Consider the following 72089-nt stretch of genomic DNA (forward strand, 5'->3'; position numbering starts at 1 on the left):
GGAGGCCGAAGGTGCATTCGATCAACATCCTAGTTCACCCATGTGCCTCATTGTAGCGTTACTCTGCCCTTGTCCTGAGATTCCTCACTGGGGTCAGTAGCCATTACAGGTTGGGGTAACCAGAGTCATCTGCAAATATCGAGGGACAACTGTTAGACACACACTAACCCTTTGGGACAACCCCATACCCAGACACCTATTTACACTGTATTGGGTCCTTGGCCTCACCTATTAGCCACACACGGTTCCTATGGAGTTGCCCCATCACATAAAGGATGCTGCTATTCCTCAAAATGTAAGCGTCATGCACTGAGCCAGGAAACAGGCAAATCCTCCACCAGAGGGAACACGATGTAGCTGAGCATGTGTTTCAGCATGGTAGACAACACTCTGGACAACACGTTAGAGAACATTGGCTGGGATATCCCTGATGCAATGGCCACTGTTGTTTGAAAGGAACCACTTGCCAGGAAATGGAGTACTGACAGGACCTGACAGTTCCATGTGGGATGGCGGATAGCTGACATCAGGTCTGGCTACAACTGGGCACACAGTTCCTGGATTGTTGCACAATCAAGTCTCTATGTGACTATGATGTGTCTCTCTTCCATTGTCGACAGGTCCACCAGGGGTCTGTACACCGGAGGATGCCGCCATCTCATCACCTGCCCAGCAGATGTGCCCTATGGAGGAGAACAGCGAGCAGAGAGTCAGCCAACGCTGAGGTATCACAAATTGTTATTTGAGGAAAATGTATTAATCCGTAATGTGCCGGCAACTGTGTGTATTCCAGGCTTAGATAGGTGTGACACAGTTATTATTAATGCCATATGGCCCCCTGAAATGGCGGTTGCCTGACCTGTAAGGTGGGACAAGGGCATATGAGGTAACTGCGCTGGTGTTCTACACTGTCGCGGTGGGCGGTTGCAGACCGCTGCGCAAATCAGCATTGGTTAACATTGGGCCCTATGGGTCCCAGGAGCCAATGACGATGTACGCCGGCGGTGACGGTACGCACCGCCGCAGCCGTGACCGCAATTTTCTGTCTGTTCACTCACTTGATACCAGACCTTCAACAGGAGAGGACCTACACTGCAAGTGCTGCTGTGACCTCAGTCTGGAGGTGTTGATGGCTCGAGTGTCTGGGGAAAGGGCCCCTGCCTTCACTTCAGAGGAATTGGAGAAACTAGTGGATGGGGTCCTCCCCTGGTACACGCAACTGTACGGTCCTCCAGACAAACAGGTGAGTACACTGTGAACATGCTGAATGGGCAATGCCTGCTTTGAGTGGTGTGGCTGGAAGAAACATGGGGGGGCTGAGGCCTACATGTGTGGATGCTGAGTGTATGTGCGTCATGGCATGGGTGGGAACTGCTGGGCAATGAGTATGATGGTCCGGCCGGGTGAATAATGTCCTTTCCCCCTGTACCATTCCTCTAGGTCAGCGCCCACCAGAAGAAGGATATTTGGCGTGCCATCGCCAAGGACGTCCGGAACCTGGGGGTCTACCACAGACAGAGCACCCACTGCCGTAAAAGATGGGAGGACCTGCGCCGCTGGAGCAAGAAGACGGCGGAGGCCCATCTGGGAATGGCCTCCCAATGTGGAAGGTGTGCCTGTCGTACTATGACCCCCCTGATGTTCCGGATCCTGGCGGTTGCCTATCTGGAGTTGGATGGGTGCTTGAGGGCATCACAGCAGCCACAAGGGGGTGAGTACCCTCTCATTCAGCTGACTCTGCGTGCATTACGAGGTGTCTGGGTGGGGGAGGTGGGCAGTGGGTTCCCCTAGGCCAGGGCGATCTTGGTAGGCAAGGTCCCATGTGGGGCAGGCTATGTGGCACCCCAACCCCACTAGTGGTAAGAGCCATCTACACAGGCTCCTGTGACTTCCAGGTGTGCAGCAATTGGGCCTAGGCCTCGTACCTCATGGTCAGGTGAAAAATCTAGGAACTGTAAGTGCATGGCGTAGTGCAGAGGGCTGCTCACTGTCTGTTGTGTCCGCCAACGGTAGTGGTGTTGCATGCACTGAACATGTCTTTCTTCTCTCCTCTCCCCCTTTTGTGATCCCTGTTCTTGTGTGCAATAGCATCATCAGGCGGTGGAGCATTGGCACCGGAGCAGGAGGGAGCTGCATCCCACTTGGCCCTGGAGGGTGAAGCAATAGAGTCTGAAGCCACCAGTGGGACGGAGGGCGAGGGGAGCTCCACGACGGGGACAGGAGCAGACACCAGCGACAGCGACTCCTCCTCTGATGGGAGCTCCCTTGCGGTAGCGGGCACCTCTGTGCCCACCGCATCAACAGGTACAGCCGCCACCGCCCCTACCAGCACCGCCCTCTCAGCAGCCCCTCAGCGTGTGTCCTATGTCCGCTCACCCAGGAGGGTCGGCATCTCCTTCGACCCAGGCACCTCAGCCCCTGCCCCAGTCAGCTCTGCTGCCCTCAGTGAGGAGGCTATTGACCTCCTGAGATCCCTCACTGTTGGGCAGTCTACCATTGTGAATGCCATCCAGGGTGTTGAGAGGCATGTGCAACAAACAAATGCATACCTGGCCAGGCAGCCCAACAGAGAGTATTTCAGGCTCTGGCCTCAGCAATGATGGCAGCCATTGTCCTGTGTCCAGCCTCCCCCCTCCAACCTCCTCCACCCACACCCAATCCCCTGCACCTCAGCCTATCCCAAGCACACCATCAGACCAGCATGCACACACATCAACACACAAGAGTGGCTCAAGCAAACATAAGCACCACACATCCCACAGGCACTCACACAAGCACCATACCCATGCACACATACCAACATCCACTTCCTCCACTGTGTCCCCCTCCTCCACGTCTCCCTCCTCCCTCCCAGTGTTGTCTCCACTCACACCTGCATGCACTACATACTCAGCCACTACCTCCATCACCAGCACGCCCATCACCACACACTGCTCACGTGCAATCACCACCCCCAGTACCATTCACACATCCCCAGTGTCCTCTCCCAGTGTGTCAGTGAGCCCTCCTACCAAAGTACACAAACACAGGCACACACCCACCCAACAGCCATCCACCTCACAACAGCCTCCAGCCCATGCACCTTCACCCAAATTCAGCAGATGTACACCTCCTACAACCACTACCTCTTCCTCCACTCCCAAACCCCCTCCATATGCCCGTCCCAGTGTGTCTAAAAAACATTTCTTGGCTAACATTGACCTCTTCCCTACACCTCTCCCCTCATCCTTCACCTAGGGTCAGACTTTCCAGGTCCCAGCCCAGCACCTCAGCCACCACATCCCCAGGCACAGTGGTGCCAGGAACTGTGGGGTCATGGAGTGTGCCACCCATCAGGGCTGCCACTGTGCCACGTGGTGAGGGCAAGGACATTCCACCACCTGCCAAGGTGAAAAAGGTGCCCACATCCCGGAGGAAACTACCAGCCACCAAGGGCTCTGTGAAAATGAAAGGGGGTAGTGGCAAGACAACAGCGTCACCATCAAAGGTGGGGAAGGGCCAAAAACAGAAGGGCAGGTCAGGAGAGGGCATGGTGGCACCGACTGAGGGACCAGTGTCACATCTTCTGTCCATGTCCACGGCAACCTGTATGGCGGCGAACACCGCTAGCTGCACCGCCACCTGCACCACCACATGCACCGCCACCTGCACCGCCTCCGGCATGTCTAAAGCTGCTGCGACAGTCCCCAGCCTCTTCCCCAGTGGGCAGCCATCAATGACTACAGGAGACATCCTGTTTTCTCCCTCAGCAGGTGCTGACCCATGCACCGCCGCCAGCCCTGCCGCCACCACCACCGCCACAGACCCCGCTGCCAGCACCGCCGCCACAGACACCGCCGCAAGCACCGCCAGTGGCCCACGACATCCTCGGACAGTGGCACCACCGCTGACATGCCTACCATCCCCAGTGGTCAGTCATCCGAGGCTGGAGGAGAGTTCCAGGACCCTGGGCAGCTTCCAAGAAGCATTACTATCATCACTGTTGGCACCTGCAGGTAGAAGGCGAATCCGCAGCAGTGTGGGGTATGTTGCTGCCTCCATGGCGTATCATGCTACCTGCACCTTGCCAGTGTCGTGCCACGCACACCCAGGTGAGTGAATTGTACCGGCCACACTGCATGTGAAGCACTCTGGGCACAAGGCCCCCTCCAGAACCAGTGGGGTATCACATTCACTACCTGAGTCCTTGGCAGGATGAAGCACTCTGGGTACGAGGCCCCCTCCAGAACCAGTGGAGTATCACATCCACTACCTGAGTCCTTGGCAGGATGAAGCACTCTGGCCACATGGCCCCCTCCAGAACCAGTGGGGTTCACATCCACTACCTGAGTCCTTGGCAGGATGTAGCACTCTGGGCACAAGGCCCCCTCCAGAACCAGTGGAGACTGTTATCCAGGTAATGCAGTGGGCAAACCACCCACCGGAGAGACTTGAGAGACTGTGGCTTTGCACTCCCCAGGATAATGCAGTGGGCAAACCACCCACTGGAGAGACTTGAGAGACTGTGGCTTTGCACTCCCCAGGATAAAGCAGTGGGCAAACCACCCACTGGAGAGACTTGAGAGACTGTGGCTTTGCACTTCCCAGGATAAAGCTGTGGGCAAACCACCCACTGGAGAGATGAGAGACTGTGGCTTTGCACTCCCCAGGATAAAGCAGTAAGCAAACCACCCACTGGAGAGACTTGAGAGACTGTGGCTTTACACTCCCCAGGATAATGCAGTGGGCAACCTACCCACTGGAGAGACTTGAGAGACTGTGGCTTTGCACTCCCCAGGATAATGCAGTGGGCAACCCACCCACTGGAGAGACTTGAGAGACTGTGGCTTTGCACTCCCCAGGATACAGCAATGGGCATGGAGCCCCCTCGTGCAGCAGTGGCATTGTGCGTTCATCTGGCTGCGGTGCCCCCCTCCAACTCCCCCTGAGGTGCCTGTTTCATTTCAACCTGATGCCCCTGTAGTGTTCTCTCCGTTTCCAGTCAGGTATCTAGTGTGGGCTTCGCCCATGCATTTGGGGCCCAGTGGTCCACAGACAATGATTGGTGCACTATCCGGACTTGTGTAGATGGTGTACATAATTGTATATACTGGATTTTGAACTTTGATAATGAGATTTCACATGATTACATTCATTAAAATAATGTCCTTTTGTCCTTGCTTTCTTCCAGGGGTGGGGGGAGTGTATATGTATAGTTGCTGCATGTATTTTTGTGTATGGTGTTGTGAGTGAGGGTGGGGGTGTTGCGTGTTGCATGTGTGTGTCACACTCTTTTCCCTCCCCCCCCCCCTGTGTTGTAGGTGCAGTACTTATAGTAGTCGTCGCCACTGTCTTTGGTGCTCCTGATAGAAGAGAAGGAAGACCAGCATCGGCAGTATCTGCAATTCGGGCTCCATGGGGTCCTGGTTCCTCGTGGGGTGTGGAGAGGTGAGTGTTTTCCCTTCTGTGTACTGTTTCCGCCGTGTTTTTGTTTGCGTTGGTTCCGCCCCAGAAAAGGTGGCGGATAGCCGTCTTGAAATACAGTGGGCGGTACTTTGTCTTCCGCCTGTCTGTTGGCGGTTAACGCCGCAGTGTTTGTTGCTACCGCCGTGGCGGTTGGACTGTTAAAGTGGCTGTCTATGTTAACGGTTTCCACCATGGCCGTGATTCCATTTTTTTGCCGCTGGACTGTTTGCGATATTCCTGCCGCTCTAACACCGCCCGCCAGGGTTGTAATGAGGGCCTTAGTGATGAACTGTCAAACTTTTCCACCATAAAAAACTTCCCTCTTTGTTTAGCTTACAGAGTTAGTAGTATGAGTAAGCTAAGGTGACTGAAATATTTGAAACAAATTAAACAGGGGCTGAGTATGAGCTTGGAGGTGAATGCCTGGACTGAGGAACAGCAGATGCAGCAAATATTTTGTATGTTTAAATCTACTACATCACTGGAAGGCACTGAAGCCTGGGAGAGTTTGGTTACCTTCCTTTGAGTCCATCTGCTATAGGCTCAGAAACAAAGCATGAAGGATGATGAAGTGAAAGATTTAGGCGAGAGCAAGTGGTTTACGCAGCTCTTATTTTTTTAAAGAAGCTCACTAACAAATCTCTTAGAAGAGAACGTTAGTAAAATTACCATTACCAAAAAGACCTTGAGAGACATTCACTCTCTTAAGCAAATATAATATATAAAATACAACTACAAAAAAACTGTAATAGGAGTATATAATCATTACTCAGCAAAGGATATGGTGTATAAATATGAAGTAACAAAGCTAAATTATGTTTCCATGCTAACAGATCTGGATGATTACTTAGCAAATTATTTGTGTATCAAAAATGATTAAAAACAAATTCATGGTGTTCTGGTAAATTATTAACTACTTCTAATGTCATTTTGCATGACATATTAATTGAGTTTCAAAAATATTACTTTGGTTTCTATAATAATCCTAATGAGGCAGATACTGGAACAACATGATTTTTAATGTCATGTAATAGGCCTCTTTATCACAAAATGGCAACCATTTTTCTACCTCAATAAATGAAGTACAATCTAATATTGCCTCATTTAACTCTCGAAGGCTCCTGGATCACATAAATCCAAACTGAATTTTATAAACCATTCTATATATAATTAGCCCAATATCTATTACCCCTTTTTATTGAATTCCCTAAAATTCTGCTGTTGAGGGACCCTTTTGTGAGACATTCACTGTAGGTTTTCCCTAACCAAGACAAAGGCCCAACTATTTTTTCCAGTTACAGAACACTTTCATTAAACTAATTAACCCAGACTGTAAAACGTATACCAAAATCATGCTTACAGGTTATTCTTAGTCCTTAATTGTTTGAGTTATCCTGTCCAAGTAGGCTTCCTGAAAGTTTAATTTTCTGTTCACATCAACAGGCCTACTCAGCATGTTTTAGCAACTATATCCAACACTAATCTACCCTCAGGATTTTTAGCACTGGATGCAGATAAAGCATTCAATAAGGTTAAATGGTAAATTATATTTACTGTCTCGAAATGTTGTAATTTTGATCAACACTTAATTAGTCAAGTTAATGTTTTGTATACTGATTTGTCAGCAAACATTTTTAACAGTTCATACTCCTCTAGCAACTTTTATCTCTTTAGAGACACTAGACAAATATGTTTGTTCTCCTTTCTTTATCTCCTAGCTATTGAACCTCTTCTTAACCATTTCAAACATTATTCACCTTGTAAAAGCATTGGGTTTTAAAACAACAAAATTAAACTTTCTACCATTTCTATGACTTTTTTTTACTAGTTTCATATCCAATTATTTATTTAGCTGGTATCTTATTTTAGATATCTGATTTTCTGGCTATACATTAAATCTAAATAAGACTGGTATTTTTCTTCTGGATATTCATTGTTCACCACATATGATTAATTAGTATAATATTATTTGGTGTCAAAGTAAAATTAAATGATTTGGATAGTTTGTTTGTCCATACTACAAAATTCACCTTTGAAATTAATAGCAATTACATTATTATTAGTTTTAAAATAGTCATCACTTTATTTAAATTGGGGGGAGGGTCAAATCCAGTCAGTTAAAATGGTTATTGTACCCTAAGCTTTATATCTATGTTATTACAATATTTATCCGAGTCTTTTTATTAAAAAAATCTAAAGTGTTATTTTAGTTTTATATGGAATCATAAACATACCAGAATTAGTTATTCTAAACTCCAATGCACTAATGATAATAGTGGTTTAGGGTTAACCTGACTTTTATAATTATTTACACTGCCTTTTTATTTTGACAACGCTTTGTATGACTTCAAACAAATAAGAATTGGGGCCTGATTTTTATATGGGCGGATGATTTACTCCATCCCAATTGTGACGGATATCCTGTCCACTGAAATCTAAATCTCAATGGATATAATGAGATTTAGATTTTGGCAGGTCGGCTATCCATCATCGTTGTGACAGAGTAACTCGATCGACAATAGCTTAAACAGGCACTTTGGCCCTCATTACAACTGCTGCGGTCTTTTCCAAAGACTGCTGCAGCCGCTGGGAGAACACCGGTGCTTGAGGTCTTCCAACCACTGTATTACAACTGCTGCTGGATATCTGCACCACTAGAGGTCAGATATCTGGCGGCATTCCACCACCAGTACTGCCACACTAGAAGAAAGTCAGTAATTCTGGGTGGCGGTCTTCTGGTGGTGGGGAAGTGCCAGCAGAGGGAATCTCAGGACCCATCCCCTCACAGCGGAGCACCTGTTCGGACGAGGTAAGTGTGGTCTGCAAGGGGACGGGGATGGGATGTGTGAATGGTTGTGTGTGATTGTGCGTGTTGTGAATGTGGTGGGGAGGGGGAGTGTTTGTGTGTCCATGCGTGTGTCTTTATGTAAAAGTGATGGAGATGCATGTGTGGGTGAATGTGGTGGGTTTGGGTGCATGTGTGTATGCATGTGGATGGGGTGGGGGTCTGTGCATGGGTGAATGAGTAAGGAGTAAAGGGGGTGTGAATGGATGAGTAAGGGGGCATGTGAGTGAGTGCGTGCCTGCAGGTGTGTGTACGTTTGTATGTGTATATGGTGTGTGTGTGTGCGTGCGGTGAGGTACAATTGGGGTTGGGAGTTATGGATGTGTGAAGATGAGTGAGGGGAGTGGGTGGGGGATGGAGATTGTATGCGTGCATGTGTGATGGGTATGGCCATGTATACATGTCTCTAAGGGGTGAATGTTGTGAGTGCGTGTGTGAGTGGGGATGTGTCTGTGTGTGATTGTGTGTGTGGGTGCATGTGTGCATGTGTGAGGAGGTGTTTGGGGGGGTATCCCGGTGACAGGAATGCAAATTCCTGTTGTCGTGATACCTTTCTGTCAGCATTTTCGTGGCAGTGAGACTGCCAGAAAAATGCTGGCGGTGTCCCAAGTCGTAATAACCTCGGCGGTTATTTGACTCCCCTCAGGCTGGAGGTGGAACCCTCCAGCCCGGTGGGCCACGGTAAAGTGGCTCACCGGCAGGGAAGCGGTGGTTTGGCAATGGCCAAACTGCTGTGGTCGTAAGATGGCTGTGACACTGCCACCATGACCCTGGCGGTCCACTGACCTCCATGGTCATGATGAGGGCCTTTGTTTAGTTCTACAAGGGTCAAACATTAAGAAACATAATAAAGAATTCTCTAATTATTTAAGAAACAAAAAGAGTTCTTCTGACTTATGATATGTTGTATCATACAAGCATCAAATATCACAAAGATATTTTTTGTGATTGAATCCACCAATCAAATTAAACCATAATATTAAGTATAGGAAATGTTGAATGGATACTAGAACATTTAATTTATCAGACATGAGTTAGGGAGATATTTTTGTATCTTTTTTATGAATTTAGTAAATATGAAATCTTATGTATTTGTATGCTCAATTAATTTATTAATAATTTACATGTTGCAAATATCTTTGAAACTGAATTATGCCTAAATATTTTAGTGAATCAGGGCACATAGCATTTAAGTTTCATAAGAAATTATCTTCTAACAATAACTCCAATTTGCAGGAAATTAAAGACATTTGGAATTTAGAATTGGATGTTACATTTTCATTCAAGGAATTGCAACAAATATGGTTATGTACTACCTCTGGTTGGTTTCCCTCCATCAATCAAATAGGTTTATTATGTATAGCTTTTTCTCGACCACTGTTAAGATTTTTAAGGCTAAAGTAACTGATAGTCTTATCAGTTGGCTTTGCAACAGTAATGATGGGTCATTAAAACACTTACTTTATGAATGTCCTGATATGTTCACATTTTGGTGGGAATTATGTGATGCAATATGTGAAATAATTCATATTGTCAATTACATTTTATACTGCATAGCTACAATTATTTTGCCTTTTTTTCTTCGTTGTCTGCTGCAAATAAGAATGTTTTTGACTTTTTGAGCTTGTCAGCAATAAAAACCATAACATCTAACTAGAAATATTGTAAAATGCAATTTAAATGGGGGATGTGAATAAACTATGCAAGGCAGGGGGTATACTGGCTTCTCTTAATCCCACTAATGTGTTATATGAGCATAACATGTTTTGGAAACCACTTGATTATCATGTTTCTTGTACTGTTTAATACAATATCAAAACCTAAATACTATTCATTATTTTTATTTTACTTTCATTCCTATGACACAACTATAATTTGAGTACCTCCATCTCTTTTGTTTTTTCTTTTTCTTTCATTACCTATTTCTTATTGATAATGACAACAGCATTATTTACCTTTTGGAAAACTGTTTTGTATGTATGTTACACTGTCTTATCATCTAAATTCTAATAAATATATTTGAACAGCAAAAAAGGCCTTTGGGGCTTAAAGACGTTCACAGTGCTATATCATGGTCCAGAAATATATAAACAATGTCTTAGTTAGTTTGGACAAATGATGTTATACCTGTCAGCCTTAGGGTGGTCTTCCCCCCAACTATTTGCCTTCCTCCTCCATTTTTATGACCTTGTTTTTGCTGGTATTATAATTCTGCACACTTTTACTAAAGTGCTTGTCCTTTCCCCTCTAAACATGGTAACATTGGCTTCTCCCCAAATGGTATATTTAATTTACTTAAACATCCCTGGTATATTGCACTATATGTGCCCAGGGTCTGTAAATCAAATGCTACTAGTGGGCCTGCAGCACTGACTGTGCCACCCACTTAAGTAGCCCTTTAAACATTGGGGGTCATTTCAACCCTGGCGGTCGGTGTTAAACCAGCAGCCAAACCGCAAACAGGCTGGCGGGAAAAAAAATGGAATTCCGACCCTGGCGGAAACCGCCAGCAGAGACCGCCACATTACCACACCGCCCGCCACGGCGGCACAAACAAACAGCGTGGCGGTCACCGCCAACAGACAGGCGGGAGACAATGTACCGCCCACTGTATCACAACCTACCAATCCGCCACCTTTTCCCGGGCGGTAGCCCCGCCGATAAAAACACAGCGGAAACAGCCATTTCGAAGGGAAAACACTCACCTCCATACAGCCCACGAGGAATAAGGACAGCATGGAACCCGAACTCCACATACTCCCAGCGATTGTGTTCCTACTCCTCTACCAGGAGCACGAACGCCGGCGCAGAAGACAACGGTGAGTACTGCACCTACGACACAGGGGAGGGGGGTGGAGAAAATATTACAGGTACACACATACGCAACACACCCACCCTCACCCTCACTACTACAACACACACATCAATGCGTATCAACACATCAGAGTGACACCCCCCAAACCCCCCGGAAGAATGCAAACACAAAAGGAAATGATTCTAAACATAGGAATATATTGTATTACTGGCTTAAATATATAAATCTACATCAAAAACTGTTATATACATAAATGTACAAGTCCGAGCATTGTAGCATGTATTGTCCGTGGACCACTGGGCCCAAATCACATGTGCAAAGCCCACACAAGATACCTGACTCCAATGGAGAGAACACTGCAGGGGCATCAGATAGCAAAACTACAGGCACCTCAGGGGGAAGGGAAGGGGAGGCACCTCAGCCAGATGAGTCCACGATGCCAGATCCACGAGGGGCCTCCATGGCCACTGTTCAATCCTGGGGAGTGCAAAGCCACAGTCTCCCAAATCCGTACAGTGGGTGGGTTGCCCACTGTTCAATCCTGGGGAGTGCAAAGCCACAGTCTCTCAAGTCTATACAGTGGGTGGCTTGCCCACTGTTACATCCTGGGGAGTGCAAAGCCACAGTCTCTCAAGTCTCTACAGTGGGTGGGTTGCCCACTGTTCCAACCTGGGTAGTACAAAGCCACAGTCTGTCAAGTTTCACCTGTGGGTGGGTTGCCCACTGTTCAATCCTGGCGAGTGCAAAGCCACAGTCTCACAAGTGGATAACAGTGTCCACTGGTTCTGGGTGGGGCCTGGTGCCCAGACTGCTTCGTGCAGCCCTGCCCGACTAAGATGCGGGCCAGCCCCTGGCGCTCATGGTTCAGCGGTGCTTGAGATGAAGGGCCCAGTTCAGCGGTGCTTGAGATGAAGGGCCCAGTTCAGTGGCGCTTGAGACGGCGGTGCCCAGTTCAGCGGTGCTTGAGATGAAGAGCCCAGTTCAGCGGATCTGGCCATGGCGTGGAGCTCATTTGCCACCTGTCCTGTGGCTGGCGGTGCCTTCCTGCCCATCTGTCCTGTGGCTGGCGGGGCCCACCTGGGTTGCAGTGCTGGGCATGTTGGTGGCCTCCTGCCCACCTGGGATGGGGCTGGCGGGGGGCCTGGTGCCCAGACTGCTTCGTGCAGCCCTGCCCGACTAAGATGCGGGCCAGCCCCTGGCGCTCATGGTTCAGCGGTGCTTGAGATGAAGGGCCCAGTTCAGCGGTGCTTGAGATGAAGGGCCCAGTTCAGCGGTGCTTGAGACGGCGGTGCCCAGTTCAGCGGTGCTTGAGATGAAGGGCCCAGTTCAGCGGTGCTTGAGATGAAGAGCTCAGTTCAGCGGTGCTTGAGACGGCGGTGCCCAGTTCAGCGGTGCTTGAGACGGCGGTGCCCAGTTCAGCGGTGCTTGAGATGAAGACCCCAGTTCAGCGGTGCTTGAGACGGCGGTGCCCAGTTCAGCGGTGCTTGAGATGAAGAGCCCAGTTCAGGGGTGCTTGAGACGGCGTAGCCCAGTTCAGCGGTGCTTGAGATGAAGAGCCCAGTTCAGCGGTGCTTGAGACGGTGGTGCCCAGTTCAGCGGTGCTTGAGACGGCGGTGCCCAGTTCAGCGGCGCTTGAGACGGCGGTGCCCAGTTCAGCGGTGCTTGAGATGAAGAGCCCAGTTCAGCGGATCTGGCCATGGCGTGGAGCTCATTTGCCACCTGTCCTGTGGCTGGCGGTGCCTTCCTGCCCATCTGTCCTGTGGCTGGCGGGGCCCTCCTGGGTTGCAGTGCTGGGCATGTTGGTGGCCTCCTGCCCACCTGGGATGGGGCTGGCGGGGCCCTCCTGGCCAGCTGGGCTGATGGCGTTCTTGTTGGGCGTTCTTGTCGGGCGTGCTGCCCTTCCCAGCCTTCCCTGATCGCCTGTGGCCCTTCCCCACCTTGGGCGGTGTGACAACTGTCTCCACACCTCCTGCCGGAGCCATGGTAGGGGTTTTTGTGCCTGGTGTCTTCACCCTCTCGCGCCGGCCACTGCCTATCTTTGATTGTTTCTCCGGGAGTGGGCTGCCCGTGCCTTGGCTCCGTACTGAACTGGCTGCCCTGGAGGGTGGGGGACTCCATAGTCCATGGCAGACTGTCATGACAGGGCCCGGTTGTGTGGTGGCTGAGGTGCTGACTGGAGTCCTATGACATGGACGGGGTGGGGGAGTTGGTGGAAAGAGATTAAGTTTGGACAGGAAAAGCTTTTTAGGAGCAATGGGAGGGGTAGGTGTAGTGGGTATGGGAGTGGAGGAAGAGGATTTGGTTGTAGGAGTTTGAAGTCTGGTGTCTTTGGGTGCAGGTGCTTGGGCTGGAGGCTGTCGTGAGGTGGATGGCTGTTGGGTGGGTGGCTGCCTGCGTTTGTGTATCTTGAAAGAGGGGGTCACAGACACACTGGGAGAGGACACAGGGGACGTGTAAATGGCAGTGGGGGTGGTGACTGCACGTGTGCGGGGGGTTCTGGTGTGTGTGCTGGTGATGGACGTAGTGGCTAAAGATGTAGTGCATGCAGGTGTGAGTGGAGACGTGACAGGGAGGGAGGAGGGAGACGAGGAGGAGGGGGACACAGTGGAGGCAGTGGGTGTTGGTATGTCTGTATGTGGATGTTGCTTGTGTGAATGCCTGTGTGATGTGTGGTGCTTATGTCTGCCTGAGCTTCCCTTGGGTGTTGAGGTGTGTGCAGGCTGGTCTGATGGTGTGTCTGGGATAGGCAGAGGTACAGGTGATAGGGTCTGGGTGGAGGAAGTTGGAGGGGGGAGGCTAGAGACAGGGACAATGGCTGCCATCAGTGCTGAGGCCAGAGTGTTGAACGATCGCTGAAGGGCAGCCTGACCAGAATGAATGCCCTCCAGGTATGCATTACTCTGGTGCACCTCTCTTTCGACACCCTGGATGGCATTTAATATGGTAGACTGCCCAACACCGAGCGTCCTCAGGAGGTCAATGATCTCCTCACTGAGGGCAGCAGGGGTGACCGGGGCAGGGCCTGAGGTGCCTGGGGCGAAGGAGATGCCCACCTTCCTGGGTGAGCGGGCACGGGGCAAACGCTGAGGGGCTGCTGGGAGGGCGGAGCTGGTGCACTGGGTGGCGGCTGTACCTGTTGCGGGGGGCACAGATGTTGCCGCCACCACAAGGGAGCTCCCTTCAGAGGACGAGTCCGTGTCACTTATGTCTGCCCAAGTCCCTGCTGTGGAGCTCCCCTCGCCCTCCGTCCCACTGGTGAAATCGGAATCCGTTGCATGGCCCTCCATGGCCATGTGGGATGCAGCTCCCTCGTGCTCCGATGCCACTTCTCCTCCGTCTGATGATGCTAATGCACACATGAACAGGAAAAACCACAAAAAAGGGGGGGGAGAAAATAAAGACATGTTGAGTGCATGCATTGGCGACACCGTTGGCGGACAGGACAGACACAGAAGCCCCCTGCACTACGCCGCGCACTTGGGGTCCACTACTCAATCCGTGGGACATGGCCTACAAGCCTATGGATGACATCTGCACACATAGATGACACAGGGCCATGAATAGCTGTACTTGGCACCCTACAGAGGTGGGAGGCGGGGCACAGGGCCATGCCTTACGGAGGGGCCTAGCCTACAGAAATCGCCCTGGCCTAGGGATACCCACAGCCCTCCTCCCCCACCCAGACACCTCCAATGCGCGCAAAGTCACCAGAATAATAGTGTACTCACCCCCTTGTGTCTGCTGTGATGTCCTCATGCGCCCATCCAAATCGGGGTAGGCCACCGCCAGGATCCGGAACATCAGGGGGGTCAAAGTCCGACTGGCACCCCTCCCACGTTGGTAGGCCATCCCCAGCTGAGCCTCTGCCGTCTTCCTGCTCCAGCGTCGGATGTCCTCCCATCTCTTCCGGCAGTGGGTGCCCCGTCTGTGGTGGACCCCTGGGGTCCGGACGTCCTTGGCGATGGCACGCCAAATATCAATCTTCTGGTGGGCGCTGACCTATGTGAAATGTACAGGGGGAGAAAAAGAGTCATCACCTTCTGCATCCTCAATGTGAGTGGCCCCCCATCCCTACCCTTGCCATGTGGCACATGCTCTCATCTGTCGTTTGATGCATGCCTCAATCGCTCCCCTCCCCACCATCTTTCATCCACCCCACTCACCACAGGCATTGGCCACTAAGCATGGCCCCAGTGTACTTACCTGTTGGCCTGGAGGACTGTAGAGTAGCGCATACTGGGGGAGGACCCCATCCAAGAGTTTATCCAATTCCTGAGCAGTGAAGGCAGGGGCCCTTTCCCCAGTCGGATGAGCCATTGTCTCTTCCAGACCGAGGTCACAGCAGCACTTGCAGTGTAGGTCCTCTCCTGTCGAAGATCAGGTATCGAGTGATTAAGCCGATAGAAAATGGTGGTCATGCCCGCGGCGGTGCGTACCGCGGCGGTGCGTACCGCGACCGCCGGCGCACATCATCATTGGCTCCTGAGACCCATAGGGTTCAATGTTAACCAATGCTGCTTAGCGCCGCGGTCTTTGACCGCCTACCGCCACGGTGTGCCACGCCAGCGCATTTACCTCACATCCCATTGTCGCACTTCACAGGCAGCCGCCATTTCAAGGGCCCACATGGCTTACTTTTTACTGCGTCACACATACCTAGGCCTTGCATCAACACTCATACAAGCCATTCAATGCATTGGGAATCGTGTTTTGTGCAAGCTGTGGTTACGTACCTGTGGGTTGATTGACTCTGTGCTCGCTGTTGTCCTTCATAGGCACCGTCCGCTGGGACATGCGAGGAGATGGAGGAATCTTCCCGTGTACAGACCGCTGGTAGACCTGTCGACAATGGAGGAAAGACATGTCATACTGACATACAGGCTTGACCGAGCAACTATTCATGAACTGTGTACCCAGCTGGAGCCAGACCTGATGTCACCAATCCGCCAACCCACAGGGATCCCCCCTCTAGTGCAGGTGCTGTCAGTACTCCATTTCTTTGCAAGTGGGTCATTTCAAACAACAGTGGCCATATCATCAGGGATGTCCCAGCCTATGTTTTCCAAGGTGTTGTCCAGAGTGTTGTCTGCCCTGCTGAAACACATGCGGAGCTACATCGTTTTCCCTGAGGTGGGGGATTTTCCTACAGTGAAGGGTGATTTTTATGCCCTTGGACATATCCCCAACATCATAGGTGCCATTGATGGGACCCATGTGGCTTTAGTACCCCCCAGCAGGAGTGAACAAGTGTACAGAAACAGGAAGAGTTATCATTCTATGAATGTACAGATGGTGTGTTTGGCAGACCAGTACATCTCCCATGTTAATGCTAAGTTCCCTGGCTCAGTACATGATGCGTACATCATGCGGAATAGCAGCATCCCTTACGTGATGGGTCAACTCCAGAGGCAACGTGTGTGGCTAATTGGTGACTCGGGTTACCCCAACCTGTCATGGCTACTGACCCCAGTGAGGAATCCCAGGACAAGGGCAGAGGAACGGTACAATGAGGCCCATGGGAGAACTAGGAGGGTGATCGAGCGGACCTTCGGCCTCCTGAAGGCCAGGTTCAGGTTTCTCCATATGACAGGTGGATCCCTATTGTACTCACCAAAGAAGGTGTGCCAGATCATTGTGGCCTGCTGTATGCTTCACAACGTGGCTTTGCGACGCCAGGTGCCTTTTCTGCAGGAGGATGGTCCAGATGGTGGTGTTGTAGCAGCTGTGGAGCCTGTGGAGAGTGAAGACGAGGAAGCCGAAGAGGACGACATAGACAACAGGAACGCAGTAATACAGCAGTATTTTCAATGACACACAGGTAAGATTCCAACCCGGCAAATTACATATACTTAACCCCTACTACCTCTCTACTGTCTGACCTTTTCCCCCAGTGTATGGTAACTGAGTTGTGACTTTCCCTTCCAATTTCGGAGATGTGGGCCCCACTGCGTAACATCTGCTTTGTTTCCCCATGGACTACAGCTGTGTGACAGTGGTATGTTGGCATCACAATGTAAATATGCATTTTTGGCACGGTAATGTCTAATACATTTGTACAAACTCACAGCCAGACTCCTGATTGTTTTGTGCAATAACTGTGTTTATTTCAGTGATCTATATTGGTGGGTGATTGCAAATCGGTGAGGGGTGATGGTGGAGGATTGTCCATGGCAGAGTCCAGACTATTAGTACACAGGTGCATTGTCCAAATGCCTGTGGAAAGTGGAGCATGGGCAGTATTAGGATGGACAAGGTGTCAATGTGGGACAGTGGGATGACAATCAGGGAGGTATCCTTTCCTGGCAGGGGTCTTGGCATCTTACTCTGTCTTCTTCCTGGATCTCAGGGCCCGCTTGCGGGGTGGTTCTCCTTCTGCAGGGGGTGGAGTGCTGATGGCCTGTTGGTCCTGTGGCGGGGCCTCCTGTCTACTAGCGCCGGAAGAGGTGGTAGGCAGTTCTTGGTCCATGCTAGTGTCAGGGGCCCTTTGTGGTGCCACAGTGTTCCGCAATGTGGTGACTACCTGATTCAGAGCCCCTACAGTGGTGGCCAGGGCGGAACTGATGTTTCGTAGTTCCTCCCTGAACCCCAAATACTGTTCCTCCTGCAGAAGCTGGATCTCCTGAAACCTGGACAGGACCGTCGCCATCGTCTCCTGGGAGTGATGGTAGGCTCCCATAATGGAGGAGAGGGCCTCGTGGAGAATGGATTCCCTGGGCCTGTCCCTCCCCTGTCGCACAGCAGCCCTCCCAGTTCCCCTGTTTCCCTGGGCCTCTGTCCCCTGGACCGTGTGCCCACTACCACTGCCCCCAGGTCCCTGTTGTTGTTGGGGTGGTGGGTTAACCTGGGTGCCCTGTAGTGGTGGACACACCGCTGATTGACGTGTCCTGGGGACAGAGGTATGGGCCCGCTGGGTGGGTGCTGTGCTGGTGTTCCCAGAGGGGGGAAGGTCTGCTATGGGCTGTGGCTGTCTGAGGGGAACCGACTGTCCAGAGGTCCCCGATGGGCCGGGCTGGTCATCTAGATCCAGGTCGACAGAGCTGCTGTCCTCACTGTGGGCCTCTTCTGGGGGTGGAGTGGACATTTGTGGACCCTCCTGCGCGGTGACGTGACGTTCGGGTCCTGCAGGGGTATAAAAGTATGGTTATTGCATTTGTGTGTGCCATAGCGTGTAATGGGTGGGTGCCCGTGTACCCCAGTGCTGGCATTCCCGTGTGGGGGCTTTTGTGACAGTGGTTTGGGGGGGGATGGGTATGTGCAGTGGGCATGCTTTGTTGATGGGTGTCCATGCTTTGTGGTCGCATGCAGGGCTTGGGGTTGGGATGGGTGGGCTGTGATGGGGAGAGATTTGCAAGGAGCAGGATGTGATGGGGGTGAGGGTGAGGGTGGGGGTATGAGTTGGCATGCTGGTGGGGTGAGGGGGATGAAGTAGTGAAGATGAGACTTACCAGAGTCCATTCCTCCAGATACTCCTGCGAGGCCCTCAGGATGCAGGATTGCCAAGACCTGATCCTCCCATGTTGTAAATTCTGGGGGAGGAGGTGGGGGTACGCCGCCAGTCCGCTGCACCGCGATGTTGTGCCTGGATACCATTGAACGCACCTTCCCCCGTAGGTCGTTCCACCGCTTCCTGATGTCGTCCCTATTTCTTGGTTGCTGTCCCACAGCGTTGACCCTATCGACTATTCTGCTCCATAGCTCCATCTTCCTGGCAATGGTGGTGTGCTGCACCTGTGTTCCGAAGAGCTGTGGCTCTACCCGTACAATTTCCTCCACCATGACCATGAGTTCATCCTCCGAGAACCTGGGGTGTCTTTGTGGTGCCATGGGGTGGTGTGGGTGATGTTTGGGGTGGATTGTGTGATGATGTGTATTGGTGTGTTGTGTGAAGTGCGTGGAAATATTGCTGGGTGAAAGTAAAATGCGCGTCTGGGTGCTCAGTTCTCTTTTTCTACAGTGCGTGGTCCCGATTCTGTAGGAGTGGGGGTTTGAGGGTGATGTGGGTGTGTGTTTTATATTGCGTTGGGTGTGTGGGAGTGGTGTGTGTATGTGTATCAGGTGTGTGTATTTGTAATTGTCCAATGTGGCTGTGTTTTGTAAGTGTGTGTGTATTTTGAGCGCGCCGGTGTGTACCGCCAATGGTATACTGCGGTTGAAAGACCGCCGCGTGGATTCATGTGTCGTGATAGTGTGGGCGTATTTCTGTTGGCGTGACGGTGGAGGTTTGGTCATCGCCAGTTTCTCGCTGCCCTTTGGTGTTGCGGACTTTTGTGGATGTCTGTATTTTGGCAGTTTGCCTGTTGTGGGTCAGAATGACCGTGGCGGTTTACCGCGGCCGCGGCGGTATGTTGGCGGTCTTCTGACAGCGGTAAGCGGCTTTTACTGCCAAGGTTGGAATGACCACCATTGTCTCAGGCCTGCCATTGCAGAGCCTGTGTGTGCAGTTTTAAACTGCCATTTAAACCTGATCAGATAATACCCTTTTCAGGCCTAAATCTTCATTTTTAATACATATACTTCATCCCAGGCTAGTCCCTGGACAGTCTAGAGGGCAGGGTGCAAAGTATCTTAAAAGCAGGACATACACCTTTAAGTTTTACGTGTCCTGGTCAACGTGATAAATTGTTTTTTCACTATTGCAAGGCCCATCTCTCCGATAGGACAACATTGAAGTGACCTTATTACATTTTCTAACTGTAGTTTCCAAATGTTAAGAGATAATTCCTTCAGGTTTGATTTCTATGGAATCATAACTTAAAATCCTAACTTATGGCAAAACCAGACTTTAAATTTCAATTCTGAAAATACTTTGTGAAAATTGGCATTTTTTTGCCTTAGCCATTTGGTGCCTACAGGCTATCTCTGGTCACATGACTGGGTGTAGCTGCCAGATCCACACAGCTCTCTGCAACCAGGATTTATGGTACTTTGGTTAGCATATCTAACTGGGTCCATATAGCTGATATCCGCTCCATTGTGGTCAGCCTAAACGTTGACTTTGTACTGGTCAGGGCAGCCAGATACCCCAATAGCACTTTGTGGTTTTTGGTGCTATTTTTCTTAAAACTGAGAAATTCAATATTTCTGGTTCTACACATTAGATTGTTGTTGTTTTGGTCATGTTATTAATTGAAATGTACTCTATGTCTTGTTTCAAACTCTATTGTGGATTCTTTTTGTTGTGTGTGTTGTCGCTGTGTTACTGTATGAAGTGTAGCATACATAATTTACACATTCCTTCTAAATTAATGCTGACTGCTCTGTACCAAGCTACCAGGGGGTTGAGCACAAGTTATTTTGGGGTTTGTTTGTGACTTATTCTGACATGGATTGTGGTTGCTGCTTGACCCATGTTGTCTGGTACCCAGTTGTATTTATTTCAGTTTGCCACTATTCTGTCATCTGGATCAGTCTGCCGTTGTGATGCACAAAATTTTGAAGATGCTTGCAAATGAATGTGGTAGTATAGTAATCTCACCTGAAAATATCAGAAACATGGTTGTCTCAGTTGGATTCACATGTGATTTAATGAATGTGACTGTTACAAAACTCACTTTGCAGTTGTAAAGAGTAGGTGTTAGGATTTGCACTCACACACTCACGCTTCTTGCTGCTCCCTCACAAAATAAATCAGCATGTATGAAAAAAGATGAAACATGTTATGAATATGTTTACAGCACAGCACTTCCCTGTAACTTGAGAGGAAAATGATCTTCCGTCTGAAGACCGAATATTACATTGCATGTTTGTTTATATTGATAAAAGCAAGTGTTGTCCCATTTGTGAACTGTGTGCAAAGTGGTTTATGGAGACATCGAATTCCTTCATATGAATCATCAGAAGTGTTTGATGACTCATCACCAGCATGTGTCTGATGATTCATCACTACCACAGCATCCACACCCGTCATGATTGATGACTCATCACCAGCATGTGTCTGATGACTCATCACTAGCACACCAGTCTATAAATTGAACTGCCAAGGTGTTTCCTGTGCTTGGCTTCGAGTCTTCCTTCCCTTCCAGGTGTTCCCCACTCAGCTGGAGTTCTGTGATTGTTTCAGGAGTCATCTTTTCAGTGTGAGGCTTCATCGACGCTGCCCTCTCTGGAGCGGATTACTTTTTCAGCGGCTGGAGAATTTACGAGCAGTATTCCATCTTCCTCAAATAATCGAAACATTCCAGGAGAAGTCGGTTCGTGAGTAATTCCCCTCTTGTCTCCCTGTTTTCAGACTTCTTGAGGTTACTGACCTTTTGGTGCATAATGAAAGACGTTCGTCGATGCTGAGAAACCCGTGATACAAGACTATTTTCCAAAGACAGCTTGAGAACTATTTTTAAAAGCATTGAAAGCATCGCTCAATATCTCTATGAACTAAAATATTTATTCTCATTGTTTTGGAGCAAGTCTATTGTGTGAAAATGAATAATAAAAGACAAACACATAAGTTTGATTTTATAATGATTTTGTTGTGAGCTACAAAAGCATGCTTAATAGTTGAGCAATCGAGCACTAATAATTATTGTTACTTTGCTGAAAGACTCAGTAATTGCCCAATCAAATGATAATAATTATTGTTATTTTGCTGAAAGACTCTGTGATATTTGTAGTTCTTTTGTTTTTTATTTGTTTTTGGTCTTAGAATTCCTGCACCAAGCCCTGAGGCAACTTTCTTAGAACAACAGTGACGCTCCTTTGTGAACCAGTGTTTTGTTTCACTTCCCTTCCCAAATCCCTGTTCTCTATCCCTTTCCCCCAGACGCTTTTCGCTCATTCCCTGTTCATTTCAGATATGAGAGAATAGTGTTTAAGCGTGAGGGTTTTATTCTTTTCTCTCCTGTGGAACCTGGAATTCAGGTGAGTTGACATGGTTTTGACAGATAGCCAAGCCCACGAAAATTAAGTCCGCCCGAGCGAAGATGTCTCAGACAGAGGCCAACTTGGAGGATCTTGTGTGGGCTCTGACGCAGGTTCAGGCTGAGGTAGCGCAATTGAAGGAGGAAAATGATTCCCTTAGAGAACAACTTGAGAGATACAAGATTAGAGGGGAACCTTGGGTAGGAGCAATTCCTAGAACAGACAAACTCTTTCTAAAACCACAAACCATTGTTCCTAATAAACCTACGAAACCTGAAGAAGCAAAACATATAAACTCACTGTAGTGACACCTACACCAGTTCCATTGGCTCCACCCGAAAGATTCACTGGCGATAGTAGTAAATTTGATATATTAATGAACCAATGTTACTTGCGGTTTTTGTGCAGGCCCGCAGCTTTTCTGGATGATGCCGCAAAAGTTGCTTTTGTCCTTTTGTACCTTGCAGGGAATGCTGCTAAGTGGTCTATCCCCTTAGTCCAAAACTATGACCCTCTTTTGTATAATTTTCCAGAGTTTCAAGCCCAAATAAAGAAACTTTTTTCTTGATACACCTTCATGCAATCCAGTGGTACTGAGTTATTGAATTTGAAACAGGGAAATAAAGAGCTCTTAACATACGTAACCACTTTCAATAGAATAGTATCAGAAACCCATGGTCAGAGAGCAAAAGAACCTCATTATTTTATCAAAGACTCCGAGATGAGTTAAAAGACATTTTGTCTCAGATAGTAGAACCGCCCGAAGATTGTGGCAAAATTGTTGATTTAGTCATTAAACTTGATCATTGATTAAATGAAAGAAAAGGTGAAAAAGGTAGAGGGGATAATACACGTCTTATTGTTGTACCTGCTGAGAAAAAAAGAATAGTGAACCAATGCAAATAGGGGTTATCCGTTCTCCATTATCCATAGAAGAAAATGATAGGAGACGTTCTTTGAAAATATGCCTCTATTGTGGCAAAGAAGATCATTTTGCACGAGAATGTCTCATGAGACCCAAGATCAAGGCACCAGTACCCAAAAAGACAGTAGCTTCAGTAAACCTGTCCAGTGAAAATTTGGAAAAACTAGATAGCCCAAGGAAAAGTGAGGTCTATCCTTTGAGCAAAAGACAAAAGACCTCAAAGGGTTCCAGATATACTCTTTTTAGACCTCCACATAATTTCCTAATAACAGTGACCATGATTTTCCAAACCCAATTAAGAAAAGTCCAATCTATTCTTGATTCTGGGGCAGCAGGCAATTTTTCAGATATTTCATGAGCCAAAAGATTAGGGATCACTTTTCCCCCCAAACAAGAACCTGAGGCCGTTCGGGCAGTCAATGGCTCTGAATTATCCTCAGGATTAATAACTTATTATTCCGAACCTATTACAAAAGTCTGTGACAATGGTCACTCTGAATCTATTAGCTTTGATTTAATTGACACTCCTACTTTTGGAGTACTCTTAGGAGTACCCTTGCTTCAACGACATAACTCAAGAATAGATTGGGATATAAGGACTGTGACACTAAATTCTCCATTTTGTCATCAGAATGTTACCAAGAGGTAACAAGCTGTGATTATCCCTTGCTATGTACAGTCTCATCATCAACCAGTGACAGTTCGCTCCGGAACAATATCAGGAGTCTCAGATGTGTTCCATAAGATTGAAGCAACCAGTTTACCGCCTCATCGTAGCTTTGATTGTAGAATTGATTTGGTTCCAGGTGCCACACTACCTTCTAGTAGAATATATGCGCTATCAGAGCCAGAAAATGTTTTTTTTAAAGACTATCTAGACGAGCTCTAGGCAATTGGTTTCATTTGCCATTCTACTTCCCCTGTTTCGATTCCTTTGTTTTTTGTCCCAAAGAAGAACAGGGATATTAGGGTCTGTATTGACTATAGAGCCCTTAGTAAGGTGACCATAAAAAACAAGTACCCGCTTCCTTTGATTCCGGTCCCTCTTAACCAAATTCACAAAGCCACAATCTTTACCAAACTTGACCTTCACAGAGCTTACCACCTCATCAGAACCCACGAGGGTGATGAATAGAAAATGGCTTTTCACACAAAATACGGTCTTTCTGAGTATTTTGTGATGCCATTTGGTTTGTGTAACGCCCCTGCAGCTTTTCAATTCTTTATAAATGACATTCTTAGTGAATTCTTGAATCACTTTGTCATAGTCTATATAGACGATATTTTAATCTATTCACACAATGAAAAAGAACATGGGAATCATGTTTCTGCTGTGTTACGCAAATTAAGTGAACACATTTTTTATGCCAAGTTCGAAAAATGTCAAGTTCATGTTCCTCAAGTGGAATTTCTAGGATTTGTTTTGTCAGAAGAAGGGGCCCAAATGGATAAAAAAAAGATTGATGTTATTTTACAATGGCTACAACTGTCAGGAATCCCCAAGGTGCCTCCTGTGTTATCTGTCAGCATCCCCAGGAGTTAGGGTTAAATCATATCTCTGTTCTTGGTTAAACCTTCATATTTCCAAGTAAACATAATGTGCTTTGTTAGTCAATTGGTTTTATCAATGCTTGTTTTACCAATGCTTCTTTGCTAATGTGAGCAGGTGTAGACATGTGCTTCTAATTGGGTGTGGTGTAGACATGTACTTCTAATTGGGTGTGGTGACTCATCCACATGTGGAAACTCAACTGTTTTCCTGATTGGCCATTAATAGCAGAGTGAAGCATGCCTCCCTGCTTGGCTTTGTTTTGCTTCTTGATCTCAGCATCTGATTTGGCAGTCCAGCCCCTGCTGTCATACTCGTATTCAGGACTTTTCAGGCAATTCTTTTCTTTGTTTCTGTACCAGCTGACATCAGGCATTCCTCCAGCACTCCGGAAAAGACTGCAGCTAAGTGACTAGTATTCTCCAGGCAGTTTGAGCGCTTTCCTAGAACAGCTGGTATATTTCAGACCTCGTATTTTGGCAGAGTGCTTATATTGAAGAGATGAATGGATTTCTGAACATTCTACATTATTATTTTAGTTACTTGCCTAAATGTGCTTCAGGAAATCTGCTTGAGCTCAAGTACTACAAAAAGTGACAGTGCAATTATAAAACAGCATTTATGTGACATTTCTTTCTCTAACAGCATAACTCTTGGATTTAAATTGTGTCATTCATGACTGTGTTTCAGGTTTGAGGAATTTGCTTTTTAAGGGTTTTTCACACACACAGTGAAACCAAATCAAACTGTGCCACTCTAACTGTTTAAACCCAGAGTGGGCATTTATATTTCTTTGATTGTTTATGTTCCTTTTAGGTTAACCCTGTGCATGCAGGAAAGTTATATGTGATTTAATTATTGCCCTTGTTTGTCTTTCTTGTGCATGATAAGTGCAACCACATTTCTAATTGTAGTGTGCAACTGTGAATCTCTGTGAAGCCAGCACTAGTGTCGCAGTACTTATTGTTATGGTACTCAGTTTGGGTTTTTGGTAATGCAGTGTTAGTAATTGTGCCAACAGTCATTATTATTCAAGAAAAGTGCTGGAGCATCCCGGTGTTCTTCTACCGCTCCAGTGCCCATATCAGAAAGAGAGATTGAGTTTCAAGGAAGGTGGGTGCAATAACTTGACTATCACTCTGTCAACGATGACCTGCATGCCGAAGATACAGGGTGCCTGGCTGGACCGGCAAGACATTGCAGTGTTTTGTCTCTTTCTCTTCCACTCCCCCTTTCCTTTTGGGACACCTGCTGGGGTTTCTGTGTCCACCAGGAAGTGCAGAGAGGTGTTCCAGGAGGTCGGGGGCATACCATCACCCCTGCACACATCCTGCTTTTATGGTGAGAGATCGTCTCAACAACAACCCACAAACGTAAAAGAAGTCCAGATTATACTTTGCTTTGCTCACTTCTATCAACAGTTTATCTCCCACTCTTCTGACACTGTAGCCCCACTTACTCAATTGTTATGAAAAGGAGTACCTTTTAAGTGGAGTCCTGAAGCACAACAATCTTTTGACCAGTTGAAAGGGAGGTTTACTACTGCACCCATATTACAGCATCCTGACCCATCTCTACCTTACTATGTAGAAGCAGATGCATCACAAGTGGCAGTAGGTGGAATCCTTTCTCAGTGCAATTCTGAAACTGAGAGTATGCATCCAATAGCCTTCTTCTCTAAGAAACATTTACTGGCAGAACAGAACTATACAGTAGCCGAAAGAGAACTTCTAGTCATAAAATTGGTCTTTCAAGAATGGAGACATCATTTGTGGACAGCACGTTTTCTCATCACTATCTGTTCAGATCATAAGAACTTACATTTTTTTAGATCTGCAAGAGCACTTATACCACGACAAATACGATGGGTTTCTTTCTTTAATGAATTTGATTTCATAATTACTTATAGACCTTGTACACAACAATTTAAGGCTGACGCCCTGTCACGTCTCCAAAACACCACAACACAATCAGATACAAAACAGGTAACACCAATTCCAATGATTTTCCCAGAAAAAAATATAGGTAGTTGCTTGGACGAGCTCCCATTCCTGGACACATTAAAACAAGAATTGCAGAATGAAAATATGGAACAATGGTTAGCACATCCAATCCAATTAATTTCTGACAATCTATTTTTTCATGATCAGGCCTTGTTTATCCCTAACAATCTGAGAGAGCTGGTTATTTAATGGTGTCATTCGTCCTCCTTGAGTGGACATCTGGGAGAGGGTAAGACTAAGGACTTGTGCACACAACAGTACTGGTGGGATTCCCTATATGAAGATTTAAAGGAGTTTATACGAACATGTCCCGTATGTGCTTGTAACAAACCTTCACACACCACCCCACAGGAAAACACATTCCTCTACCAGTATCGCCAGCTCCATGACATACTATTAGTATGGATTTTGTAACCAATCTACCTGTATACTAGTGGTAGTGGATTGATTGTCAAAAATGTCCCATTTCATTTCTCTCACTAAAATCCCAACTGCTAAAGAACTAGTAGAGCCTTTTATACTGTACATTGTCTGGCTTCATGGCCTGCCAACTGTAATCATCTCTGATCGAGAAACACAATTTGTGTCTAAATTTTGGCAGGAACTATGTTCTTCTCTTCGTATTGACCATCGGTGATCCTCTGCACATCATCCACAAACTGATGGTCAAACAGAGAGAACTAACCAAACCATGGAACAGTTTCCACGTTGTCTAATTACCACCTTAACTAGCAGTTGGTTGCAAGCACTTCCCTTAGCCGTATTTGCATATAACAAAAGCTTTAATTCGGCTCATAACATGACACTTTTTTATTGTGATCTAGGCTATCATCCCAAGTGCATACCATTCCTACCATACCAAAAGGTACGTGAAGTACATACACATTTATCTGAATTACAAAACATCTGGAATAAGACCCAAAAATCCCTTTTTGACACCAAGGAAACGATGAAAGAACATGTAGACAAACACCGTACATTTGCACCAACATATGCAGAAGGTAATCAAGTATGGCTAAGCACCAATTATTTATACATACCAGGGGTTTGTAAACTACAGCCTTGGTTCATAGGTCCCTTCACCATTGCCAAATTTATCAACCCTGCAGCTATGAAGCTGAACCTTCTCAGTGAACATAAAATGCATCCAGTATTTCATGTCTCGTTGCTCAAACCATTTCTCCCCACCACTCAACCTATTCCCCCACCACCTTCCATACTTATAATCATGAAGAATTTGAAGTCCATCGCATTGTTGATTCTTGTAGATGACAAGGCCGTCTCTTTTATCTAATAGATTGGAAAGGTTACTCATCCGAAGAGCAGTTGTGAGAAGCAGCTGCCCATGTCCACGCCCAACATATGCTACGTTCCTTTCATGCACGATACCCCTCCAAACCACAGCCAGGGAAAAGGCCTTTGGGGGAGATACTGTTAGGACTCGCACTCACACGCACGCTTCTTGCTGCTCCCTCACAAAATAAATCAGCATGTATGAAAAAATATGAAACATGTCAGGAATGCGGTTACAGCACAGCACTTCCCTGAAATTGTGAGGGAAATGATCTTCCGACTGAAGACTAAATATTACATTGCATGTTTGTTTATACTGATAAAAGCAAGTGTTGTTCCATTTGTGAACTGTGTGCCAAGCAGTTTATAGAGATATCGAATTCCTTCATATGAATCATTAGAAGTTTTTGATGACTCATCACCAGCATGTGACTGATAACTCATCACCAGCGCAGCATCCACACCCCTCATTATTGATGACTCATCACCAGCATGTGTCTGATGACTCATCACCAGCACGCCTGTCTACAAATAGAACTGCCAATGTGTTTGCTGACCTTGGCTTTGAGTCTTCCTTCCCTCCCAGGTGTTCCTGATTCAGCTGGAGTTCCGTGATTATTTCAGGAGTCGACTTTTCAGTGTGAGGCTTCATAGCAGCTTCCCTCTCTAGAGCGGATTACTTTTGCAGAGGCTGGAGACTTTACAAGCAGTATTCCATCTTCCTCAAATAATCAAAACATTCCAGGAGAAGTCAGTTTGTGAGTAATTCCCCTCTCGTCTCCCTGTTTTCAGCCTTCTTGAGGTTAGTGACATTTTGGTGCATTATGAAAGACATTTGTCAATGCTGAGAAACCTGTGATACAAGACTATTTTCCAAAGACAGATTGAGAAGTAGTTTTAAAAGCAGCATTGAAGTTAAGTGTTGTGAACTCCTGAAAGCATCACTGGATATCAATGCTAACTTTAACTTTTATTCTGATTATTTTGGAGTGAGTCTATTGTGTGAAAATGAATAACAAAAGACAAATTCATAAGTTTGATTTCATAACGATTTTGTTGTGAGTTACAAAAGCGTGCTTAATAGCTGAGCAATCGAGCGCTAATAATTATTGTGACTTTGCTGAAAGACTCGGTGTTTGCCCAATCGAATGATAATAATTATTGTTATTTTGCTGACAGACTCCGTGATATTTGTAGTTCTTTTGTTTTTTATTTGTTTTTGGTCTTAGAATTTCTGCACCAAGCCTTGAGGCAAATTTCTTAGAACAACAGTGACGCTCCTTCCTCAACCAGTGTTTTGTTTCTCTTCCCTTCCCAAATCCCTGTTCCATATCCCTTTTCCCTGGAAGCTACGCGCTCTTTCCCTGTTCATTTCAGATACGAGAGAACAGTGTTTAGGGGTGAGGGTTTTATTCTCTTCGCTCTCGCGGAACCTGGAATTCAGGTGAGTGGACATAATCTTGTCAGTAGGTCTCTTGCGCTAACTAGCACTTTAAGAAAACTGTATCTAAAAACTTGATAAAGCCACCTCTTAAACCCATTCCCTTCATTTTAGCAAAATGTCTACCCACTTGAATCTATGTTTCCAAAACGTGTTTAGGAAGCAACAACTCATGGATGGCTCATCAATGTAATCTGCTTAGATCTATTTTTAATCAACCAAGATCTACAGTGCAGTCTCAGGTCTGCTTAGACATATGCCTTTTGAAGCAATGACTGGTGGATCTAGGCAATTTTCTTTCATTATAATGTTGCTAGACAATAAGTTGCTCATTCAGATATTGAAATGACAGATTAAGGAAGAAATACAGCCTCACAGGAGAGGCCTAAGAATGTTTGGACATATCTACAGTCCTCTCCAACAAACCTGGAAATTTTGAATGCGTCGTTATATAATTCTTGTTTACATTGAAGGTGAAATCTAAATGTTTGAAGGTTTAAGAGATTTGTCAATTAAAAAAATGGCAATCATATACCTAACTGCATGCCTGTGGGTATTTAATTTGGCATACATTAAATCCCAACAGGTATTTTGTTTGCCCTTGGGGATATGTAGGTTCTCTTTTTGGAATGCTAGCTTCTGCCTATACACATGCTGTGAGGATTTAAAGAGTCACTAGAGCACATCCCTTTTTCCTACTTGATGTGGCATGTGATTACATTTTTAATATCATATATGAGTGAATTAAGGATGAATCTGTGTCAAATGACTGTCATTTAGCTGTATCTGAAATACTATTCCAATATACCAGCACTGAGGTCTGAAATTGTACATTAAAGTAGTTAATTTTATTTGGAATATAGGGCTTTACGTGAATGCATTTATTTTTATTGTGGACTGTACGGTCCACATATTAATGTTTTCTTTCTTAGCAATGCAGATTTCAGATAAATGATGGTCTGTCAATAAATCTATGTCTTAGCTTTTATGTCTGGAAGCCACCCACTTTTTGGGTTATGGAAGATTGTTTGTTTTGTTTTTGATTTCCATGCATATTGTCTGTGTCATGAATTGTATTTATTGTAGTGTTTTTTTCCAACTTCAATAAATTTTCTTTCGGTTTGATTTATGTCATGGAGCTATGTTGTTGGCTGCTACCTAAGATACAGAAACTGTGCCTTTTTGGTAATTGTTCTCACAAGAGTGTACACCACCGCACTTCACACACTCTACTCCCTACAGGTAACAACATCCTTGAGCATATGGCTGATGATACCATATATTTCAGAAATAGAGTTATTAGTTTGAGAAGGTGTACTCCTACCAGTTCAATACATTCACTCACTGTGGTTAAGTGAAAATAAAGTTCAGAAAGAAATTCTGCTCAATTCCTGGAAACTATGGCACAAGCCTGAGGCAATCCCCAAAGAAGTGCATGCTAAGTTAAAGCAGTGCCAACAGTTGAAAAGTAAACAACACAAGAAAATACCATTCCAAAACCAAGTTAGAAAACTAGACAAAACACTGAGCAAAAGGACACCAAGATTATCAAAATAGGTTAAGAGGAACTTTAGATATGAATTGTCAAAGTTTTAAAGTAAAAATTACCTATAAAAAAGCAATCACTTTGGAAAAACAACATTTTGTGGTGGACCAGCACGTAAGTGAAGTTTCATGCTGATTACAATGGAGAAGTCAGGTACACCATGCAGGTTGTTCCAGTCAAAGGTTTTACCTTCAAACTTGACATCTGATTTATAGTTTGGTGGAGAGCATACTACATTGAAACAGCAATGCAGTGCCTTCCCTGACAAACCGAAGGTCTGCCAACCTAATTTAGACTTGAGTGAAGCTTTAGTATGTCCTTCTAGAGGGTGATGGAGCACTTTACTCCCTTGCCCTGATAGAGTGAGTATCCCCCTACTAAACTCTAAATCAGGCCATTAGTCTCCAGCCATTAGATAATCTCCCAATGAGTTCTGCGGCCTTTAGTAAATCTGGCTTGCATCTGCAACCCTGACCTCTCTCCAGCCAGGTCTTCTGCAGAGTCTAGTCCTCTTTAATCAGCAGGGCACTCTTTGAGTGAGGAGTCTCTCTGATATTTGTGTCCCTGTAGAAAGTCAACAAAAGGCCAACCACTGGATAGCAGTCCCTAAGTTACAGCAGGATTTTGGGGTCTTTGAACCCTTGAGTGAGTCCTCTTCTTCCAGGAAGACCCAGTATTCATCTTCCAGCAGGGCCTTCTTCTCTTCACAAAGGGTTGTTTCAGGTCCAGGGTCCAGGAATGCCCTGAAGAGGTAGTGGTGGAGGTGCCAGATTTATCACTTGCACTCATCAGTGATTAGAAGAATTCTACCACCCAATCCTAACAATTTCCCTGCCGTCTCACCACCTCTTTTTGCAGCCCTTCCTCTTTGCCTTACTGTAAAATTACACAGGAGCCCCTGTTTCAAGGTGGCAGCTCCCACTGCCACCAGGCAGACCTGATTTCAGATGCTTCTATTAATACTGATTTTGTTCCTCTGTGGCTGAATCCTATCTAGGAATGTCCTGAGAAATCATTGAAGAAGCCTTCCTGGGTTTCTCAAAGTGAAAAGAGGGAGTCCTAAATATGCACTTTGTCCTGCCAGCTGTTACTGTCAACTCTCTGGTAGATATCCCCTGCTCACATAGTCAGCAGTTAGCACCCATTTTCCTTTCCAAAAGTTAGAAGAAATTTGCCATTCTCTGAGCCGAAGTCCCCAGCTCTCTTAGCCAAAGATGTGTATTCCAGCTCTGGAAGTAATAATTAATAGAACTGGTACTCCCTCCTCTTGTAACTTTGGGTGAGCTGTTTAAATGAAGGGGACAGGCACACTCTGACATCTAGTCAAAAGATTTAGGGCCTCATTATGAGGCTGGCGGTCTTGAGACCATGTTATGGGCAGTGCAGGGGCCCCCCTGCCCAGGACCCTCAGAATGCGCACTGTCTGCTTTGCAGACAGTGCACATTCCAAGGGTGCTGTTGTGTTACGGTATTGGCTTCAACTACCTTAAGGGAGCCGAGACCAATACGGTAGTAGTGCTCCCGTTGGGCTGACCAGTGGGAACGTAATAATACTATGTTCCCACCGGTCAGCCCAGTGGGAACATCATAATACAAATGGGAGTGAGGCCGTCGGGTTGGTGGTGGTCTCTTCCCTGTGAGTTTGGCGGTCGACTCGTCCGACTGCCAAATTCGTAATGAGGTCCTATGTCGTAAAGATGGTATTTTTTCTGCCAGCTATTCTTGTTCACTCCCAGATAGCTAATCCCTGCTAAATGGTCAGCAATTAATACCCATTGGCCTTTTCTGAGACCAGAGGCAAGCAATAGTCCTCTGAGCCAAGGTTGTTAAGTGTCCCAGTAAAGGATGTTGCTTGGCAGAGCTGATTCTAAGCCAGTTCTTACTCAGGCAGTGTTAGAAATGGGGTTTCTGGTTGCTTAGGATTTACACCTAAGACAGAGAGAACCCACCACTCTAGTCAGGGCAAGTAAGTTATACACCAAAGGTAACCTGTGCTCACCCTCTGGTAGCTTGTCGCAGAGCAGGCAGGCTTATCATCAGAGGCAATATGTAAAGTGCTTGTGCAACACAATCATACCAGTGACACAGTGAATACACCACAAAAGAGACTTGACATGGGATTATATCAAAATATGGTTTCTATTTTGTGTATATATATATATATATATATCATAAGACCAAAAAGTGTCATAAATCATTTGTACTGTGCATATTGTGCAATGGCTGATATAGTACTTGTTGTCCTAACTATGGAGGCATAAAAATGACATACATAATAGCATCAGGGCATGCATCAGAAAAATATAAGAATCATCACAGTGTACAACACATAAATCCCCCTGTGTCACCATAAGCACAGAGACCCCAAGTGGATACCTTCCACGTCTTATGATATGCAATAGTTACTCACAATACTACAAATAAGGAAATACATTCTGCCCCTAGTAGGCACAATATGGTATGGCAGGACTGGGGAATACCTCATAAGAGTTATCACATGTGGCAACAGGGCACTGTGCAAGGATCATGGTGAAGATTTTATTACCACAAACAAAAAGTACATGGGGTGCTGAGGTACGTGCGCTCCTACTAGTTGTAATACAGTAGTTTCCAGCTCCTCATGGAGGCAAGGTTTCTGAGTGTTCATGCTGTGAGGCGACCTCCCACATGGCTCTTAGGAGCATCTTCCTCGTTGCTGCACTGCGGCTTGCAAGCACTTCTCTCCATGTGTACTACACAGCTCCAGCGCGAGAGGCCAAGGTCAGGATAGGGGCTGGGGGCACACACACGATTTAGGAGTGTGAGGAAACCCTTCTCTGGCTCACGCGTTCAGGTTTTCAATGGAGCTTTGGCTTACAAGTGAGCAGGACAGCGGAGAGACAAGTGCAGCTCTTCTTAGCGGGGACCGGGCTGCATGGGATCCAGACAGGGCAGGGTTGGACAACGCTGCAGCTCTCTCCTCATTGATAAAGTGGGGGCCAGGGATATCTGTGACATGCTTACGAGCCGCTGCGTCTGACACTGAAGACTGGGTCCTTTTCAGGAGGAAAATAAAAAACACTGGTAGAGCACTACCAGATGGGCTGCACCACTACCACACATCTGTAGTCCAAGAAAGCAGAAGTGTTTGAGATGCATTGTCTGGACCATGCCCAGTGCCAGGGCCCCTGGCTCTTCCACCCCATGAAGATACACCGTTGCTGGCCTCTGAGTCCTGGATGTACCAACATCCACTGCTGGTGCACATACCCATGCACAACCAGAGGACCGTTCTCCTGCCGACACTGCCACCTCACCTTCAGCGCCAAAGACACTGCAAACCTGGCTGCACCCACTACATCAACTGAGAACACCACGTCACAACTCCAGTGCATCCTAGTCAATGCACATTCACTCTGTAAACATGCCACTGATGTCTGGGACATGATCTCCTCCCTCACATCGGACATCATCTTCCTCACAGGAACCTGGCTAAACCCCACCTCCACATCAGACATCGCCACTGCCATCCCTGAATGTTAACACCCCAGGACTAAACCAACAAGCACAGAGATAGAATAGCTAGCACCCAACTGACACCATCCACTGCACGACATCCCCTGGTGAGATGAAATCAATAATGGAATACCTCAGCTTCCAACTTCACATGGACAGAAAAGGCACCACTAGAGGCACCCTTGCCTACAGACCTACAGGACCATGCCCCAGATTCTGCAATACCATCCCAGAACTCATAGCCCCACTGGCAATTGACTCTGAGCACCACATGTTCCTAAAGGACCTCAACTTCCATCTTCTTGAGACAAACAACGCAAATTCCAGTGAACTCCTAGAAAATAGTTCATCGCCGACCCTACCATATCGCAGGACACGTGCTCGTCCCCATCGTCACCTCCAGCGACTGAGTCAGGTACATCCACACCATACCACTCACCTGTTCCAACCACCACACCATACACTTCACCATCTCAGGACCCACCCACCCATGTACCATGCCCCCCAGATCCACACAAAGAGACTGGAAAAAACTATCGGAAGAACAGTGGAACAACACTCTCTGCTCTCAACTCCCAAACTCAACACACAACCCTGAAAAAGCAGCTAAGAACTTCTCCCAGTGGATCACCTAATGTGCTGTGCCATCACCCCCACCAAGACAGCCAAGATCAAAGAACAAAGCAAAAGAGCAAGCTGGTTCACTGGGAAACTACATTCCACCAAATGCAACTGCTGACAACTTGAAAGGAAGTGGAACTTCAGCAAAAAAAGCCACACTGCCTTCAGATCCACTCTCAACCAGTACCACCACCTCCTGAAAGAAGCCAAGAAGAATGCACAAGCAGGCCCCATACATGCCAGCACAAACTACAGCAAAGAACTCTTCACCTTTGTAAAGGAGTTCACTAATCCTTTAGCCACTGAGAATGACATCATCCCCTTCCAAGAACTATGTGACAACCTCACAGACTTCTTCCACAACAAGATCTCGGACATCTTCGAAAACTTTGAACGCCAACCCTCCACCACAAACAACATCAACCAGTTCACACCCAAAAACATAAAACCTGAACACCTTCAACCCACCTAGAACTCCTCACCATGCAAGATACTATATCCAACAAGATCTCTGTGCACGCTTGAACACCCACAGACCCATGCCTCCACAACGTCTTCAACCTCGGCAGCAAGATAGCTGGTGACAAGCTCAAGAAGGTTTTAAACACCTCCATTACAGCACCGTCCTTCCCTGAGGACTGGAAACAAGCTGAAGTGAGACCACTCCTAAAAGTCATCCGCCGACCCAGCCAAATTGAAGAACTATCGGCTCATCTCTGTACTTCACAATCTAGGAATGGTCCTCGAGAAAATGATCAACCAGCAATTCACCCAAAACCTAGAAGACCACAACCTCCTGGTGCCCTCCCAATCCCGATTTTGAGTTAACCACAGCACTGAGACAGCCCTGATTGCAGCCACAGATGACGTCAGAACCCTCCTGGACCACGGGGTAAAGGCAGCCTTCATCCTACTGGACCTGTCTTCCTCTTTTGACACAGTCTCCCACCACATCCTGATACACCACATTGGTATTCAAGGAAATGCCCTCAAATGGATTGCCACATCCGTCAACGGCAGAACCCAAAGGAACCATCTCCCACCGTTCACGTCAGACACAAAGAAGATAATTTTCAGAGTCCCCCCAAAATTGTTCCTCAGCCTGACCCTCTTCAACACCTACATGACCTCACTGGCAGCCACCGTCAGATCACATGGACTTAACATCATCTCCAACACTGACGACACGCAGCTCCTTCTCTCACTTTCCGAAGATCTAGCCACCATTAAATCTGACTTCCACAGATGCATGATGAACGTCATGGACTGGATTAAGGACATCAGTCTCAAACTCAACACCGAAAAATTGAAGTCTTCATCTTTGGGAACAATACCTCACCATGGATCGACACATGGTGGTCTGCAGAGCGACCATCCCCTGCCCAACAGCCCACGCCTGCAACCTTGGCATCATCCTGAATATCAAGCTATCGATGGAGAAGCAAGTCAATGCAGTCTCATCTGACTTCTTCCACACCCTTTGCATGCTTCACAAGATCTTCAGGTGATTTGCGGCAAACACCAGGAGTACTGTCGTGCAGTTCCTTATCACCAGCAGACTGGACTACAGAAACATGCTGTATGTAGGAATCACTGCACACCTCCTGAAGAAAATCTAGATGATCCAGAACCTAGTAGCAAGACTCATACTCATCCTCCCCAGAAGGACCAACATCACATCACATCACATCTCAAGAAACTACACTGGCTCCTAATTCAGAAGAGATGCCAGTTCAAGATGCTGACCCATGCCTTCAAGGCTCTGAACACTGAAGGACCAGCATATATCAATAAACGCCTGACCCTCCACCAACTGATCAGTCACTTTTGAACAGCTTCCCTCTCCCTCATAGATATCCCATGGATTAGTCCAGCCAACAGTGGAGGATGCTCCTTCTTGCATCTGGCAGCCAAGGCTTCGAACAACTTCTCTCTGCACCTCAGGACAACACAGTAACTCCAGGAATTCAGAAGAGAATTAAAGACCTGGATGTTTGAATGATCAAGCCTTCACGCAGCAGCAAACAGCTCCAGCTCCTTGAGACCCTCATGGTGATTTACTGAGGTTTATAAAAATTTTCTTGATTGACTGATTGATTGAATAAAGTGCTCACCACCCACCAGTTGTGTCCAGAAAAGGAAAAGGTATGCGCTCAACATGTGTTACCACTTGGAATGGCTTGGATGGCCAGATTCAGAATCTTACTGCAAGTTCTGGGTAGTCAGTCCACAGAGAACAGGGATACAAAGCAGGTGGCAGTAGACAGGCAGACCAGTACAACAAAACCAATTTGTTGCTGATTCTCTTTGCCTGGCCTTAGGACCCTGGGTACCTTTCCACTGTACTGCAGTGGGAAAGTGTGCACAACCTTCCTACCCATGCCAGGAAGGGGCACTTACTGACTGGTTGAGGTGCCATAACCAGGAGTGCCCTGTAAAATGCACACCGCATACCAGGGACAGGTATTGCACTGGCCACCAGTGGGATGCTGCACTGTGTGTGCCATCCACCAGAGTAGCCTGTCTAACATGTATTAGGCCTGCTAGTGCAGGTCTGTGGAGACCAGGTGTGCCTGTGCTCTTGGTAGCATCTACCCCACTTTGTCCAAACCTGAGTAGGCCTTCCACTATATTAGAGCACCCTCTTGGAGGGTGGAGCAGATGGGAGGCAGAAGGTAGGGTGTCACATGCCCTGGTAGGGGAGAACCCCCACGTGGGTTACCCTACCTAGGAGGTCGGCTCTTTCTTGAGGTTTCACTGACCCTCTTGGAGTGGCCTTAGGAACCCAGATGCTTTCCCACTATAAGTACAGTGCGAAAGTGTGTGTGTCCTTCCTACATATGTTAGGAAGTGATGCCTACTATAATGTAAACACATTCACATTGGTGTTTTCATGTATATACTGGGCCTGGAATAGCTTACCAGTATGTTCACACTTGCACACTAGTGGTTTCATACATACTGAGCCTGCACAGCTTGCCAGAATTTGCACATTTGCACAATGGTGTTATATATATATATATATATATATATATATATATATATATATATATATATATATATATATATATATATATATGTATATATATGTGTGTGTATATATATATGTATATATATATATGTGTGTGTATATATATATATATATATATATATATATATATATATATATATACTATACATGTATATATATAAATATATAGATTGCCTAGTGGCAGTTGCCAATAGGTAGTTAGAAATAGCATCACGTTTCTATGCAAAAAGCGATTTTTACTTGCCTATATCTAAGACACTGCTTGACGAATCTTCACAAAACTTTCCAAACAAATTTGCCAGTTCTGTCAGCTGCTGCCTGTAAAGTTTTGGGGTTATCCGTCTGGGGGATGGCGAGAAAAAGGGGGGTCCCAAAACATGTTTTCCCCATTCATTTTTCCATGGGGATTTGGAACAGCGATAGTGCAAAAACTACTGGATGGAATTACACCAAATGTGGCAGGAAGATAGGTCCTGGTCTTGAAAGAGTGCTTTTTTTGTTTTTGTGTAATTCCATTCAGTAGTTTTTGAGAAATTAAGGGGAAATCAAATTTTTTTATCTAGGGATGTGAAGGATTCACAACCCCTATGATCTGGGGTGAGATCTGATTGGCTGATAACACTTCAACAACAGAGGCTGTTCAAGTGTTGTCAGCAATCTCGGGTCTCCGCTTCAGCCGAGTCCAAAAATAAAAGTATACGAAAAGCAGAAGGGGCAAGAGTACGGACACCCTGACCCATTAGCTCTGATGGTGGGGTCCCAAAGAGTCCCTCGCAGGCTAAAAGGCTTTTTTTTATTTTTTTTTTACAAGCGGGGATGCAGTGAATCTGCAGATCCACTCATAAAATAAAAAAAATATAGGAAGTGCGGGCTCCCTTGCTTCGTTAGTCTATTGCCCCCGGTGGGGCTTTAAAAAAAAAAAAAAAGGTGGGGGGCTCCCTTCCACTGCCCACGGACCACCCCCCCCCCCCTGGGCAAATGTTTTAAAAAATAAGGGGGTCAGTTTCGGACCCCCGCACCCAAGAGACCACCACCACCCCAGGGCAAGACTGTAGCTGGGGTGGGCCCTGGGGACCACCATCCCCCGGGGCTAGATCTCATTAGGGGAGGCTGCAAGGCCCCCCTTAAGGAGCCTGTGATGGCCCTGGGGACAGCCACCCCCAAGGCCTGCTCCTGATATGTCCGGGGTTGCCCACCCTGGGACATAGCTGTTTGCTGTGGCTTAGCTGCAGCGCTGCAGCCAAGCCACAGCAAACGCTTTGGCTTTTGACTGCAGGACCTTTAAAGCTGGTACAGCTGTCAAAATCTGAAGTTTCATCTCTGTCCTCTGCACGCGTAGGACTGAGATGGAATGCTTCAGCAAGCACGGAGCTGCTTTGGCAGCAGCTCCGTGCTTGCTGAAGCATTGGCACTGCGAGGGAAGCCTTAAGGCTAAGTAGCCCGTAAGGGTGTTGTTTTAAAAAAAAAAGAAAAATTGGAAAAAGTAGGGACCGCAAGAGGAGCCCATAAGGGCTCCTCTTGCTGTCCCACATAGCCCTTAAAGGACTTTATTATAACTATTATTTTTGAACAATAAATAAAATAAAAAAAAAAAGTAGGGACCGTGTGAGGGCCCCTGATGGATCCCCACGCGGTCCCTATTTTCATTATTCTTTTTTTTTAATACAAAGTCCAGAAAGGACTAAGAAAATAAAAGAAAACCCTTATAGATCAGTGCAGAGGGTGCAGACCTTCACACTGAGCTATGGGGGTTTGAATCCACCTGGACTCATTTCCATTTTTTTTAATTAAATAAATTGTACTTTTTTAAATATATGAAATACATTATTTTTTTAAAAAAAAAATCTCATTTTAGTATATGAGATGTTAAAGCCTAAAATAACTCTCTTTCTCTCTTTCTTTCTCTATTTTAATCAATTGCTCCCACTCACACACCCACTTAGATACTTATGCACCTACTCACAGATGCACTCAGACACTCAGACACTCACTCACAGACCCACTGACACCCTCATGCAGCCACTCACAGACCCGCACACCGACTGACGCACCCACTAAAACACTGATGTATGCACTCTCACACCCTGTCAGACAATCTGACAGACAGTGTCACCCCCAGATACACCCTCTCACACCTATTCTTACACCCAGGGAAGCTGTGGTTAACTCCTGCCACACACGGTGAAAGGGCTGTGCACAGCATGGGGTTGGGTGGTTGGGGAGTGTTGGCTGCAGGGTCTGGGTGCAGCCCAGGTCTTGGCGGCAACCTCCACTGCACATGGGTGAAGGACGTGCACAGTTGGGTGCTTATAGGGGGTTGGCCTTAGGGACTGGCTCGAGGCCTGGCCCTGTGGCCAACTGCTGCCATGCATGGCCAAGGGCCGTGGACTGCGATTGTTCAATTAACGTATGGTAATTAAAATTACTAAACATTTAAAAGAAACTGACACAGCCACTCAGTTATACTTACAACCATACAGTAAGTGACTCACCAAGTCACTCATCAATACAGTGACACCCAGACAACCACTCTGACACCCATTCACTCACACATGCAGCCACCCACAGACTCACTAAATAAAATGCAGCTTCTCACACAATCACTTTCTCACCTATGCAACAACTTACACATCCATTCAATCTCCCATACAGCAAGTGATTCAACCACTCATTCACCCATAGACACACTCACACAACCACTCACACGCTGATACAACCACTTACACTCACTGGATGATGTCATCAGTGATGTCATATGAGATGTCATCAGTGATGTAATCTGTGATGTCACTGACCATGTCAACAGTAATGTAATATATGAGGTCATAAGCAGTGCATTACGGAAGTGCCAGTTATAGTTAGGTCAGGTAACTATAACTGCTGAATGTCTAGTTTTTTTGCGAGTAAATTCAGAACCTATCTATAATGTGTATATATATATATATATATATATGTATATATATATATATATATATCTATATATATATATATATATATATCTATATATATGTGTATATATATATATATATATAGATAGATATATATGTATATATATATCTATATATATATATAGATATATATATATATATATATATAAAGAGAGAGAGAGAGAGAGAGAGAGAGAGACTGGCACAGCTTGCCAGTATGTGCACCTTTGCACAGTGATGTTTTCATTTATACACTGAGCCTGTCAAAGCAGGCCTGTATAGGTGCACTTCTACCTTTGTGGTGTTCTTAAAACTTGTGTCCAGCCTGCCCCTGCAGGCTTGTGTGTGTACTAGGGCACATGTGCCCCGGGGAGTGAAGAATACCCATGTTTGTGTTCACTACCATTGAGAGCTTCTTTCACCATAGGTTAATATGGGGGAAAGTTTCCAATTAATCTTAGCTGCAATAGTGGATTGCAGTGGAGCAACATCATAAAGTTGAATATAATTGTATTCACAATGACAAACCCTTTCCAATGGTAAAGGTGGCTTTGTCAGTAATGGCTTGAAAATGCTGCCTCTATGTTCTTAAACTCCTTTTGAGAGCCTTTTTAACCGAGTGTCATCCCTCTGTAGGCTGGGGGAAACACATCTGGGCATTTCCCGGCAACAGCTATAAAACGTAGGCAAGTGGAATGACAGACTTCTGCCATTTGAGTGTCTGGCTGGATGGATTGTATGGAAAGGTTTTGACACTTGGCCTCTCAGGGCCAGATTATGATCCCACTAAACATTAAGATCTGCATTCCATGACCTCATGGCAGACAGGACTGAAATTTAGGGGAAACATCTGTGGTTCAAAGGGGAGCCTAACTTTAAAGGCACATTTTAGTATAACTAGGGGTACCACACTTCAGCAACTTAGAGATACACTTGCAGGAAGGTGGGACAGAGACCCTGAAATACCGATGCACACTTCCAGAGGAATCTGTGGTGCTCAGGAGTATTTACTGCCCTGGAAAGGGACCGCACACCTTTCCTGCATCGTGGCTGGCCTGGGCAAACTGCTTGCTGCCGTGTGGCACTCTGAAGTGTGCTCTCCAAGGGCTTGTTAGCTTGCCCCCTGTTCTTTGTCGAGGTCTCAGGGACATCAGAGACCTCCTGAGAGGGACGTAAACCTTCTACCTGTGTCATCTGGAGAGAGGTGCCATCATACACTTCTATGACGTCTGCTGGATTCCACTGGGTAGCAGCAGTGTGAGCAAAGGGCTAAGCATTGTACCCGGATACCTGATTTGCCTGGTACAGAGCCTTCAAGGTACTGCTCATATTCAAGGAGTGTGGCCTTTCATCATGGGGCCACAACATGTATAAGCATCTGGTTGGTAGTGAGCAGATTCACCGGTCCTGGGACCCAGCATGGCCCACTTTTGTCGAGCCTGCCGCATTTCTCTCCTGCAACACCCAACAGCATGCTCATTTTGTGCGGTGTCCATGTCATTGGTTGTGACCAATGGGGTGTGCAGTACCTGTAGCAGTGCCCCATTCTACCTTTTGTGGCACCTGTGAACTTGCATCTGTGTGTGGGCGGATTTGTCTGGTGTGGCTCAAGTCATCTGGCACCAGACGCTGTGCCTCTTTCCAGGGAGGTAGGGATTTGGAAGTATTATTTTTTCTCACGTGTATATGCTGCTAATGTCATATTAATGCATTTCTAAATGTGGTTAATGCCCAGATGTACATGATGTTCATGTCGTGTTAATTAATGTGTGTGGAATACAAACTTTATTTACAAACATCTCGTGTGATGTCTATTTCTTTTGTGATGCTCAGTGAGTGTAATTGTTGTGTGGGAGTGCTGGGCCAATGCTTTACACAATTCCCCTGTGATAAGCCTGACAGCTCTGTGCCAAGCTTCCCAAGGTTCAGTGCAGGTTATACAGTGAGTGTAATCACCCACTCCTGATGGGAGTGGTAGGTTCTGCCTGGTTAGGGCCTCGCCTGATCCAACCACAATGTGCTGACTCCAACAGGCAGCAAACAGGAAAGTAATCTATTGAGTCATTTAGGCCATTCAACCAGTAGCAGGCAGCAGGGCAACAGCTTAAGAGCAATCCAGATGAGTCCTTTGAGCAGCGCAGCAGTCCTTCTGACAAAGGTTCGGTTCCAGTTCCAAAAGTGCTCTCCAAACATGGGGTCAGAGCCCCTATACTTATCCTCAAAATGACTTCGATGTAGGGGTGACTTCAAAGCAACACTTTCAAGTGTGCAATAAACCCCTTACAACCCAGCCCTGGCTCCAGACTATCTGTGGGGTGTTATCAGTCCTTTGTGTGGGGTCAGGCCACTACTCTTTGAAGTGTAAGTGTGAGCCCCTCCACCTTTCCTGCCCAGGAAGACTCATCAGTATGAGGATGCAGTTGAGGGTCCTGTGTTCATGGCTGTCTTAATGGAATGCACAAGGGGAGCTGTCAACCAGCACAGACCTGACTGGATTGACGTCAGGCTGCAAAGCATATAGAATTATAAGCACAGAGAATTGCCCACTTTCCAAAAGTGACATTTCTAAAATAGTAATGTGAAATTCAACTACATCAGTAAGCAGGATTTCACACTACCATCACAAATATACCAAACAGAGCAACGCTGTTCTTTTCAGATCAGGAATTACCACTTAAAAGTATGCAAGGGAATTACCAATGCTAACCTTTGAGAGGTGCAGCCCTCAAAGTAGTGAAAAAGAAAAAGGCTGTTTGTCACGACTAGGACATGCAAAACATGAGAGGACATTTCCTACCTTTTACTTACACAGCAACCTGCCAATAGGGCTACATAGGGCCTATGTTAATGTTGGCTTAGGTGTAATAAAAGCAGGGTTTAGGTCTTGGCAAGTAGTTTGAAATCCCAAGTCAAGGAGGCAGAAAACTATGCACACAGGCCCCACAGCGGCAGGCCTGAGAGAAGTTTGAAAGTCTACTTCTGTGGGTGGCATAACCAGTGCTGCAGGTCCACTAGTAGCATATAATTTGCAGGCCCTGGACTTGTGGTATACCACTTTACAGGGGACTAACAGGAAAATTAAATATGCCAAACAGGTGTAAGCCAATCATACCATGTTTCAGGGGAGAGAACACATGCACTTTAGCACTGATTAAGTGCCCACAGTCCTAAAGTCAGCAAAATGAAAGTCAGAAAAATAGGAGGAGGAAGGCAAAACACTTGGGTTGACCCTGCAAAAAGGGCAAGGTACAAAAGGCAGCCTAAAATACATTTTATAAAGTTACTGTTCTACATAAAAACCTGATTCCACTATTAAGTCGTATATTAAATAATAAGCAGAAAATAACTTTGAAACATTTTTCAGTTCAGGCCTCCAAGATGAAATAGCTTTCTGTTTTTATTTGTGTTTATTACGGTGAGGGAACACTAATCCCAATATATAGTGTCCTATTTTTTTATTTTAGCACAGTGTCTATTGCGTACCAGGCATACCTTTAGGGGCGACATGAATATGGAAAAATCAACTTTCAATACTTAGCAAAGGCTTTTTCCCTTCCACATGTAATTTACAATATATTGCATTTTAACAGCAGCCCAGCCAGAACACAGTGGTGCCCGTGGCAGAATTACATTTTTGTCACATATGTAAGAGTTTAAAATACACTGTTGCCTCATGTGATGTTCAACTTTCCATGCCATAGCTGCACTTAAGACACAATTTAAAATGGACTCATAGGGAAGTCCAAAAGGCTACATGAGGAGATCCAATGTCCAGCACAAGTTTTAGAATGAAAGTGTTTAGCCACTTTATCACTAGTTAGTAGTCAGTAGTGGTAAAGTACACAGAGTCATAAAGCCAGCAAAAACAGGGACCAGGAGAAGATGAAAAATCTGGGATGGGTGACCATGCAGAAAAGGATGAGTTGCAACAAAATCACAACCAGGTTACATGTAAGTGCATGCTTTCTGGACATGACACATTATCAAATTAGTTACTGAGGCTCTCAAACAGTGATCGTCTGTATCAAGAATAAGTATGAGAAAGGAGTCAGCACGGGTGGTATTAGATTGCCTATTGTAAAACCTGCATCATGCTTTGCAAAATAGCAATCAAAAGATTAACTCTAGCCCCAGATGACCACAAACAAGCCCTGCCAGACCTATCACCACACTTACTCAAACATGGAGCTGTCTGGCAATCTCTGCTCTGGCACAGATTTGGGAATGGTGCAGGTGAGTGTGGACTTACCCACAGGCTAAAACAGGCACAGGAGTGAACTACACATTCTCCTAATATCTAGAATTAGAGTTCAAGGTGCATTGGGAAGTCTTTGAAGGTTTCTCATTACTGGTTACTGCCACCAGATGAAAGGTAAAATCATAATCTATTCCACTGTGAGCATGTGTCAATGTGAAGCATGGAAAGCTATACATCCTGGCACAATTTGACTTTTCTAGCTGATCCTGTCTTTCTCCCTATTGGCCTTGACTTCTTGCTCTTATGTGCTCTACATGGTTTTTGCCCTTCATCATACAGATAAAGTTCTTTTGGAAGGGAATGCACCCGTTGATAATGCAGGAAAATAGGCCTTAGACCTGGGAGAAGGTCACCCCCTTGTGCAATAATGTTGAAAATCCTTCCGATCTCAAAACCCTTATTGAGCACGTACAGTATGCTTGAATGAGTGTGGTATGTATGTATTGGGCACATACAATGGGTGTTCATATGCTGTGTGAAACGTCTTCTGTGAGGTCAGAAAGTTTGTGGTGCAAAATAGATGCTCCAATTCAGAAAGCTGTTGACCTTTTAAATACATCAACTTGTATGTAGCTGGAAAAGAACTGCACTGAAGCTGTTCTGGGAGCGTAGGGGGAATCTACTTCACATCATGCTAGGCCTGGGTAACGGTGCTCTGTAAGAAAAAACTGACTGCAACAGGTTTGATCACCCAGATCTGCCCAGAAGCAACACAAGCCCCACCCGAGATGTGACGGCCATAACTTCACGATACACATTTGCTGCACCATATTCCTTTCAATGTACAATTCTCAGGAAGAAAACGCTGCTCCCACTAGTTGGCTAGGGATCAAATTCCTTAAAGTAGCACATATTTGATTTAACCTTTGTTTCTGATATTGTCAAAGTTTACAAATACAGCCCTCCAAAACCCGGATTTTCAATTTCCCAAGCTTCATCACGTGAAGCCCTGCTGACAAGAATCAATGTACCAACACAAATATTTCAGATTGCAAACCCCTGTAAGGAATGCCTGGGAAGGAGGTATTCTCTAAAATGTACTTCAGGAGCAGATAGAGGCCCAGAAGACTGAGGCATATCTAGAGGACAACTCTGTAGACAGCCACATGGGTAGGTCACATATCTGGATCCCAGTTGATATGGAGTAAATCAATCAATCAATCAATCAATCAGGAATTTGTAAAGTGCACTACTCACCTGTGAGGGTCTCAAGGAGCTCAGGTGGGGGGGAGGTGCTGCTACTGAAGTTTCCTGAAGGTAAGGAGGTCTTTGGTCTGGCGCAGGTGGGTGGGAAGAGTGTTCCACGTCTTGCCGGCGAGGTGGGAGAATGATCTGCCGACAGTTTTAGTTCTGCGGATGCGTGGGACAGTTGCGAGGTGGGCAGAGCAGAGATGCCGGGTCGGGGTGTAGAAGAAGAGCTGTCTTTTGAGGTATTCTGGTCCGGAACTTTAAACATGAGTAAAACCATCATCAGAGGGTTGAGGACATGCTAGAGTTACAAAAGGTTTGTTGTTTAGCCTGTGTTGCACCTCAACCTACCCATTGACATTAACCTGGCCTGCTGGTAGTGAAAAATGCTCATAGAGTAACCCTTGCATTTATGAAAGCCTTATCACCCCTGTCTGAGCCACATAGGAGCAATAAAGTCTTCCCCATCACTCTGGACCGCAAGAGTGGAGCTGGTTACCCTGAATTTGGAATCACTGCCCTACAAGTTATGATGGTCAAGATATGGCAGATGAAATGAGGCATGGCTTTTCTTTTGTCATAATTATGGGTACTGTTGTATCACTGGTGTGCTTTGGTCACTGTGCCCAGTTCCTTGGGTGATGTTGCTATTTTAGTACCTTGACAATGACATCCATTACATTTCTACAGCCACATGATGTGTTTGGCAATCATTAGGTGCCAACCACAGAATAACAATTCATATACTAGCACCAGCTAAATTAGTACTTCAATTGAATGTACCATGGCATACCAGGTACTCCATTTACGTGAAACTTTGCCAATCATCAGCACTGAATTTTAATGGTCTGTGATCCACTTCATATCTGGACTATTTTTATTTGGACACGACGACTGTAGCCCTAAGTAAGACTCAGTTAGTTACATTCCGTGAAACAAAAGCTGAAGAAAAAACTAGAACAAGGGTCAGGCTTGATATATTAGCTTACATAAATTGTAACTATACAGTGGTGGAGTAATAAGCAGTGGATAGAGGGATTACCCTACGGGTTTCCCAAGAGCCATCTGATAAATAGCTAATTACCACATATAGTTCCTCAATGTAACACATAATGTTACTTCTGTAGTCAAAACTAGTATTAATTAAAACATTTAAAGATCCTGTATGAAAATTGTCTAGCTGTGTTGAACTCTTTGTTCTTCCTTCCTCTGTCACATGGATCATTTGACATGCTGGAGGTGATAGGTTTGACTTTGGGTATGTTGTATGTTGTGACCCTTGGTGCCATAATGTCAGAATGTCAGATGGACTGGACATATGTGGTCAGTGATGAGGAGCAGAATACGTTATTGGCAAAGGGAAAGCCCCCGTCTTTAGGAATCAGGACTAAAATACATGTTAGTGATGGAACAGTAGGACATCAACAGACAAAAAAAATATGAGAATGCGAGGCAGACAACAATATTGAAACACAATGGCCATGCCATGATGGTATACTGGTGTGTGTATGTGTGTGCCAATAACACCATAGTACCATTACATGTCTGATGGTATCTGTAAGGCTGGTTTCCCAAATTGCATGCTGATGGACATTGTGTACGGGTAAATTAAGCATACTTTCTTCTCATTCATTTTCCTGGTGTTTGGATCCCCAAGTTGTCTGTAGTCCATATTACTTGAGTATTTGTTGCTAATCAAATAAAGTGAGGATGTTAATGTGACATACATTTATATCTTATACCAACAGTACATCATTCAGTACATTGCTATATACCTCACCATGTAGAAACTCACTTTCTCATACACGCACACACACATGCACACACACACACACTCTCACACTGTGTGAGGACACTGTAGCTTCCATGTAGTCTGTACCTTGAGGAATGGCCATGACAAAGAATTTTCTGTACAGTGCCTAAGCTTGTCCATAACATTGCAGTTCATGTATTGAATATATAGTGCCTGTTGCCGCGCGTCCCGATATCGCGGGCGCAGCAAACATAGCCCCCAGCGTGATGTCGAGTCCAGCCCTTGTATATTACTTGTACTTGGACACAATGGAGGTCAGTGAACCTTTTAACCCAGTCGGGCTCTCCTCATCCAAGAATAGTCGGATCACTCAAATCAATAATCGATAACCATTGTAATAAATACCCAATACTCAATTAATAGATCAAAATAACACATTTGGAATCAATTACAGTCGGTATTTTGACGCACCATGACCTTTCAGTCATGAATAACCACACCAGTTTATTAAAAGTTATCGAGTTTATTTTCCCTATATTAGCAAAGCTAACACAATATATATGAGTCTCAAAATCAAATGATATATGTATACGAACATTACTAGCTGTCCATAACGACGGAAGAAACGCAATCTACGCAAGATCTGGATTATAATGCATTCGGTTATAGCAATTCAAATCACTAATATGAGTAACTGAATTTGACTAATTGCATACATCGGTCAGCATAACAAGCTTTCAATTTAGCGTGGTGCATCAGATGAATACCTCAACTAACCTCTAATTAGCATTGGCATGTGGGACTTCATGCAAAACGAATTTAGTCAACACAAATTTAGAAAACTTCTAGCTTGGGCCCTGTCAAATAGCAGTTGGTACCTAAGAAGGAAAACACAATGCATAATACAATTATCCTGTCATAATTACCAAATACAATCAGCATTCAAGAAAAGTCTTCGTCCTTCAGGTACCGGTTCGATCAGCATGGGGCAGATTTCAAAGGGGCAAAGTTAAGGGCAAGTTTCCTTGCGGCAGCAAGGAGAATGGGGCAAAAGTTACTGCATGGGCAATGCGGGGTAAAATTAAAGTTAATGTCTCTAGGGTGAAAATTCTTAAAGTCTCTTTCTCTGCGACAGAGAAAAGCATCAAAGGGTCGTTCAAAATGGTGTCCTGAATCAGGCTTCAAAATGGCATTGAGGAAAAATGGCTGACTTCTCTTCGTCCGGTGGGTTTAAGTAAGAAACATTCCAAATTATTCAGGGTCTTCCATTGGAGGGTTCATAGGGTGGCTCCCTTTTGACCAATGAATAGTGTCTTTCTCTTAGTACTCATTTATGCATATGGTGTCCTTGGAGCCTTGGAACACAAGTTGCAACAAAGTTTGCCAATGAATTCTGTATCAGAGTTTTTATTGTCTGCACCTGCAGAAGCTGACCTTGCTTGAAAGGGGATGAAACCAGCCTAGCACGAAACCTTGAGATAAGTGTATTAGTCATTTCTACTGGAAAAATACAACCTTAAAGTAAAAGAATATATCTTTGTTAATACAAGTGAAAACCACGCAGCTAAATTTGAGACCAGGCAACTAGGCCAAAGCCTCTGCTAAATTTAAGCTAAGGATGTAACAGTTTAAACAAGAAAATCATGGAATACATCTTGCAATTATGACGGATTACTACATTGTCAATTCTTCATGATTAATTAAGCTTGATTATAATAATGGCGAACTACCCCGTGGGCACAATTTCCCACGTACATTATTTTTTCTTTGCTAAAATCACACTACCTTATACGATTTTGGTTACATGATATATGAATATTTGTTAGTCCTTCTTTTTCTGCGTCATCAAGCGTGAGATGCTATGAGGCTCAGGACACACTCTGGCGTTCCTTGGCCTCCCACTTTGGCCACCTCAGGTGCTTTATGGGCTTGCGAGGTACAGGATAAAAGGCGCTTGGGAGCCCATGCCTTTGCCTGCAAGTAGGACCTACCGGACAGTCTGCTGCACATGAAATACTTTTATCTGAGTCATTTGTTTTAAGAACCTGTTTCTTCTGATTACTCATTCTGTCCTTTGAGGTAATATTTGTCACAGTACTTACCTGTACTTGAAGATGGATAGAGGAAGCTATTTTTCTCCTGGATCCTGTGATTTTGTGCAGTCTGTCCTGTAAAGGCAAAAGTAAGAGCAAATAATCACCAATAGCAAATCATTCCTCTAACCCTGGCGCATAATTATTGTTGACAAAAGGGAATTACCTACCATTTGAAGTTTTGTCTTGGAATTCCTTGGTAAATAATTCAATCCTGGAGTGCTATAATTTGTGCTTGAGACATAGAGGAGCAAAAGCAAAGACAAATACTTTATTTATGTGCTGAGACTGTTAAGCATTGGCTACTGCTTGGAGAATTTATTTAAAGACATTTTGGAAGCTTCTATGAACTAATATTTTGTTTAATGTATTTCTGGTTAGTCTTTTACTTTCTTTAGGAACGAAGTAATTCCTTGTGAGTGAAGACCATTCAAGGTATTGTAGTTTATCCTGGACATAGTATTGTTGGGCGCTCTATGTGTCAGCTAGGATTGAGGGAATCATGAGTAAGAGTTCATAAGCATTTGTCAATCATTTAATAGCCGATGACAGAAATAACAGGGAAGAATAATAGTGATAACTTTATATTCTTTCAGATCACTGATGCATAGAATATTGCAAATCAATTTAGGGCTCCTGGTCACTCTGCACAAACCAGAATGATTCAAATGCATCTTTTCTCCTCTACAATCCCCCTTTCCCTCTGAGAGCAGTTGTGACCTAGAGAGTGCTCTATCCTCTTGGCTATACTGTAGTAGGCCTTGGGAGGCATCGGAAGCTGGTTTCTGAGACTCCTCTTAATCCTACAAGACTTTAACACAACCATTTATCTGTACGTAGGTTGTGACACACTGTGTTCGAACATGGAGTTTACCCTTGTTCACTCTTCTGTGGTGACTCTTCATGCCACTGCAGACATAGTAGGTTTAATGGAGTGGAAAGTATCTTGAATGTGACACACTAATCGTTCTTATGTGTGCCTTCTTGCCTCGTCCTCTACTTGAGTTGATGTAGATTTGTTAGTAGGCTTTGCCTGCTCTTACATTTGTGATCTGTGACAGATCTAGCAATTCCTACAATTCGTCCCATTGCATGATTTCTCCAGGAGTTTGTAGTGGAACCTGCATGGCCTTGAAACAAGTATGTCCCTGTGTTACACACTTCTTAACAGATAGTTTCCGCTGTCAGTATTTAAGCTTTATCTATTCTACTCTGTGCCTTTGTCATGATTGGTCTAATCACCTACAGATGAAAGTTTCTAGAGGCTCTCTGCTTTTTACTCGAATGCCAGAGCAGCTTCACAAGAGAGCATATCCCCTGTGCACAGATGAGCTTGTAGACTTTGATGAAGTCAGACATCTTGTTGTCTGTTTTGTCCTTGTACCTTTAACAGGAGCAGCTGCATGGTGGTCAATGCTTGTTCTCTTAGTGTTGATGAGGTTCTTTGTGTTGGTTATGGGCAACTTCTTTTTGATTAGGAATTTGTGTTGATGTCATTTGAGCCAGGGTAATGGTGACTATGGGCTGCAGCTCCTAGATGCTCTCATTTTCTATGTGTACTTCTGCTGCCTCTCCATGTTGCAATTGCATTAGGATGCAGAATCATCTTAGGCTTTTGCCTAGTGCATTTATGGGTGATGAAGAAAATGTGGCTGGATTACGGATGTGAGATCTGTTCGCTGACGTTGGCACGTACAATATAGTTTAAGAGCAGGTGTTCTAGGGTGCTGTAGAATGGATACATGTTATTTACATGTACCAGTGTGTTGTCTTCTGATTGGTGTATGCTTGTGGCAGAGAGTAAACCGTAGTGTTGCAATTCAGTTCACTAGGGTTTTCCTGGGTGTGCACTGCATTATTAACCTCAGATTTCTTATGTATTTCCTTGCCTATTGATAGGTAGAGAGGTAGAGTCCTTGAATAGTACCAAGATGAAAGTTGTGGAAGTAGTTTCCATTTTCATTCTGCTTGGTCAGCCTGGGACCTGCTGTCCTGGTGGTGTAGGGTTCCATTTCTTTAGCAGTGAGGCCACCTTCATGTCTTGGAGTCAGTAAGATGATGAGCAAGGCGTTAACCATTAAATGTGTGCACACTGTGGTGCAGAACGCCGTATTTGTGATCACCTGTGCATTGCTGTTTGATTTCTGTAGCTTCTTGTTGTAATTTTCTGACTAAACGTGACCAAATTGACGGACAAACGTTTGGCAGTATTTGTGTTGTGTGGAAGGTTGAACTGTTCGTTGATAATTTCTTGGGGAAGAAGGAATCAATGAGGTGGAATCACTGTGACCATACTTACCATGGTCTTTGTCCTCCGACTCTCAGGATTATGGGGGTCATTACAACATTGGCGGTAAAAGGCGCTTACCGCCGTGCAGAAGACCGCCAATACACCGCTGCGGCGGCGGCATTCCGTCACAGCTATTATGACCCACATCTTGGAATCCGCCGAAATTCAGACACCCACACAACACAGCCACACCAAAGGTCAGTGATAAACTGGCGGAAACAAAACCTCCACCTCCACGCCAACAGAAACACGCCCATGTTATTACGACACACGAATCCACGCGGTGGTCTTTCAACCGCAGTATTCCATTGGCGGTACACACCGCTGCGCTCAAAATACACACACATCTACAAAACACCGCCACATTGGACAGTTCCAAATACACACACCTGATACACATACAAACAACACTCCCACACACCCAATACAATATAAAACACACACCCACATCACCCACAAACCTCTACGACCAACAATTAGACACGAAGGCGACAGAGAGAGAGCACAGAATAGACAACCCCACTACACAGAGGTACACAACACCATCACCCACACAACATCCACGCACAAAACACCACACACCACTACACTCACCACAACCATCACCACATACACCACCCCACACATCACACACACCACCCCATGTCACGCCAAAGACCCCCTCGCTTCTCCGAGGAGGAGCTCAGGGTCATGGTGGAGGAAATCGTCCGGGTAGAGCCACAGCTATTTGGCTCACAGGTACAGCACACATCAATAGCCAGGAAGATGGAGTTATGGCGCAGAATAGTGGACAGGGTGAACGCCGTGGGACAGCACCCAAGAAATAGGGAGGACATCAGGAAGAGGTGGAACGACCTACGGGGGAAGGTGCGTTCAACGGTCTCCAGGCACAACATCGCGGTACAGCGGACTGGCGGCGGACCCCCACCTCCTCCCCCACAACTAACAACATGGGAGGAGCAAGTCTTGACCATCTTCCATCCTGAGGGCCTCGCAGGAGTCGGTGGAGGATGGGACACTGGTAAGTCAATTTGTAACTATCATATCCCCCACCCTAACCGGCTTGCTATCGCACACCCCCTCCCTCTCCCCCCTCCCCTATCACTACAACTCCTCACTAATGTACCCATGACACAAACCACCCATCCCAACACCAAGCCCTGCATGACACAACTAAGCATGGACACCCCTCACTAAAGCATGCCCACTGAACATACCCAGTACACCCCCCCCAACCATCACCACACAAACCAGAACACCGGAATGCTTGCACTGGGGTACACAAACATCCACCCATTGCACACCATTACACACACATGCAATAATCATGCTCTTATGCCCCTGCAGGAATCCGAAGGATCGTCACCACACCAGAGGGTCCAGGCAACACCACTCCACCCCCAGAAGAGACCCACAGTGACGAGAGCAGCTCTGCCCTACTGGATCCTGATGACCAGCCCGAACCATCGTGGGCCTCTGGACAGTCGGTTCCCCTTGCACAGGCACAGCCCAACACCGACCTTCCACCCTCTGGTAACACCAGCACAGCACCCACCCAGCGGGCCCAAACCTCCCTACCCAGGACAGGTCAATCAGCGGTGTGTCCACCACTACAGGGCACCCAGGGTAACCCACCACCCCAACAACAAGAGGGACCTGGGGGCAGTGGTAGTGGGCACACGGTCCAGGGGACGGAGGCACAGGAACACAGGGGAACTGGGAGGGCTGCTGTGCGACAGGGGGCGGACAGGCCAAGGGAACCCACTCTCCACGAGGCCCTATCCTCCATCATGGGAGCATACCACCACTCCCAGGAGACGATGGCGACGGTCCTGGACAAGTTGCAGGAGACCCTGCGCCTGCAGGACGAACTGTATTTGGGGTTCAGGGAGGAGCTCAGGACCATCAGCTCCGTCCTGGGCACCATCGTAGGGGTGCTGAAGGACATACAGACGACCTTGAGGGACACCGTGGCACTCCAAGGGGCCCCTGACACTAGCCAGGACGATGAAATTCCCACCACCTCCGCCGGCGCTAGTGGACAGGACGCCCCGCCACAGGACCAACACACCAGCACCCCACACCCTGCAGACGGACAACCACCACGCAAGCAGGCCCTGAGATCCAGGAACAGGACAGAGCAAGATGGCAAGACCCCCGCCAAGAAATGAGACCACCCTGATTGTCCCCCCACCGTCCCACTTTGTTACCCTGTCCATACTTTAACTGCCCCAGCTCCACTTCCTATGCCCAGATGGGCAGTGCACCTGTGAGACTAATAGACTGGACTCTGCTATGGACATTCCTCCACCATCTCCCATCCTCATTTTCCAACCCCCTCCCATTTCTGAGCACTTCAATAAACACCCTTGAAACACAAAACAATCTGGAGTCAGTCTGTGATTCAGTAAAAATGTATTATCAATGACAGTGTCATAATGGGTGTACCATTCTAAAGCTAACATACCTATGTCACACATCACAAGCCCTTGAAAGATGCAAGCAGTTGACACGTAGGTAACCACACCTGTGAAACCGTAATGGAAGGGTACAACTCAGTTGCCAAATGTTGACTCAAATCGAAAAACAAGATAGAGGTAGACGTGTGAAAGTTAATGTAAATCTAAAAATGAAAATGTTCTCACCTGTGTCTCATTGGAAATATTGCTGTATGACTGACTCCCTCTTGTTGTTGTTGTCTTCTTCATCAGCTTCATCCTCATCACTGTCCACAGGCTCCACAGGCTCCACAGCTGCTACAACACCGGCATCTGGATCATCCTCCTGCAGAAAAGGCACCTGGCGTCGCAAAGCCAAATTATGGAGCATGGAGCAGGCGATGATGATGTCGCACACCTTCTTCGGTGAGTAGAATAGGGATCCACCTGTCATATGGAGGCACCTGAACCTCGCCTTCAGGAGGCCGAAGGTGCGTTCGATCACCCTCCTAGTCCGCCCATGGGCCTCATTGTACTGTTCCTCTGCCCTGGTCCTGGGATTCCTCACTGGGGTCAATAGCCACGAAAGGTTGGGATAACCAGAGTCCCACAATAGCCATACACGGTGCCTCTGGAGTTGACCCATCATATCAGGGATGCTGCTATTCCGCAGGATGTAGGCGTCATGCACTGAGCCAGGGAACATGGCATTTACCTGCAAGATGTACTGGTCTGCCAAACAGACCATCTGGACATTCATGGAATGATAACTCTTCCTGTTCCTGTACACCTGTTCACTCCTGTGGGGGGTGACCAGAGCTACATGGGTACCATCAATAGCACCTATGACGTTGGGGATATGTCCAAGGGCATGGAAGTCACCTTTCACTGTAGGCAAATCCTTCACCTCAGGGAAAATGATGTATCTCCTTACGTGTTTCAGCAGGGCAGACAACACTCAGGACAACACGTTGGAAAACATAGGCTGGGATATCCCTGATGCCATGGCCACAGTTGTCTGAAAAGACCCACTTTCAAGGAAATGGAGCACTAACAGCACCTGCACGTCAGGGGGGATTCCAGTCTGATGGCAGATTGGTGACATCAGGTCTGGCTCCAACTGGATACATAGTTCCTGGATTGTGGCACGGTCAAACCGGTAGGTTACAATGACATCTCGCTCTTCCATTGTCAACAGGTCCACCAGCGGTCGGTACACCGGAGGATTCCGCCATCTTTTCATATGTCCCAGCAGACGGTGCCTACGAAGGACAACAGCGAAGAACCAGTCATTATTCATCCAGATATGTACCCACAGTCACACACAAGACTACACCACTCACAAAACCCTTCCTGTATGTGTGTTGAGTGTAGGCCTAGCCATGTGTGACGCAGAAGTAAATGGAGCCATGTGGGCCCCTGAAATGGCGGCTGCCTGACCTCTAAAGTGGGACAATGGGATTGTGGGGTAACAGCGCTGGCGTCACACACCGTCGCGGTAGGCGGTCGTAGACCGCGGCGCAATGCTGCATTGGTTAACATTGGACCCTATGGGTCCCAGGAGCCAATGAACAGGTGCACTGGCGGTGATGATGCGCACCGCCGCGGACGTCACCGCCGCGGACGTCACCGCCATTTTCTATCTGTTCAATCACTAGATACCTGACCTTCGTCAGGAGAGGACCTACACTGCAAGTGCTGCTGTGACCTCGGTCTGGAAGCGACGATGGCTGCTGCGCCTGGCGAAAGGGCCCCTGCTTTCACTGCACAGGAGTTGGAGAAACTGGTAGACGGGGTCCTCCCCCAGTACACGCTACTCTACGGTCCTCCAGACCAACAGGTTAGTACACAGGGAGCACGTTGGATGGGCTAGGGCTGGTTGGAAGAGGGAAGGGGGCAGAGTCCATAGAACATTAATGCTTGGGAATGTATGGGCCACATGGCCAGAGTAGGGAGGGGGCCACTCACAATGACGGTGCAGTTGGTAATGACTGTTCCTCTTTCCTTGTGCATGTCATGTAGGTCAGCGCCCACCAGAAGAGGGACATTTGGCGTGCCATCGCCAAGGAGGTCCGGACCCTGGGGGCCCACCAGAGACGGGGCACCCACTGCCGGAAGAGATGGGAGGACATTTGCCGCTGCAGCAAGAAGACGGCGGAGGCTCAGCTAGGGATGGCCTCCCAACGTGGGAGGGGTGCCCGTCGCACCATGACCCCCCTGATGTTCCGGATCCTGGCGGTGGCCTACCCGGAGTTGGATGGGCGCTTGAGGGCATCACAGCAGACACAAGGGGGTGAGTACAACCTCATTCTGCGGACTTTGCGTACAGTGGAGGTGTCTGGGTGGTGGAGGTTGCCTGAGGGTGTCCCTAGGCCAGGGCGAGTTCGGTAGGCAAGGACCCTCCGTAATGTAGGCCATGTGGCACTCTACCCCACCTCAGCAGAGTACCAAGTCGAGGTACAGTTGTCCCTGTGGCATGCATGTGCGCCGATGTCCACCATTGCCATATAGGCCATATCCCAGAAATTGCATGTGCAGAGGGCAGGAGCACGGCGTAATGCAGGGGGCATCTGCGTTTGTCTTGTCCGCCAACGGTAGCGGTATGCCATGCACTAAAACCCTCTTTCTTCTGTCTCCCCCCCTTTGTCTGCTCTCCCTGTCCTTTTGTACATCAGCATCAACAGGCAGAGGTAGAGTGGCACCGGAGCACGAGGGAGCTGCATCCCACATGGCCATGGAGGGCCACACCACGGACTCTGAATGCACTAGTGGGACGGAGGGTGAGGGGGGCTTCACGTCGGCCACCGGATCACCAAGCAGCGACACAGACTCGTTCGACGATGTGGGCTCCCTTGTGGTGGCGGCACCATCTGTGCCCCCCACCTCTACAGGTACAGCCGCCACCTCCCCTACCAGCACAGCCCTCCCAGCAGCCCCTCAGCATTCGCCCTTGCCCGCTCACCCAGGAGGGTGGGCATCACCTTCGCCCCAGGCACCTCAGGCCCTGCCCCAGTCACCCCTGCTGCCCTCAGTGAGGAGGCCATTGACCTCCTCAGGTCACTCACTGTTGGGCAGTCTACCTTTGTGAATGCCATCCAGGGTGTAGAACGAGAGTTGCAACACTGTAATGCATTCCTGGAGGGCATTCATTCTGGTCAGGCTGTCCTTCCGCGAACCCTGCAATCTTTGGCCTCAGCACTGATTGCAGCAATTGTCCCTGTGTCTAGCCTCCCCCTCCAACTTCCTCCACCCAGACCCAATCTCCTGTACCCCAGCCCATCCCAAGCACACCTACAGACCAGCATGCACACAAGTCAACACACACAAGTAGCTCAAGCAAACATAGGCACCACACACACCACAAGCACTCACGCAAGCCTCAGCCACATACAGACACAACAACATCCACTGCCTCCACTGTGTCCCCCTCCTCCTCTTCTCCCTCCACCCTCCCAGTGTCATCTACATACACACCTGCATGCACCACATCTACAGGCACCATGAATCGCACCAGGACACCCAGCACCACAAGCCGCTCACCTGCACTCACCACCTCCACTGCCATTTACATGTCCCCTGTGTCCTCTCCCAGTGTGTCTGTGACGCCCCCTCCCAAAGTACACAAACGCCACCAATCACTCACCCAACATCCATCCACCTCACGACAGCCTCCAGTACCTGCACCTGCACCCAAAACACCTAAAGTTACACCTCCAACATCCACCTCCTCTTCCTCCACTCCCAGACCCCCTCCAGCTACCCATCCCAGTGTTCGTCAGAAACTGTCCCTCTGTAAAGTTGACCTTTTTGCCCCCAGCCCCCCCCTCCAATTCATCAGTCCCGTCGTAGCGCCTCAGCCAAAAAGCCTCCAATACCAGTGGTGCCTGTTCAAGGTTTTTGGAGTGCAACGGCCACCAGGGTCTGGCAGTAGGACCCAGAGTCAAGGCACTGGCAGCCCACCCCCTGTAAAGGCTCCAAAATTGGAGAGTGGACGACGGGACCGTGTTAAGACTCCTGGTGGGAAAACAACTGAAATGGGTTCCAAGGGGATTGGAGAGTCAGCTGTCACTCCACCAAAGGTGGGGAAGGGACAGAGGAAGTCTGCCCAGCCTGTTGTGAGTGTCACGGCGGAGAAGTGCGCCATCATTTCCGGCGGTCGAGACACAACCGCCAGCACCGTCGTTACTGGTCCAGAGACCACCGCCATAGTCACAGCCCAGGAGGGCCCCACTATCGTCACTGGTCAGGAGACTACCGCCGGAGTCATTGCTCAGGAGGGCCCGAGTATCGTCACTGGTCAGGAGACCACCGCCACCGCCGGAGTCAGTGCCCAGGAGGGCCCCACTATCGTCACTGGTCAGGAGACTATCCCCAGAGACACAGCCCAGGAGGGCCCGAGTTTCGTCACTGGTCAGGAGACCACCGCCAGAGTCACAGCCCAGGAGGGCCCCACTATCGTCACTGGTCAGGAGACCACCGCAGGAGTCAGTGCCCAGGAGGGACCCACTATCGTCACTGGTCAGGAGACCACTGCCGGAGTCTGTGCCATGGAGGGCCCCGGCTGCCACAGCCCCGCTGGGCAATGATGAAACGTCATGCCACACACCAATGTCCAGTGTAGAAGACGTCATGCCACACACCAATGTCCAGTGTATAGAATGTCATGCCACACACCAATGTCCTTATCAGAACCGCCATGTCAAAGCACCGCTGAACAGTCCAGAGACCGCAAATGCAAAGCACCGCTGAACAGGGCAAAGACCGCCATGGCAAAGCACCGCTGAACAGTCCAGAGACTGCCATGGCAAAGCACCACTGAACAGTCCTGAACCGCCATGTCAAAGCACCGCTGAACAGTCCAGAGACCGCCATGGCAAAGCACCGCTGAAAAGTCCCGAACCGCCATGTCAAAGCACCGCTGAACAGTCCAGAGACCGCCATGGCAAAGCACCGCTGAACAGTCCTGAACCGCCATGTCAAAGCACCGCTGAACAGTCCAGAGACCGCCATGGCAAAGCACCGCTGAACAGTCCAGAGACCGCCATGGCAAAGCACCGCTGAACAGTCCAGAGACCGCCATGTCAAAGCACCGCTGAACAGTCCTGAACCGCCATGGCAAAGCACCGCTGAACAGTCCTGAACCGCCATGGCAAAGCACCGCTGAACAGTCCTGAACCGCCATGGCAAAGCACCGCTGAACAGGGCAAAGACCACCATGGCAAAGCACCGCTGAACAGGGCAATGCACCATGTAGGAATGAATGGCCCGCCACATCAGGCATCCTTATCCCATGTGCAGCTGGGACAGTGACAGGACACTACCTTTCACGGGGAGACTCATCCAGTCTGGGCACCAGTCCCCCCCAGTACCAGTAGAGACCTGCATCAACTTGAGAGACTGTGGCTTTGCACTCCCCAGGTTGGCACAGTGGGCAACCCACCCACTGTAGAGACTTGAGAGACTGTGGCTTTGCACTCCCCAGGATGGCACAGTGGGCAACCTACCCACTGTAGAGACTTGAGAGACTGCGGCTTTGCACTCCCCAGGAGGGCATAAATGGGCATGGAGCCCCGTCGTGGATCTGGCTTTGCAGTCATCCGGCTGAGGTGCCCCCCCTTCCCTTCCCCCTGAGGTGCCTGTATTATTTCTATCTGATGCCCCGGCAGTGTTCTCTCCGATTGTGGTCAGGTATCGTTTGTGGGCCTCGCCCATGTATTTTTGGACTGATGTTGCACGGACATTGTTATGTGCATAAATGCACTACTTCTCGTATTGTATATAATTATGACTGATTTTCAAATATATATCTGTATATTTTTGTATGACATGTATATTGGCACATTACATTGTTTGCCCAATTGTTGCTTTGTGCATTCATTCTTCTGGGGGGATTGTGGGTTGTTACTGTCATTTTTGTGAATGCATTGGTGTGTATGTTGTAATATGCGAGGGTGGTGGTGGGGGTGTTTGGTGGGTGTCCCCCTAACTTTTGCCTCCCCCCTCCCCCATGTCGTAGGTGCAGTACTCACCGTTGTCTGCGGCGCCTACGTAGCTGTTGGTCGTAGAAGAGCAGAAACACAAGGGCAGGGAGTATTTGGAGTTCCGGCTCCATGGATTCCTCGTTCCTCGTGGGATATGTTCAGGTGAGCGTTTTCCCATAGCAAAAGCTGTTTCCGCCGTGTTTTTATCCACGGTGAATCCGCCCCAGAAAAGGTGGCGGATTGGCGGTTGTAATAGTGTGGGCGGTACATTGTCTTCCGCCTGTCTTTTGGCGGTGACCGCCGCGCTGCTTGTCTCTACCGCCGTGGCGGGCGAAGTGTTAAAGTGGCTGTCTTTGTTGGCGGTTTCCGCCAGGGTCATAATTCCCTTTTTTTGTCCGCCGGCCTGTTTGCGGTATTTCCGCTGCTTTAACACCGTCCGCCAGGGTTGTAATGACCCCCTATATGTCTCCAGCTTTTGGTTGTATGTTTCTGTTTGATAACGTGAACCTTTATGTGGACTTTATCATCTCACGTGCTACTTCCCAACTTGAAGTGGTCCCTTAAGACTTATAGATTGTGTTAGGTGCTGTTGGTTAACTGTTTAAGAGGTGTGTGAGAAGTCATGCATTTTTATATGTGAATTTATCGTGCATGTGTGTGTTATGTAAACTGTGTGCAGAGTATGTTTAAAGTGAAATGTGTGTGTGTGTGTGTGCGCATGTATGTAATTCTATAAATAGGCCCCATTCACAAAAGTAACATAAAGATAGTACTCCTAAATGCTCTTTGTGAATTCCAAACGTTGTAAACTTAGACCTTTGGTCCAAGTTTAGATTAAAAGTCTAAGTTTACTTTTTTAAGTGAACTGTTTCAGTTCCTGTGGTACTGGAGAAGAGTATGCCTGAGCCAAACTCTGTAAGAATGTCAGTAAAGCCTCATAATGTAGAAGCATTTTTTAAATGCTTCGAAATATGCGTTATTCATCTGCTTTATTCCAGAAGCATTCACGTTGGTTCCTTTAATAAGTTTCTAAATCGAAAGCCTTACTCTCCATTGTAAGTTCATGGTGGATTCTTATAACATGCATGTGTTCCAGAATGCACGTTCTTGAACAGGACAGCCATATACACATGCGTATTAAAGAACACTGAGGACATTTTGGATCTGTGGAGTAAAGGACGAACCACGCCACCAACATTCAAGCGTGTTCCCTGGGACCCTACTTTGGAACTAACTAGTAGCCGCTCCTAAGTAGTTGGTAATGTGCAGTGAATATGTATTTACTTACGGCATGGAAGAGGTTAAAGTTTTACAGCAGTGACTGAATATTTCCAACATGTACTAAACTAGACTCTAGAAGTCCCTAGTGCTCCAAATAAAAGCAAACAAATGTGAAAAATGCATACATTTTTCACACAACTCCCATGGTGCTCCCTTCTCTAGTCCCACTAAACTGCAAGACAAACATTCCCCCTGTTATTTTTCTATCGTAATCTCACATTACAGTTGAGCATTTAAACTCCTGAGCATAAACATTCTACTGTAGATCGGCACTCCCATCCAAAGGGACATAAATATCTGCCAGATGTTCAGTGGCAGTCCCAGCGTTTCTGTGCGGCCCAATGGTACTCCTCCCGCAAGCCACCGAGTGCGCTGGGAGCATTTATCTGCTTCCTGTGTTTCATGCAGCCTGAATGTAAAATAAAAAACGGACACAATCTGTGATCATCAGTCCATCCACACAGCGCACCCCCGGATCAATGACTACCACACATCTTTTGGTTTCAATGATTCTGAGCCAAACTTCACAGCAACGTAGTATTAATCTTAAAACACTTTTAAATTGGACTGTCTGCAACAGACACACATCTACTAAAATGTTCACTAATCATAGACACAGCTGCCAAATTTGCTCAAAGGGTGGCTAACAACAGGCATTGGAAAGCCAATAGGATTCACTTTTAATAGACCGAGTGATATCAGCTGCAATCTCCTAAAGGGTTGCTGGCTTTTCATGGACGTCATTTCACAAATGCCAGGGGTAGCGGAAGTGATATCGCAAGCCCTTTAATTCCCCCTTTCACTCACATACAAATACTCACACATACACACACATTCACACTTTCATACACTCTCACATAAACACACTCCACCCTACAAGCACGCACACAACATACATTTCAAAGCATTTTTTACTTAACTGCGCTGCAGTTGAGGGGCATATTCCAGCTAATTTTTCTCCATTTTTATTATTCTAATAGTGAATAATATATTGTTGTTCAGTATTAGTGTGATAAAAAAATGACAGAAAACAAAAAGAGTGAAGCCCTAACTGACGCCAATAAGGACGAGCTGCCACTGTGTTCCTGACACTGAATTTGCCACTTCTAAGTCCAAGGGTTGCAAATGCAGCGCCAGGGTAGCAAAGGATAATGACGTCCATTTTTTCTTGACGCTTCCCACACATTTTTTTTTTTTTACATTTCAACTTACTGTTCTGGCATGGCTTTAGGCCACGTTGGAAGAAGTCAAACAGCTAAAATTGTCATGGCTGCATCATGATGCACCAGTCTTCCTGCGTTGTGATTCACCCAAGTGAATGAATCTCGGAACATGCATTGCGCACAAGACAATCTTCTTGGAATGCTAAGAAAAAAATGTCAAACTGTTATCTGCGTGTATGCACGTTTGTGCATGAACTGTGAGGTACTATTATTTTGGCGTTTTTTTAACGTTTCGACATGGCACCATGTCGGAATGGAAAAACAAAAAAAGAACGATCAGGGCCGTGATGAGTATGAGACCAACGGAGACCGATGGACGAATAGATGTGGAAAATGGTAGAAACATTACAATGCAAGGCTGAGACCCTCCGAGTAAATTAAATGGAATTAATTCCAATCTGAATGAGGAAAAGTGATCTAGTGTGCTCACATTTGCAAAATGCCTGCAGCTGATGCCAGCGCTGATGGATAACATTGTTTGCCAATGCCAAAAGTCCGCGGAATCACAGTACCCAGTGCTTGAAAGCGTTGTCCAAAATCCCCTTCTTATATCTGAATGCACAGGTGTATGTGTACGTTGTGTGTTCTGTGATGTGAATTGTATGATGACATGACCTCTTCCCAGACAGCTAAAGTTAAACCCAAAAATTAGGGACGAGTGTAATTTGCTGTAGCGTAAATATATAAAACTACGCAAAAGTCCACTGACATAAAAAAAATCACTGTAACCCAGCTTGTAGCCCTATTTTCTTAGGTAAAAATGCACCCTTGGGTCCAAAAAAGATCTGAGGAATCATTTTACGCAAAGAAAATAGTGCTATATACAACAGAACACAAACAGCAGCAGCCAGTAGCAAACTTTGTGGCATATTTATGAACCCCGAGCACAACCGGAATGTCACTTTTCATGACGTTACGGTGGCTCTAAGCACTGCGCCATATTTACAAGGTGGTGTTAAGCCACTATTTGCATTCTGCAGCACACACAGAAGTGCCAAATCACCATTAGTGATTGTTTATGTGCAGGAAGGGACACCGTTCAACACATAAACAATCAAACCCTTCAACGCACACATCCTTGCACAATGGTGCAAGGATGCCTGCGTTGGCAATAGGCAGCTCAATTTAGCGCCAGCGCAGGGAACAACACAGGGGCACGCCATATTTAAAATAAATGCAGCGTATCCCTGCGTTGTGAAAATGACAGAGCGCAGCGCTGCTAATTTTGGTAGAGCGTCGCGCTCCGTTTTTTTCAGTTAAATATGGGCCTTTATTCTTTAAAACACAATCTGCTTTAATGCTTATTAAAGTTTTATAGGCAATATAACAGATTGTGTTTTATCACAAACTATTGAAAAGATATGTAGAAACACAAGAGAACTTAAATTATTCTGCTGACTAGCATTGAGATATTTGTGCAACCCTGATGAACTGATGTGTAGGTTGTGAAACATGTGTTGACTGAAAATAAAAATAGCTGGGATTGAGTTATGAAATTAAAAAAAAATCTATTTTATTATAATTTACAATAATTTAAAAGTGTAGCTCTCAATTCTTTTTAATATTGCCAATCATTATTGCACTCAAATCACCATAGAGCATATTCAGTGGTATACCAAACCTATATTCCTCTAGATCCTAACAGGATTTAAATAATAATCAACCTAAATAATCAACCTATCACATGAGCATGAATTCCCAGTTCAGTGCCTACCCCACTGGGCTAGTCATATTTCAAGGATGTGACAAAATTGAATGGTTCAAGTTGCCTGATGAGATGCTGATAACAATTACATCATAGTTACGAGTACATCCATATTTAATATAAAAACAGTAAACATCCAAATTAGTTATATATCAGGATTCAAGATGGCATAGTTCTAATCTCCACATTCAGGGGTCTCTAATGAGTAGCTGTGACCTACTAGTTGCTCTTGAGCAACACATAAGTAGCTCTCCTGTGTGTAGTCAGGCCTACAAAACTGAAAAGTTTATATTTAAAACCAACATGTAAACTTGTCTGATGTGGTCAGTATTAAATTTATTATAATAATCATAGTTCTGGATGATGTTCACTAACATAAGTAGCTTTTACCACAAAAAAGATTGGAGACCCCTGTTCCACATCACACATTTCTATCCACATAACTAGTTGCCAAAATAGGCAACAAATGCTTCTTTTTTGCCTGACAGTCATGGAAATGCCTTTTCACTGGATAACTGCAATTCTCTTCCAACCTGCTTTCACTTGCGAACCACTGAAGAGCATTGCGGTGACGAATTTCGGAAGGAGCGCGCGGCTGACTGATTGAGTCGACCTTGCGTCTCACGACGCCGACGTTGGTGCCAGGTGGTTCACGGCAGGACGAGGTGGACGGATTGTGCCACGGTAGCATTGTTGCATCCTGGGCAAGCCGGTCGGGGCCAGGCACCGTCCAGGGAGTGCTGCCGGGGGCTGTGCTGCTCCTCTGGTCTGATCTGGTGCAGCCCTTGCGTTGGTGCCATTTTGCCAGTTGGTATTGTCGGCACTGACGGGGGAGAGGCTTTGCCGCTCCCTACCGTTCCTCTTGTCCTTGCTCCCGCCGCTGCCGCCTGGGAATCTGTAGCAGCCTGTGCTCCAGCTGCTTGACTGACGGTTGGTGGCCCGACTTCTACTTGGCCACAGTTGATTCCAGCCACACAAGCACCCCAGAAGCCAGGCCCCTGGAGGTTGTCGAGGCCTGTGTGGATCCAGAGCCTCATGAGGCACAGGGCACGTGGATACTTCAAGTGTACCTCAAGAGTTTCCTTGAGTGCCAAGAGGGAGAGGAGGCGGCGAAAGACGATGAGAGGCATACACAAGTAAGCAGTTAAGCAATTAACCATAAGCATAAGCAAATAAATCGTGAGCAACAGTAATAATAAGGAGAGGAGGAGGAGGAGGAGTGGAGAAGGAGTAAGATGTTAAGGATGTTAAAGGAGTAGTTGCATCTCCATAAAATAAATCTGGTGAGAGGGTTCTAAGCAGTGAGAACTTAACAAAGGTCTTTCATAGAAATCTGCAAGGACTTAAGGGGAGGTTACATTCTTCCCAAGATGTTTGGAACAAGGGGAAAAACAAAGAGGGCAAAGGAGGCGCTAGCTCACTCAACGAGACTCCTATGTACAAAGCAGGAACCCGATTGCGGGTTAGATCGCGGGCTTGAACGGGATCTCGGCTCACAAAGTCATTCTCAGGGAATCCCGCAAGACGAGTAAAGGCTGTGGTAGGGGGGGCACCAACTCAGACCCCTTGGTGATGAAAGTGGCAATGAAAGTGCCTTACTGGAGGAGAAGGTTGGGATTTCCAATCTGGAACTCTCCTTGCCAGCCCGTTCTGACCAAAATGTTACCAAGGATACCAAGGGTGAGGGATCTATTGGGGGGCAGGCCAGGACTCAGCCTGCGATATTGGATGTGCAGTCCTGAAAGCAGGAGAAATTGAGGGGAGCCCCACAATTCCTCCAATTCCTCCAAGTAGGAAACAACAGAACACACTGTTGTACTCAGAATCAGTTGGGAACAAGGAGATAAGAAAAGCAAGACAAAAGTAAACATCATAATTAACTACTACAACTACCTTAATTCAAGCGAAGATTGGTTACAGATACAATATTCCATGTCTGGTGATCCCACAGTACAGCTACTGAGGGAAAAATGCGACGTTATTATGATGGGGCTTGAACTGGAGCAATTAGAGACCTGGAAGCCGGAACTACTTCCATCTCCTTTGCAATCATCCCAACCAGTGCATAATTCTTCAAAGGGCAGTGAATCTGAAATAATTAAGCCATCGGAGTGGGAACATTCCTTAGGAGAGCAAATAAAGAGCCATGAACTATACAGGAATTATTCCCGAGTCCAATTAGGATCACAAAACCCCAGAAATTCCTTAAAAACAACCTCAACAGAAAGTGTCCAAGCGGACCCAATAGTACATCAGAATACAAACAATGAGGGACCAAAAATAGAACAGCTATTAATAAAGCAGTCCCATAAGCTCCCTGTGCCACAGTCCTATCTTGAAGGCCAAGTAGGAAAAAGTAACTCCACACTATGCAGACATGATACGAATTCATTTAGTTTAGAGCTTTTCTCACTCAATAATTCTGTAATCAGAAATATAGAACCCCAATTAGACAGCATAACATCGGAGGACTTACATTTTTTGGATGGCAATTTAATAAAAGGCCTCAGGGATAAAGGCGATAAGATTCCGGAAGGCCCAACAAACAATAAGCTAAATGGGCAAAATTGGGAAAACAGAAACGATTCTTCACTAGATCAACCAGTTCTTACCATCATGAAAATCATATGTACAACATTGGACTCAACTGCAGGTGTGATCATGGCCCAGTCCCTTAAACTTGATAATCAACTTGAGCTGACCAAACAATTTACAGCCACAATAAAGACCATACTGTAGACTACAGGATGGCTCTGGTAGAGGGTGCTGTAAGGGATAATTTGTGGCAACAGTCGGCTGCCAATACAGCAGACAGGCAAACATGTGGACCATTGTTGGAAAAACTACTGGAAGTTCCGAAGGTAATTAACTACATAATTGAAGATTGCAAACATAGCCTTAAAACCTTACAAGTGTGCAACCACGAGCCCACAAAAATACAGTCAAGAACCACAAGAATGCCAATGGACAGAACAGGCTCGCAAAGCCTAGGACGAGCAGGCTGCCCAGATGCACGTGATTGCATAAATGAGATAGAGGTAAAGAGCAGAATCTCTCTATCAGAAATTGAAACTTCAAGCATAGTAAGAAAGAGGGTTCAGAATAAAAGGCTTCAACAAATAGGGAATTGGAAAAGTACGTGGAAAAAAGCTAGGGGGAACAAAAAAACACAGCAAGAAAGGCACAAAACATGACGCAGCAGTCAAGATCAGTGGGGCAAATTCAAAAAATTGTACTTCCTGCCCAGCAACAGTATGTAAATAAAAATATCATGACGGAGAGCCCTGGAAAAGTAATGGACAAAGATAGCAACTTCATGAATAAAAATTCAGTTTTGCTGTGTGAGAAAATCTGTACCTATCAGTCTCATATAAATCGTATACGCACTGGATTTAGTGAAAGTCAAGCATCTAGCCATGGCATAAGGAACAAAAAGAGGTTGGAAATAGATCCAGCAGCAAATCCAGGGATAAATGAGGCAAGCAAGGACTTAGTGTAGGAAAGTACCATCTTGCCTGGCATGTTACCCCCATTTTTACTGTAGGTATGTTTGTTTTTGCCTGTGTCACTGGGATCCTGCTAGCCAGGACCCCAGTGCTCATAAAGTATGCCCTGTATGTGTTCCCTGTGTGGTGCCTAACTGTATCACTGTGGCTCTGCTCATCTGAACCTCAGTGTTTATGCTCTCTCTGCTTTTAAAATTGTCACTGCAGGCTAGTGACACATTTTACCAATTCTAATTTGCACACTGGAACACCTTTATAATTCCCTAGTATATGGTACTTAGGTACCCAGGGTATTGGGGTTCCAGGAGATCCCTATGGGCTGCAGCATTTCTTTTGCCACCCATAGGGAGCTCAGACATTTCTTACACAGGACTGCCACTGCAGCCTGAGTGAAATAACATCCACGTTATTTTACAGCCATTTTACAATGCACTTAAGTAACTTATAAGTCACCTATATGCCTAACCCTCACTTAGTGAAGGTTAGGTGCAAAGTTACTTAGTGTGTGGGCACCCTGGCACTAGCCAAGGTGCCCCCACATTGTTCAGGGCAAATTCCCCGGACTTTGTGAGTGCGGGGACACCATTACACGCATGCACTACATATAGGTCAATACCTATATGTAGCGTCACAATGGTAACTCCGAACATGGCAATGTAACATTTCTAGAATCATGGAATTGTCACCCCAATACTATTCTGGTATTGAGGGGACAATTCCATGCATCCCTGGGTCTCCAGCATAGAGGCTGGGTACTGCCAAACTAACTTTCCGGGGTTGTCTCTGCAGCTACCCCTGCTGCCAGCCCACAGACAGGTTTCTGCCCCCCTGGGGCCTGGGCAGCCCAGTCCCAGGAAGGCAGAACAAAGGGATCCTCTGAGAGAGGGTGTTACACCCTCTCCCTTTGGAAATAGATGTGTAGGGGCTGAGAGGAGTAGCCTCTCCTGGCCTCTGGAAATGCTTTGAGGGGCACAGATGGTGCCCTCCTTGCATAAGCCAGTCTACACCGGTTCAGGGATCCCCCCACCCCTGCTCTGCCATGAAACTGGACAAAGGAAAGGGGAGTGACCACTTCCCTGACCAGCACCTCCCAGAGGAGGTGCCCAGAGCTCCTCTAGTGTGTTCCAGACCTCTGCCATCTTGGATGCAGAGGTGTGAGGGCATAATGGACAGCTCTGAGTGGCCAGTGCCAGCAGGTGACGTCAGAGATCCCTCCTGATAGATGCTTACCTTTCTCTGTAGCCAATCCTCCTCTGAGGGCTATTTAGGGTCTCTTCTGTGGGTATCTCACCAGGTAACAAATGCAAGAACTCATCACAGTTCCTCTGCACTTCCCTCTTCGACTTCTGCCAAGGATTGACCGCTGACTGTTCCAGGACGCCTGCAAAACCGCAACAAAGTTGCAAGAAGACTACCAACAACATTGTAGCGCCTCAACCTGCCGGCTTTCTCGACTGTTTCCTGGTGGTGCATGCTCTGAGGGCTGTCTGCCTTCATACTGCACTGGAAGCCAAGAAGAAATCTCCTGTGGGTCAACGGAATCTTCTCCCTGCCAACGCAGGCACCAAACCTCTGGTTCACCAGTTCTCTGGGTCCCCTCTCATCCTGACGAGTGTGGTCCCTGGAACACAGGAGCTGGGTCCAAGTGTCCTTGACAGTCCAGTGGCCCATCTGCCACATTTGGTGGAGGTAAGTCCTTTCCTCCCCACGCCAGACAGTAATCCTGTGTATTGCGTGAACTGCAGCTGCTAGGGCTTCTGTACACTTCTGCAAGACTTCCTTTGTGCACAGCCTAGCCCAGGTCCCCAGCACTCTGTCCTGCATTGCCCAACTTGCTGAGTTGGACTCCGACTTCGTGGGACTCTCTTTTGTTGTGCTGAGTTGACCGTCGTGCTCAGATCTTCTTAATGCCTGTTCAGGTGCTTCTGTGGGTGCTGCCTGCTTTTGTGTGGGCTCGCTATATTGCTGAGTGCCCCCTCTGTCTCCTCCTCCAAGGGGCAACCTCCTGGTCCTTTCGGGGCCCTGGCAGCACCCAACATCCTCAACCACAACTCTTGCAGCTAGCAAGGCTTGTTTGTGGTCTTTCTGCATGGAAACAACTCTGCATCCTCCAGCACGCCATGGGACATCTTCTGACCAAAGGTGAAGTTCCTAGCAACTTCTGTTGTTGCAGAATCTTTGGCTTCTTCCATCCAGAGGAAGCCCTTTGGCACCTTCATCCGGGGTTTAGTGGGCACCTGCCCTCCCTGGACACTTGCGTGGCTCTTGGACTTGGTCCCCTTTCTTCACAGGTCCTCAGGTCCAGGAATCCGTCTTCAGTGCTTTGCAGTCAGTTTTTGTTCTTGCAGAATCCCCTATCTCAACTTTACTGTCTTTCTGGGGTAGTAGGGTAACTTTACTCCTACTTTTCAGGGTCTTGGGGTGGGGTATCTTGGACACCCTTAGTGTTTTCTTACACTCCCAGCGACCCTCTACATAATACACTAGACCTGGGGTCCATTCGTGGTTCGCATTCCACTTTTGGAATATATGGTTTGTGTTTCCCCTAGGTCTATTTCTCCCTATTGCATTCTATTGTGTTCTACAGTGTTTGCACTACTTTTCTAACTGTTTACTTACCTGATTTGGTTTGTGTGTGTATATTTTGTGTATATTACTTACCTCCTAACGGAGCATATCCTCTGAGATACTTTTGGCATATTGTCACTAAAATGAAGTACCTTTATTTTTTAGTAACTCTGAGTATTGTGTTTTCTTGTGATATAGTGCTAAGTGATATAAGTGGTATAGTAGGAGCTTTGCATGTCTTCTAGTTCAGCCTAAGCTGTTCTGCTATAGCTACCACTATCAGCCTAAGCTGCTAGAACACCGCTAATCTACTAATGAGGGATAACTGGACCTGGCACAAGGTGTAAGTACTCCAAGGTACCCACTATAAGACAGGCCAGCCTCCCACACTTAGCCAATGGAAAATGGAGCCCAGAGACATCAAAACTAAAATTAAGTTCTAATAAAGATAAGCATCCCTTAGTTATGAAAATAGAACATCTAGCCCAAGTACACCATTCAAGCATAGTGGGCAATTATATTGGAAACTGTCAACAAAAGCTAAATACCACTATTGGGGATACACCACAAGTAAATAGTAAAAGAAAAACTAGGAGGCTGAAGCGCTCTGAGGCCGCAGAAAGCGAACAAAGTATTGAACCAGTCACTTGTGTGGAAACTAACGATAATTTAATAGCCTCGGCTCCTGCATCCTTGACAATCACAAGACATCTCCAGACTTGGCCAGGAAATCACAGTGGCCAGTTGGGGTACAACAAGGTCCTGCCCGCTCTTCCACGCCCTGCACTCGACTGGGAAAATAAAGTAAAAACTGAATTCTGGTCCTCAAGAACTCAAATACACGAAGGATGCAGGAACACAGAGATACATCATGAAAGGATAAAAGAACTGGAAGAGCTAACATACAAACGACCTGTAGTTAACATCAATAGTAAAGAGAAAGATGAAAGTCGACTCCAAGGAAGACGGTCACAGGAAGGCTGCGAGCACATTTGAGATCCATTCTGAAAGGAAT

This window comes from Pleurodeles waltl, chromosome 5, assembly GCF_031143425.1.
Source record: "Pleurodeles waltl isolate 20211129_DDA chromosome 5, aPleWal1.hap1.20221129, whole genome shotgun sequence".
Classification (NCBI taxonomy): domain Eukaryota; kingdom Metazoa; phylum Chordata; class Amphibia; order Caudata; family Salamandridae; genus Pleurodeles; species Pleurodeles waltl.